The sequence below is a fragment of the Plecotus auritus genome (genome assembly GCF_963455305.1).
Source record: "Plecotus auritus genome assembly, chromosome: 4".
In the NCBI taxonomy this organism is placed as follows: Eukaryota; Metazoa; Chordata; class Mammalia; order Chiroptera; family Vespertilionidae; genus Plecotus; species Plecotus auritus.
In genome coordinates this window covers 165,170,517-165,242,605 of record NC_137775.1, presented here as the reverse complement: position 1 = coordinate 165,242,605, position 72,089 = coordinate 165,170,517, and the positions used below count along the sequence as shown (strand labels likewise).

At 38.2% G+C, this 72,089-nt stretch overlaps 2 protein-coding genes across 3 annotated transcripts in view; one reads left to right on the top strand and one right to left on the bottom strand.

The window, feature by feature from the left end:
- Positions 1–14,869, top strand: part of SGCE (sarcoglycan epsilon) — a 205,178-nt gene extending 190,309 nt beyond the window's left edge. Inside the window, exon 14 of the mRNA XM_080666761.1 lies at positions 14,769–14,869. The gene's annotated coding sequence lies outside the window, so the exon portion shown is untranslated. The remainder of the gene's footprint in view (positions 1–14,768) is intronic.
- A 6,273-nt stretch (positions 14,870–21,142) lies between these two features.
- COL1A2 (collagen type I alpha 2 chain) lies at positions 21,143–56,694 on the bottom strand. Of its 2 annotated transcripts, none has more exons than XM_080663814.1 (50): positions 56,405–56,694; positions 52,631–52,702; positions 51,389–51,481; positions 50,068–50,121; positions 47,131–47,175; positions 46,963–47,016; positions 46,817–46,870; positions 46,447–46,500; positions 45,982–46,035; positions 45,435–45,488; positions 43,845–43,889; positions 43,499–43,552; positions 43,352–43,396; positions 42,957–43,010; positions 42,381–42,479; positions 42,210–42,254; positions 41,964–42,062; positions 41,506–41,559; positions 41,234–41,341; positions 40,801–40,854; positions 40,603–40,701; positions 39,628–39,681; positions 39,103–39,201; positions 38,660–38,713; positions 38,148–38,201; positions 37,942–37,995; positions 37,620–37,673; positions 36,612–36,656; positions 35,080–35,178; positions 33,794–33,901; positions 33,081–33,134; positions 32,173–32,226; positions 31,401–31,454; positions 31,253–31,306; positions 31,047–31,154; positions 30,624–30,677; positions 29,836–29,889; positions 28,713–28,874; positions 27,882–27,989; positions 27,115–27,222; positions 26,673–26,726; positions 26,482–26,589; positions 26,287–26,340; positions 25,798–25,905; positions 25,273–25,326; positions 25,050–25,157; positions 24,489–24,747; positions 24,168–24,352; positions 23,201–23,443; positions 21,143–22,110 (listed from the first exon to the last, which is right to left on the bottom strand). In XM_080663814.1, exons 4-50 carry the CDS (start codon positions 50,068–50,070, stop codon positions 21,964–21,966), a joined length of 3,825 nt encoding a protein of 1,274 aa, XP_080519940.1. In that variant the 5' UTR covers positions 50,071–50,121; positions 51,389–51,481; positions 52,631–52,702; positions 56,405–56,694; the 3' UTR covers positions 21,143–21,963. The 2 variants fall into 2 exon arrangements, with proteins under 2 accessions (XP_080519940.1, XP_080519941.1); XM_080663815.1 differs by having other exon boundaries at positions 52,631–52,666; positions 56,388–56,590.
- Between the last annotated feature and the right edge of the window lie 15,395 nt (positions 56,695–72,089).

Here is a 72,089-nt window from a genome sequence, read left to right as displayed (position 1 = left end):
GCCAGCTGGTTCCCTTTGAGGCAGAATTTGGCTCCTTAAATATAATACTTGTTTAGAAAAATGTTTAAGTTGTTTCACAAAGGACATAAAATTACTTTATTTTGGTGTTTCCCCCCCCCCCCCCCCGCTTTTCATTAGTCTAATAGGGATTATTCATTTGTTTGTTGGCATTTTTGTTGTTGTTTTGCTGCCTCCCCAGGAACCATATGAAAAGACCAAGTATTGTATTACTGTAGAAGGAATTCTTTCTACCTTGTCATTATTCATAGCACTGTTTTCTTGAGGCTTGATATGATCACAATAGATCTTGGTTTTTGATTAATATTAATAGTCTCAACTAATTTTCTGGAGAGGCTTTATTCTTTCGGTGTATCTCCTTTTGGTATTATGTAGTGCTTTCCATACTCACTATAACTTTATGTGCTTAGAATGAAAAACTCAAGTTACAATGAAAAATCGTAAGACACATATCTAAAGATCCATTAACACTCCCCAAGCCCTGCAGTGAATACCAATAGTATGTATTGCAGTACCTTGCACACAATATGTATTGTCTTGCTTGTTATTTGAGTGAATAAGATGTAAATAGTTTTGAATCTGTGCTGCTGTCCTCCGAATCTAAAATGTCAGCTCTTTCCCTACATCTTCTATTATGGGTTATTTTGATGTTTATGCTGCTCATTTTTACGGAGCCCTAACCTGCCAATGTGGGCTGGATCCCTATGAATGCAGCGGACTCAGATGTGACAAAGCTTCAGACCGTTTCATTATGGCCACTTTGCCTGGTTTCACATAAAAAGGAGAGCCCAGAAGTGTCAGTACCTGAAGATTAGAAAGCAGCCACTATGAACTAAGCTAAATGAGACACCTCTGATTTTTCGGGCATGACTGAGAAACTGATGGTGCCACAGCTGTGTAGGGAGAATGCATAGCGGAATGGAGTCAGGCTGTCTAGGTTCAAAACCAGAGCTTCCCAATTACTAACTTCTGAGAAGTTATTTAGTATCTCTAAGCCTCAGTTTCCTTGCTTGTAAAAGGGAGATAAGAATAGTATCTAACTCACAGGGTTGATGTGAGGATTAAATGAGATCATGCTACTAAGGGAACATGGGACAGAGCCTGGCACCAAATAAACACAGTGAGTGTAAGCTGTTAAGTCCTGTCTGCCACAACTTCTCCTTGACTCTGAACTATTAAAGCCCTTGGAATCTGCAGTGCTCGTATTGGCACTCATTCCTGCATTAATTCACCCAGTGCCATCTACTGAGGTGGTTTTAATCCTCCTCAGATGGCTGAATATGGCTCACATAGTAGTTAAGACAGCAGATTGCTTATTTTAGTGCTGTTCACATGAAACTGACCTCCGATAAATATTTACTCAAAGCTCCAGTTCAATACTAAAAAAAGCTAAAGGACTGCCGTGTTCTATTAATGGAGAAAAAGTGTCTAGCTTAGAGAAGCAGTTTTATTTCTCATGGCTAGAATATTGGGCTTAATTATGCGCATCTACACCCTGAGAATGACACTGATAAGAAGCAAGTGGAGGAGGTTTCCAGAAACCTCACGCTATCTGAGAAATGGTTCAGAGGTCTGGGTGGTGCCGTGGATGCGAAGGTCTCTTCCTTTGGTGCTAGTGCTGTTGGAGAAGTTTGCAGTTTTTAGGTTTCTATTTACAGTCAAGCTCTACTAGTAATAGCAGTCCTTAAGGCTGAACCTGGGATACTCACCATCAAGAGTCATCACAATTTGGAAGCCCTTACTCTTGCAGCTACTATGGCTTTGTTTCTAAGTAAGCTTTCTTGTCCTTGACATTTCTCTTTCCTTCCTTCCTTCCTTCTTTCTTTCTTTCTTTCTTTCTTTCTTTCTTTCTTTCTTTCTTTCTTTCTTTCTTTCTTTCTTTCTTTCTTTCTTTCTTTCTTCCTTTCCTTCCTTCCTTCCTTCCTTCCTTCCTTCCTTCCTTCCTTCCTTCCTTCCTTCCTTCCTTCCTTCCTCTCTCTCTCTCTCTCTCTCTCTCTCTCTCTCTCTCTCTCTCTCTCTCTCTCTCTCTCTCTCTTTCTCTTCTTTTACCCAAATAGCTCTCCCTATAGCCTCCTCAATCTTTATGAGTTTCTTGAGGGAGTGCCTACCAGTTTCCAAGAAGCTCTCAGCATTGTTGAATCCTGAATCAAACTCTCATTATGCCCTGATCCCGCTGGCTCAGTAGGTTCTCCACCAGTGGAATAGGAATAGGTCGGAAATTGGAACTAACCAACTGTAGATAGGCAAAGGCCCAGGGTTCATGGTCAGTAAGCGAGAACTGGGTTGGACAGAGTGGATTCATAGCTCTCTGTCTCAGAGCATGCACTTGGTTTGAAGAAATTCCACAACTTTGCTTCTATAAACCAATGCCCCCCACTCCCCCCTCAATTTTAGACTGTGCAATACTTAGAGGTTTTGTTCTCTCTCTCTCAAGGGATTTTGCTATTTAGTTTCTTTAAAATTCCCAGTGCAAAAAGGCGTATGGTTTTTCTACAAAATAAAAAGAATTGCCACACATACAGTATTTTTGGTTGGAAGATACTATATAAATGTGTAGACCAAAACTATCCATGAAGCTCCCAGAACTGTCTTTCATGATCTGATGTTTGGGATTATTGAAAATTGCACTACCTTGGCTGGTGTGGCTCAGTGGTTGAGCCTTGAACTATGAACCAGCAAGTTATGGTTTGATTCCCTGTCAGGGCACATGCCTGGGTTGCGGGCTTGATCCACAGAGGGGTGTGCAGGAGGCAACTGATCAATGATTCTCTCCATCATCGATGCTTCTATCTCGCTCTCCCTTTCCCTTCCTCTCTGAAATCAATTAAAAATATATATATATGAAAATTTGCACTTAAAAGCTGTTCATTTTTGTTTCTAAAATTGGAAATTGGAGCTAAGTGCAATTGCAGACTGTTATTTGCAAGTGGATTCTCCATGTGGATTCTTCTGCCCTTGCAAGCCTTCTGCTATCCTGACTGCCTTTCACTGTCATGGTGGCTCAGCTGTGTGTTCTGGATGTCTTGCTAACAGTTCAAACTTACCATTTTCCCATCACAATTATATTCTCCCTCACTTTTTTGTTCAATGTTTTGTTTAAATAAGTGTATGTCATGTAACTGTAGGACATTGGTTTGAGGTAAACTCAGTCCTATCTGGAAATATTTAAGACACTGTGTTGTTCTCTGGGAGCACATGAGGAATAATATTTTACCACATAGCTTTTCTGTTCACGGAGCTCACATTAAGCCAAGGTAATTTTGTTCCATGTCGTGAAATATTCTCACTTGCAATTATTCACGCAGGCTTCCTGTTTTCTTCTTACCTTCCTTCCTTTCTTTCTTTTAAATCATAGCAACCAAAGGGCAACAAACAGCTGCTGAGTTACGGTTGTCAGACATTTTAGGTCGTTTTCCTCTTTGTATGAACCGGGTCTGTTGAAAATACCAGGCTGTGTATATGTTGAGGTTGCCACCCGCTGGTAAGATAGAGAATTTCCATGTTAATTAGTCCTTAAAGAAAACATGCTTGTTTTCTGTTTGAATTTATATGTTTGAGTATGAATTTATATGTTTAGTTTCAAAAATATATATTTCTAACTTCCTTAGAAGAATAAAGAATTCCATTATTATGAAATAGTAAAAGCTACACTGAAAAAAATTGTAAATCATTATTATGAAACCCTTGAAAAACCTTTACTTATATCTCTTGCTGCTTCTATGAAGGGGAGAAGTGATTAAAAAAAAAATCTTGGAATTAAATATGCCAAAGTGTTATCAGTGGTTGCTGTTGAGCACTAAAAGTTAAGAGGGATTAAAATGATTTTTGTTGCTTCTTTATATTTTCTATTTAGTTACATTTTTTTCTATGGAAAGCTTGTATTGCTTTAAAAGAAAACATAAGTCTGAAGAGGAACAATAACTAGATGTGTGTATATAAATTGAAATGTAAGTCTTCAATAACAGCATTTTATGGAGTGCTAAAAAAAAGCACCATCCCAAATCAATGCCATATTTAACTAAACAGACACAAAAGGAACAAAAGCCCGGAGATTGAACTGCAGCTTTCATCACTCCACTTGCACAAATTTTAAATTCAAATGCATACATAAGAATTTATTATGTAATAAAGATGCCATTTCAAATTCACGTGCAAGGATGCTTGGTTACCTCACATCATTTACCAAATAAACTCCAGATGTGAAAAATTAAAAATACAAAATGAAATGAATTAAAAATATATATGTGGATATTTAGGCTAAGCAAAAATGCTAAAGAAAAAGTATATTGAAAACTTCTGTGTATGAATATCACCAAATAGCAAATGATAAGCTGGGAAAAATACTGATAGCACACAAAACTGACAAAATAAATAAAACACTTTTTAAAGAAGCCTATAAGCATTTGAGAAACTAGAAAGGTTTAACCTATTACTAACCAAAGGATTATGCATTAAAAAAAAACAACGAAAAATTCAGCTATAAAGTTAGCCAAGATTCATAAAATTTTATTATACTCAATGTCAAAAGTACTCCATATTATAGAACTATTCTGTTATTTGAAATTATTCCTTTAGAAGAACATGGAAAATGCTCGTATCAAAGTTAGATTACAAATAGGATTTAAGTAACAATATATTTTTGTCTATATTTGTCACTCCAGAAGGATATTCTTCTAAAGTGTTAATAGTGATTATCTGTGTAACTAGAATTATGGGTGATAAATTTCCCTCTGCATTCACTTCTGTATTTTTTAACTTTTGGAAAGCAGAAACTTACAAAAATATAAAATACTCCTTAAAATATTTTAAAATGAGGGTATATAATAATACAAATAGTTTGATTATTATTTTACTATACTGTAAATAAAAGCATATGTGTATATACTTATCTACATTTATAATTCATATATGTAGATTAAAATTATTTTAGAATTTTAATAGTGGTTTTGTATGGTTATTTCTATGGTTATAGGTATTTTCTTCCACATTCATTTTAAAATAATTTTACTAATGATAAGCAAGAATTTACATGATGTATATTAAAATTATCTTTAGAAAGATAATGCTGTGGAAAATTATTTATGAAAACTAATTAAAATAGGGAAAATATGTGCAGTGCTATGCAATTTGTTCACAATTTGATCAGAGTGAATGCATATATCTATTTTATTCATACATGATTTTAAAAATTTGGAAGGGCATGCTCAAAAGTTTTCATTGTGATTACCTGTAGTACTATGGATACAGCTGATATTTTTCTTCTTTATTCATTTTGAAGTTTTTAACTAGAAAAAGTGAAGTCCATATCCTATATAATAAAGAGGTTATATGCAAATTAACCCCCACGCCCTCACAAGATGGCTGCCTACAACCAGGCCGGCAGGGGGGTTAGTGAGGGACAATCAAATGACTGAACAAACAGGCTGCATGGGGTCACCAGGCTGGCAGGGGGGGCAGTTAGGGGACGACCAGGCAGGGAGGCAGGTAGCAATTAGGAGCCAGCAGTCCAGGACTGTGAGAGGGATGTCTGACACAAGGGGTCCTGGATTGGAGAGGGTGCAGGCTGGGCTGAGGGACATCCACCCTGCCCCATGCACGAATTTCGTGAACCAGGCCTCTAGTATATATATCAAATATACACATCAAGTATGCTTTAAATACAAGCAGCTTATTTTGTGTTGATTATTTTGTCAATAAAGCTGTTAAAATATATAGTATAAAAGTGTGCTATCAAATAGACAAACAAAAACAAATCTCATCTTCGCTTCCTAAAAGGAAAAAAAAAATTTAAACTTGCAGTATGGCACTGGCTGGTGTGGCTCGGTTGGTTGGGGCATTTTCCTATGCACCAAAATGTGGCAGGTTTGAGCCTGGTCAGGACACATACCCAGGTTGCAGGTTCGGTCCCTGGTTGGGGTGGGTGCAGGAGACAACCAATCAATGTTTTTCTCTCTCCCTTTCTCCCTTCCTCTCTCTAAAAATCAATTAAAAATGCAGTCTGAATTTTTTACTACCTCAATGTTATTTTATTCCATTTGTAGATATGTAGGAAACCCAAGACATTTAAAAATATTTCTTCACTGGCATTTGTCACAGTAATGAATCAGCACTTTAAACCAATTTATGAGCTTGGAGTAGGAAGGTGGAAGGAGTGGTGTAGAATATTTCTACTTAGGAAGATATGTTAGTTCCTAAAAGGAAATGATCATCATGTACAATGAACCTACTACTTTGTGAAAACATTCAGTTATTTTTTCATTAAAAAAAAAGACGATTTCTTACGATAAAAAATATAAACAAACAAGCCAACACAATCCAACTTTTCAGAAGGAAACCACTTACTCGGATAGTAGAGTCTCTCATTAACGCATCCTTGGCTTCAGCAGTAATTTTATTGATATGTGAACTGTTAAATAGTACATCTGCAATGCAAATGTAACTTTAAAATGAAAAAACATGACATCAATTTATTTTCCTCAAGCAACTTTAGAGCTAAATCAAATAAAGCCCCTGATTTGAGGCAGGCAGCCTTTTCTGATAAAGCTTTTAAATACCCAGTATGTTAAAAGTATGTTGCTGGCTATGTGAATGATGGTAGCAGACAAAGGATGACACTGTCTTAATCATTTTTAATAAAGAGAAATATATTGCTCTCCGGTGTAGCTTCACACTGCCTGACTGGCAGGCAATGCTAATATGTATCCAGAGATACGATGATGTATCTGTTAGTCTTGCTGAGCTGAGCTGGATGTGTCGAGACCTTTTGTGCAAATGCTCCTGTGTGACAGCTGGCTGTGTAGTCTGTTCTGCCTTATTCTCACGAGTGGCACTCTAAAACCCAAGCAGCTAATTTAAAAATAGTAATGCATGGCACAGGCGTAAAGAATGAGTGAATATGCTCATCCCTGAGGCATGTCTTGAGTTGGTTATAATAAAATTTGCTTAATTATTTATTAATAGTTGCTTTATAAATTACTCTGGTTTTGCTGAAGGACATAAACTGTGAGATGGGAGAGAAGAGCTAAAGAGGTGAAATTGTCAGGGGACATTGTGGTTAAGGGTTTCATATACTACACAGATGCCATTCGACTGTATCCCGCTGTGGAAACAGAGATCTTGTAACAGGAGATTGAAAGGCCAGATTTGTATTTTCTCTGTGTGATGGAAGATGGGTTTGAGGGGAATGGGAAAAGAGGCAGATAGTAGTGAAGGTGAAAGACGGTGAAAGCCCGAAGTGAAAAGTTGCAGTACAAGTGAAAAAGGGGGGAGGAAGCACAAAAGTATTTAAAAGGTAAAACATATGTCCCTTTTATTCCCCCATTGACCTATTCTAGCCCCACCCCCCCTTCCAGGCCTTCACCACCCTATTGTCTGTGTCCATGGGTTATGCATAGATGCATACAAGTTCTTTGGTTGATCTCTTCCCATCCACCCACCCTCCCCTGCTTCCTTGTAGGGGAGGGAGGGAAGGGACATATGTAATACTTTCAACTATAAAGATTAACAAAATATATATTTTAAAATTCAAAAAATAAAATAAAAGGTAAAACATGTAGGAAAAACATCTAGAAGGATTTGATAGTTGAGTGAATTATGGGTGCCAGAGGGAAGAATTGACTTCTCTTCGTTATACAGCTGGGTAGGTAGTAGCACCCTAAACTGATATTGAAGTCACAGGTGCTGATGGCCATTGGAAGGGGATACATAAGAGGCTGGTTGACCTACTTTCCTAATGGAGACATGCAGTCACTCAGAATTTTAAAAAATTTTTATTGAATTTATTGGGATGATATTATTAATAGAATTATATAAGTTTCTATAATACATCATCTACATATTGTATAGTATGTTCACCATCCCAAGTCATTTTCCTCCCCTTTATCCTTTTCTACCTCCCCCCAGCCCCTTTCCCTCTGGTAATTACTATACTGTTGTCTGTGGCTATGAGTTTTGTTTTGTTTTATTTTATTTATTTATTTTTCTTAATTTCTTCACCTTTTCCACCCAGTCCCCCAACCCACCCACCCCCAACCCCTCTGACAGCTGTCAGTCTGTTCTCTGTATTTACGAGTCTGTTTCTATTTTGTCATTCAGAAATTTTACAAGAGCAAATTATATGGGCTGACATACAACAAACAATGACAAGAAAATTACAGACAAAGCCCTCCAACTAAATCACAAAAGGCCAGAAAACCCAAGAACCTTTTTAGGAAGATGGAACCATTAGATTGCATTAATTGTATTTGTTATGTTGCAATGGGAATGATTTTACTTGCCAAAATAATAAGCTCTGTTAATAATGGGCATTCACCTTGTATCTTACCTATTCATTCATTAGAATGAGGGTCTTTTTTTCCTTTTACAAAGTAACTACACAATAAGATCAAATAAATTTTTGATGATTGCCAACAGATGGTGAGGGGCTCAACCTCAGACCATCTGATCTTGTGCTTTTCAGTTCTTTCCGGCTGTTCTTTCTACTTAATTACCTTCCCCTCACTTCCTAATCCCTTCCATGTAATTCTACCCAAGATTGGGTCTAGCATTTTTTATTAATTTTCCACAGCCTACGCTTCTTTCTGATAAGATAGTCTTCCTTTGTAGCTGTGTTGCTAATGGATCTAAATACTCTGGTTTTAGCAGAACCTTTCAATCCTACTTGAACCATGTCTTTGCTCAATTTATTAATTCAGTTTAATGCTGAGAATTTAAAAGTTATTCTGACAGTTTTTTATCTCATTTCACATCTGACACAATCGCTCAACCAACAGTAATTTTTTTTACATAATCAAAGAACTATTTTAACTGACCTGTCTTTTAAATCATTCTCATATGAGACATTTCTTTTTTTTTCAATCACTAAAACAGACTTACTAGAGTGATATATGTGTTTCAGTACGAAATTAACTTTATTGCATGAATATGTCTATGCATCTTTTATGAATGAAATGGAGAAGTACTGCCATAATAGGTGTTTTAATGATATTTTAGGGAAGTGCATACAGTGTAGGAATTCATGGAAGCTCAGAAGGCACCTTCTAAGGTAATTTACTATAGACTTTGCATGTATGTATAATACACATCTAGATAGAACCTTATTTTTTTCTTTTGACAAGTACTTTTTAATGTTCAGTTTCAGTAGAATGAGGCTGTTTCCATGTCCAACAGTCCCTAATAGCACTGCTTTAGCAAAGCAGAGTAATGGATTTCTATAATGCAGGAAGTTGTTTGAAACTTCCTGAATTATAGCTATGTTCTCATGTTTCTGTCTTGTTTACCAGTAGTTTAACCAAATGCTTATTTTTTAATACAGAAATTGCATACCAAAACTATACATTGTAAGGCATTTGTCATCAAATAAGGCTTCATTTTAAAGATATCTTCTATGTATTGTGAATGCCATTTAAAAATAATTGCAATTTTTTCTGATAATTAAAATAAGAAAAGTTCATTTAAAATTTTTGAAAAGTGCAGAAAGATTAAAAACAAAAAACAAAAAACAACACCCATACTCTCATTAGAGATGATGGCTGTGAAAATTTTTGCATACATTCTTTCTGGATTTTTTTTTAATGTGTCTTGCATAAAATGAAAAATTTTAAAGAAAATTGGATTTATATTGTATATATAATGATTTATACAGAAAATCACCACACACATTTAACGTATGTGAATTTATTCTGTGTGTGTGAGAGACAACAATTTAAATAGATTTTTTAAATTTCCCCTTCAATGTGTTCATGAGGATATACCCTGTAATAAGCATGAAATGGGGGAGTGGAATTTGCTGTTTCTTCAATCAGTCTCAGTTTTGCTAATCTCTTACAGTATATACATCTTGTTGCAGGGACTATGATTCTAATGGTAAAAGTACATACTTTTCTTACAACATGATCAAAACTCAAGCCAATAGCTTTCCTGCTCAACCACACAAACAGTTGTATATTCTAACACTGAAAAGAAAAACTGTGTTGAAGTCAATGGTATTTGGTATCCAACTTGGAGATTATCAAGGGTAATGTTAACTATCTGAGATTTTTCTCAACGTATGCTGATTTTAAAACCTATGTCCTGCATGAGATGTAACTTCACTGAATTCTACCTGTTTTAGTGTATAGTTTTTAATTTTTCCTATATCAAGTGTTCTTTGTTTTGCTATAAATAAGGCGATGGACAACTGTTGTGCCTGTATTATGATGCAATGGTCAACCATTTTTCTTGAGCATCTACTTACTGCTGTTGTAGTGTCTTTCCTTCAGGTGCTTTTTTTTTTTTCCTTTACCACTTTCAAGCTGATAAGATATAGGAGGGAGGAGAATTGGTCTGCCAATAACCAGTTGAGGGCTGTCTTCAAAGAAAGAGGAGGCAATAAAACATCCATCCTGAATACAACCTTATGGTGTTTTGTGGAGACTTCTTGCCATGAACCTCCTGTTCAGAGGATTGGATTGACATTTATTCATGTGAACCAGTTCAAAGAATGTATTTGCTGTGGCTTTTTGGGAAGTGCACTGTTCTGGTTCTTTCTGTTGGCTTCATGCTGCAAGCTGGCATGGCATTTCTCAAAGTTAGAAGACTTCTATAATTCCTGTACATGTCCTTCAGACTAACATATACTATTCCTCCAAGCTTAGGTTGCTCTGGACAGCTGCACAGGGGGATAGCTATGTGGGATTCTGACTTGGGCAGTGGAAAGAAAACCAGGGCTTCACAGCTTTATGAGAAACTCTTTATAAAGACTCACCCTGTTCAAAAGTCTTTAGAAAAATCAAGGATTAATTCCCTAGGATACCATGCTAGGTATGGAATAATAAGCGGTCAACATTATAGACATTTTTAAGGCTTTTGATACATACTGATCAATTATTCTCCAGAAATTTTATACCAACATATACTCATGCCAACTGTATATGAGACTGATCTTTTGGCAAACCACTATTGTTTTTAACAGAAGCATAGCCATGGACCGGGTGAGGTTTTACTTTGTATTTCTTTAATTATCAGAGAAATCAAACATTGTTTGCATGTTTAATGACCTTTTGTCTTTTATGTTTTTATTCATGTTCTTCATCCTCACCTCCCACAATTTTTGTGTGTAAGCATTTTTGTTTTAATTTATGTCTGAGAACTCTTTGTATTTTGTGTTCTTATCTAAAGACAAAATACTCAAACCATGTGTAATAAGATGCACGTTTTTCAAGAGCAAGTAGGAATAGGTAGAGTGTGAGAAGGATAGATAGGCAGCAGACATTCAGGTAAAGATGTTATTCATGGCCTTTCCCACCTTTTCCCCTTTCAAAATTGCCCTACCCATAGTTTGTGGTGCCTAGGTGGCCACATGTTATACCACGTGACTTTAATGATCATAGTTGATGGGATATCTAGTCAAAGGTTAGCAGTTAATAGGCTGCCAAGGGATTGATGGACTGCACCGGAATCTCTCCCTGAGGAATTAGAATAGTAAGTAGAAGAAAAAAAAAAGATTGCCAATTAATATCAGATCTGAAAGGACAAACATGCAAATATGAATGAATCAGATTTGTGGTGGAACTATAGAGTAAAAAGCATCCCAAATTCCTGCTCCTGAGAACTCTAAGACCACCTTCAATAGAGAGCCACATTCCAGCTCCATTTCAGCAAGGCTGTTTACCTTTCCCACTCTTCTTCCTCTATGTATATCCCTGTTTCTTGAGCTCCCTTGAGTGTATCTCTGTTATTCACATTTAAGAAGAATGATCCTGAGGAAAAGTACCTATGATTCATATTTCAAACTATCTGAGTTATCAGGACTCTATACATTTCCCAACAGTCATATTTATAGTTAATTCTTTCTTTTAGCAATTTCTTCAACATAAAATCATTGAGCGTACAGTCTATATTAGGAATTGGGCTAGGCGGTAAAGGAAATCGGTGATGAATCAGACAATCTCTGTCATCTAGACGCGTATAGTTCAAACGCACTTTTCTACATAGCATGGTCTTTCATTACTGCAGATTGTCAGATCAATGGTGACCAACCAGTTGCTAGGCAACTTGAAAGACAAGAATACAGAATGGATGCAGCTTCATTCTGATATGAATTCTTTGAAATGTTTGTCAAGGACTGTGAAGGGTCTGAAATTTTCTCTACTTTAAAGCTGTTAGCCTGTCAAAATTTAATAGATGCTGGCAGAAGACATGTGACTTCTGAGTCAGAGACAAAGGATGTTATTACTCACAACAAGGCAAGCAACGTAAGTTTTATGTTTGCTTCTGGTACCCTTGCCCATGGTGGCAACGCAGAGCATCCCAGGTGGATATGTCACAACAAAGGAACACCAAGCAAAGGGAGTCCAGGTCTTTTACAATGGTCTTCAGGAAAACCTGTCTGACATTTGCCCTGTCAGGAAACTATCTTTATTATACTGGGCAGTAACCTGCCCTCCACTCGGCAGGGACACATACACATACTCTCTCTCCCAAGGATTCTCTTCACTATCACTATGAACATCCTCAAAAAGGCAGTCCAAAACAAAGGTCTTCAGTGCCTTTGTTTGCAGGACATTTTGCAGAAAGCCAAAGACCCATGGAGAATTGTGTCCCAACAATATTCTTTCTCTGGATACTTTTTGTTGAACCATTTAAACTTTTGGTTCTTATTTCTACCAGCCCTAAGTATCTACTTACTCTAAGATGTACCCATATTCCTTTATTTTTGCCCTATCCTGTTTATAGATGTATAGTTAAAACCTTTTTTGTTTTGTTTTGTGTAACAGAAACCAACTTTCTCTAACTTAAGCAAAAAAGAAAGTTAATGGAAGAATATTGGATTATTACGTAATTCAAAGAACAACCAAAAACATAGTACTCTTCTGGGATCTTATCAGAAATTGAGAGTGGTTTCAAGAGTGTCATTGCAACTTCAGTGGCTCCTAGTCTCTGTCATTCGCCACTCCAACTTTTTTTAAAAATATATTTTATTGATTTTTTTATAGAGAGGAAGGGAGAGGGATAGAGAGCGAGAAACATCGATGAGAGAGAAACATCGATCATCTGCCTCCTGCACACCTCCCACTGGGGATGTGCCTGCAACCAAGGTACATGCCCTTGACCGGAATCGAACCTGGGACTTTTCAGTCCGCAGGCCAACGCTCTATCCACTGAGCAAAACCGGTTAGGGCCCCACTCCAACTTTTAAATTCTCAGAAGAGAGGAGTTGAATGGCACAGCCTGGCTAAGGCTCTGCCTCTAGTTTTTCATGATGCCCAACAGGGAAGGATCATGAATGCACAGACCTCATAAATCTTGGCTGTTCCCAAATTAGGAGAGATTCTTAGGAGCTTTGGAAACCTTAATTGTTTTCTACTATATCTGGATTTGTTTGATAGGTAGTCCACTGCTCATAAAAGTAATACAGTTATTGTTTTCAGCATTATTCCATGTCTTTTAAAAAAATCAATTAAATATAGTTTTGCTTTGTGTGTCATTTCTTTGGCCATCTTCTGACATTTCTCAAAAATTTTTTTGGAGTCATTTTGTGAACTGATCTAAGCCAATTTAGTTAGTCAAGAGTTTTAGGTCAATACAGCTAGCCTCTGGTGATTGAAAATAGATTGGACTATATGTTTCTTATAGTCAATTTTACTATTAAGTGGTACCTACAAAGTAGAGTAAGGTTTAGCCTAAATTTTGTTAATATCAAATATTTATTGGCTAGTCATATATCTTCAAGACCATAATTTCAACAATAAAATTTTATTTTTAACATCTTTGATGCTAATTAACATATCTTCTCCTGTAGATTTCAACAATGCTATTTAAAATACCAGAGTAGATACCTTTAAGGCATATTTCCAGGATTACTTAATCAGCCCTCAAGTGTGGACTAATGTTATCTTATTACCCACATACACGCATATACATGAGACTTCCCATGGAAGTATTTTAAAAGTAAATTACCAGAAAGATAATATAATAGGTTAGAATTTAGGCATTTAGTCATGCACTCATGCTAATTTTCATATTCCTTTGTAATTAACATTCCTCCTGACTGGATTAATTAGGTTTGCAATAAGTAATCACATTTATAATACTGCAACTGTTCCCAAATTAATTGCTTACGTGTTCAATGAGCCATTACATGTTTTCATTTAAGCAGCTTAGAGAACCCAGGATTTTAGAGCTGTAGTCCTAAACATTTTGGGGAGAAGAGCACAGAATTATCCAAGAATATGCCAATAAGATGATCACAGCAGTAAATGAGCAGTTCCGCAACTTTGGGAGTACATAAGAATCACCTCCGAGTATTCTTCACCCCCAGCAATTCCAGTTAGGTAGATATTGTGTAGGGTCTTGGAAACTTGGAGAAGTATTGCACACTGTCTGCCTAGAAAAAGCACCTATACACATACTTCCAGCTTTAAGGGAGGGTTTCATAAACCTGTGGCTTTAGCCTAGTACAATTTTATTCAAGACTGACTGCATATTACAATCACAATGGAGTTTTGAAACAATATTTCAGACCAATTAAACCATAATATGAGTGGTAGAGGGTCACTAATCTGTCTGGGTGTTATTTTCCCCAACCCAGAATGGAGACTAGAGATTTTTCCTATTTTACTGAATTAGACTCACTTGGTAGAAACCTAGCAAAAGTGATAATAAAAAAGAAGTCCAGTTACCCTGTAACTCCTTTAAAATACACAGTTTAATTATGTATTGGTGAGAAGGCACATCATTTTTGGCATTGATTTGTCTTTCTCTATTCAAAGGTTCAAAGGATTTCATGGACTTTATACTCTGCTTGCTAGATAGCTCTCCCAAGCTTGAGAGAAGAAAAGCAACATTCTCTTTATAATTTATGGTGGCAAGGTGAGTGTTTATTATGACATTTTAGTTGAAGAAAATCTAAGAAAACCTGTGGAGCTTCAAATTGACCATAAGTTCCCTGTATTTTAGTAGCATGCTCAACAATAACTAAAAGTAAATATTCATTATGGATAACTCAGAGAAATGGTTACCTGGGCAATTTTATAGATGTTATCTAAGGAGGTTTTTTTAAAAAAATTCTTTTGATTAGGAACATATATATCCTTATGTGCAAAATAGAACATGGGAACTTAACGTTACATTATTTTAGACTTCTGTATTAGAGGGAGAAGGAAACTGATAATCAGTAACAGAAAAACTATGTTGGAAATAACTATAATCAAACCTTCTTCCACATCTCTTTGAAGTGGATTCATTTATAATATTATTCATATAGACATTCAAAGCACTACCAATAATAGGTGATTTAATGATATTTAAAACCCTGAGTAAATATAATAGGCTGAGACATTTCCCCGAGGACATGAATTTAATAATTATGATCATTTCTTGTGCTGATAACTCTTGGGTGAGGATTTCCACTACCAGAGACAAAGTTTTAGAAAATCAAATTGTGAACATTAAGTGTCAGAAGTTTGGCTAATTTAATATGTATGAGTTACGGTCTATTTGTGTAGAACTGGCTTCCAAATAAGCAAAAGGACCGTTTCTAAGCTCAGAAAGCTTTCTCTCCAAAATTGGATGCACCTCATGGCACAGGGCAGAAACCAGTTGAATGTAAATTTGTTCTTTTTGGTCAGAAGCTTTCCTTTTTTTTTTTTTTTTAACTGTTAAAGTGGAATTGTTGGATATTATTTTTGTAAAAAAAAAAATGAAAAGGTTTTCAAACTTTTAATAAAAGCTCAGAGCCTTTTTATTGGATTATGGAAGACTCACCAAAATGTGGACCTTTGCTGGATCCTATTTGTTGTAGGATAAATTGAAGTATAATGGAATCAAAATGAAATGAAATGGAATGGTAGGCCACTGCTGTCAGAGAATAAAGTTCTCGTGGAAAGGTGAATGCTTTCCTTAGCTATGGAGTTAATGGCTGTCAGAGGCCATCTAGCCTTGTGGGGATAATTATAGCGATGGTGCTGGGTACCTACTCTCCACCAAATTCTGATCCTGACAATCCTGTGGGTCTTGGCACCATCATCCCCATTTTTATAGATGAGGAAACGGTGGAGGCAGGATTCAAATCCAAATAGCTCTGCTCCCTAAGCCTCTGTTCTTTCTGTCACCATCTGTTGTCTCTGTTTCGTATAATCCCTAAAACCCCTTTCTTAAATCCTGAAGGGTAACTCTCAGCATTTTGGGGCAACATTTATAGCATTGGACAGCTTTACTCACCCTAAAGTCCATTCTCCCTTTGGATTTATGTTTGCCTCCTTGTGACTTCTACTAACTAGAAAGATATCAAGGTTAGATTAGAGAGGACAAGAACAACAGGGAGCATTGGCGACATGAAGGTAGGCCACCATGGAAGCTGAAGAGAAGGCTGCGTGTCTGGGGCAGACAGGCAATAAGCATAGGAAGCTGTCGTTCTATTTTCTCCTCCTAACATTGAACTTCCATTCTCTGACGGGGTGCATGTGGTACTTTTGAAGGACTGGGGTGTTCTATTATCCAGTCAGCAGGGGGAGCAGTGAACTTGAAGCGACATCCCATAAGGAGAGAAAGGCCATCCACTCAGCACAGTGATTTATGAGTGGGGTGTTCTTATCCTGCCTGGCATTAATAGATTCCATTAAAAAATATTTCTCTTTTTTCATGCTGTTTATGGTTAATTAAGACATTGAACACCAAGAGCAATGCTGCACTCGGGAAAATTATTCACTTTAGTGGTAAAATGCATTCTGTGTTTATGAATTTATTTAAATATGTAGTGAATTGCAGTTTTAAGGATATCTTTCTAGAATCCATTAGGATGGTTAATTCTGGCCAAAATTACTCTTATACCTTGGGCTCTGCTTAGGGGCAGTTAGATGAGGAGGAAACATTTGGTTCTATGGGGTAGTTTGAGGGTCCCTGAAAAACATGTTCCATGTTTGTCCTTAGAGCCTTTTATGGTGCCAGGAATTGTAATCCTTTTAGGTTAGGGCTTCTTAAAGACAAAACAAAACAAAACAAAAAAACCACAAGTAAAATATGCATATTTTACCTTAAAGGACCAACTCATTAATTGATCTTCATGATTGTTTTTTCTTATTTGGAAAGGGTCAATGAACAGGTACATTTTGATTTTGCAAAGTACAAGGCTGGTTTATAAAGCATCTGCCAAACCTTGTTAAAGGTTGGGACAGAGGACCCACAGCAGGGATGTGAAAGAATGAAAGACAAACCTCTATTTTAATTTGAGCCAGTGCTGGCTTGTTCTCTCAGGTATTAGAGCAGGAGAAACAGCGTGTTCAGATGAGATATGAAAGTCAATAGTTCTGAAAGGTCCAGAGTTTAATGAAGTGAGTGATATACTTCTTTAGGTTATCAGTTCATAACATATTTTAAGAAAAATGCACATAAACAAGAACTTAGCACTCTATTTCAAGACGCCCTGCGCAGAAGTCCCTCAGGAATCCTTGTTTAAAGCATTAATCTCTAAAATGTGGGGTGGGGAGGTGTATGCACCCCAGGGTGGGTGCAAAATGATCCAATGGAGTATGGAATTTTCTCTTTTTATTTACTTTCTGCCTTGTGAAGTTTTTATTCCACGTAGGTTTTATATTGCACATAGTATATTAGTACCATAGTACACCTATAACATTTGTATGTAAATAGTTCAACAAAACTAGTTGTAAGAGCTCACATTATTACTGATTGGGCAGCATGACTTAAAATTGATAGACTACCAATTTAGAGAGTGATGCTAATTAAATTTAAATTATAGTCTCTTCTCTTCCTAAATTGGTGGGCCAAGGATAGGAGAGTTAATTAAGAGATGACTCCCGTTGACAGAGTTTTTGACCTAATGATGACAGGTAATATTCAGCCACACCTCACGAGGTACTTTAACACCTGCCCCATTTGATCCTCCCCCTGTGAAATACGTGGAGTAGGTGTGCTCATGGCAATAGTATGTTAACCAAATTCTCAGATAACCTAAGACACTTTCCCAAGGGTCTTTGGCTAGCCAGGGGTGGAGCTGGTGCTCATAACCTTGGCTGCTGACCACAAATTATGTGCTCGTTCCACTGAACCACAGGGAGAAGTCAATCATTATGGGCTGTCTATGGCCCCTTTGCTGCAGTTACTGGTGCTCCCTGAAGACACCGAGTTATTGAATCCCTGGCTGATCTAGGCACAAGGATAGAACACATATTTTCACTACTTGAGCAGAGGGCCAGGAAGCTGAGCTAACAATTCAGCGTTTACTCCCTGCTGTTGGTACTGTAATACCAAACATATTTCAAAACAGATAGAAAGGTCTGGAAGGGTTTAGATACATCTGTGTACAGAAAAGATTTATAATGGGTTATTAAATGGGAGTTTTGAGGCTGACTTCACGGGAAGTGCCAACCTCTACTTTCTCCCAAATTTCCCCTGGTGCCACTGTCAAAGGCTCAGTACTCATCCAGATGGATTGTTGTGCTGACCCAAAACGACATTTCCAACTTTTCTTATATATAATCCAATTTCTGAACTTCCTTTTCAGTGATATTAAGTGGAGTAGCATAAAAAAAGGCTTTTGGCATTAAAGATAATAAATGTGTTCAGCATTGCTCAGGTGTCTTTGCTCTTTGCCAGTGCATTAGCTATATTGATTTTAGAATTTTAAGTGACCCTTTTACAAGACTTGATTAATATATCCTCTTTTCATCTTGGCTACCTTGCTCCTTCCCTCTCTCACGTGTGATGTTCTTCCACTTCACACAGGCACACGCTAGAGACAGCTGACCTTCACATGACCAAAGGTCAGGAAGATGTGAGGAGGGTCTCTCAGGTTTGGTGATTAGCCTCTAAAGAGGCTATGCAAGGGTCAAGCCTTCAGTACCTGGCCCAGGCCCTGAGAATACTTACAGTGGACATCCTGGTTTGGTAAGCACCAGACTTTTACTATATGGCTTCCAGAGGAAAAGCGTTTAGACAGACAGAGGGCTTGAAAGGGAAATGAGATATCTGGCAAGAACTGGCCAGCTCAATCCAAATATCACTGTTACTGCATGATGCTCAGGTTAATTTCTTGAGATTCCCTCTCATTAATTAACAGTGTCCACTGCTATCCTCAGAGGACACTTGGTTTAAAATTGTGTTCACACATTATTTTATACTTCCTCTGCAACTGAACTGCGAGATCCCTGAGGATGCTGCTGCCCCTGAGGAGGTATGGCCTTGGGCCCCCTCCCCAGGGTCCCCAGAGTGGCTGGGACATGGTAAATGATGACTCTTAAGCTAGGGTTTTCATTCTCTTTTAGAAAATAGGTGGGTGGGAGGGTGATGAGCCATTACCTGGAGCTGCCACTCCCCAACCAGGATTTTTTTCACTTGTTGACTGCTTATTTCTTTTCATAACATTTTAAGAGTAAGTTTGTTGTAAATGATTAAAATAATTGTATTATAGCATCTTTGGAAAATTTAGAGATAAAAATTATTCTTATCATTACTAGTTGAATGCACATACTCTTCGGCATTTTATATGTATTTTAATATATTTCTGAAAGTGTACTTGAATATTATATTTTAAAGATGGTAACATTCCATTATAAACGTTTTTCTTTTGCTTAATCATCCTCATAAATGTTATTGAGATACCAAAATGTATTTCACTATTTTCCTGTTATCTATTAGATATATCATTATTTATTCATAATTGGTATACTTATCAGATATACCATCACTTGTTTCCTCTTTGTTATCTATCAGAAATACCATTGTTTATTTAACTATTTTCTTATAGTCTAAACCAGTGATTAAATAATTATTAGGTGACTGTTGACTTAAGAAATCTACCTATTGGGATTCAGTTCAACAAATAGCATTATTCTTATCATTTAGCATAGTATTTGGCTCATAGTTGGTACTCAATATAAGTTGGCTTTCTTCCTTCTTATCTTTCTCCACTCTTTATACTATCCTTATGGTTGTATCTTGTATTGTAAGCCTGGGGGCATAGCATATGTTTAACCAGAGACTTCTAACTGGTTATCATGCAAGTTTGCCTTGACTATTTGCAATTACTAATTTGTGGGGAGTTACTTGTATTGTGACCCCAGAGGTTTAGCTTTCTTTATATTGTCTGGCCAGGTATATTGATTCATTCTGCTAGACATAAAATATTATAGCTATAAAGGATTTTGGAAATCACCTTAACCAAAGGTTTCCCAATTAGTGCACATCAGAATTTTGCAAGGTGCTTTCAGAATACTGATTCTTTATGAATCTTCATTTGGTGGATGAGGACTGAGAACCTGCTTTTTACTATACATTCCAATATTTGATTCAGGTAGCAGAAGGACCATAGTTTGAAGTTACAATTTGGTTAGTAGACTTTGCTAAGTTTTTAGAGTTAATGTTAGATTTCCATCATGTTCAGTTGCTTTAAAAACTAATTGAATCTTGAGATGACTTATAACAGGAGGCAAATATTATAATCACAATTATGTTCTGCAACAGGAAATAAGCTCTAAATGAATTTTAACATTTTACTTGACACATTCCTATGTTTAAGTGTATTTAAGATGTCATTGAAAGGTGCAGGGAAGGAAAATGAATTTGATTTGGCAGGTAGGTGTTCATGGTACTGTTATCCACAATTGTCTATGCTGATTGACAGCACACACATTGCCTCTTAACAGGCATTGTATTCAGTTGCATCAGATTTAAGTGTATGGCATTTTTTATGAATATGTGAAACTGTTTTAGTTGATAGTATTAATTGTGCATAGACCAACTTTCAGCCACTGTTTCAAAATGCTTAATGGATAATAACCCAAAAGGTTCTGTGGTCCTCTGCTTAGAATAAACTTAGGTCAACAATGCCATGGTATTATGTATTTTGAGTAGGACAAATGTATAATAGTTCAGAGAAGGAATCTTCCCCATATTATAGGTATAGAAACTGAAACTCAAAAAGGTGAAGTGCTCAAGGTCAATCAGCCAGAACTGGGGCTCAGATCTCCTGGGCCCTTGTTCTCTGCTCTTTCTACCAAACCAAACTGCCCTTCTGCATAGTTTCTATCCAATAAGAAACACTAGGTCTAATGGCAGGTAGAGATGTCAGAATCACTACTTATATTGCAAAGAGCATTGAAGCAAGGAATTTTACTCAATATTTTCTTTTGGAAAACCAAACATGCTTTATTTCATTTTTTTCACAATTTATTTAAACATCTCACATATACAAAATAGGTACAATTTAATTTTTCTGCTTGTCTGAGAAACAAGGCTTCTTCTGAACCATGGGAGAGGATGAAAATGAGACTGGCAAAGAACAAATGCTGAATTTAAAGAAGAGGACAATGTTGGGCAAATGATATGCATACTTTTATTCAGGGATAAAAATAACTGATGCAAAATCAAATGGAAAAAACACAATACAACTCAATACAGAGGAGTATCTTCTGAAATTCTTCTAGCACCATCAACATTTTTCAAGTATCTGAAATACTATGAATTAGCACCTTTGTATTTTGAACAAAACAAAACAAGTACCTCAGCTCATCTCTGTCTGGGCCAGCTCCTAATGGTATGGATCACACTCACAGGAAAGTGTTTTGAGGTAGTTTAAACCATTGGAAGTTTGGGTTTTAAACTTCCCTCTGTGGAAGATACTCAAAAGCCACAAGTGGTGCACATGTTCATGGTTTTTATTTTTCAATTTTTATTTTGGTTTTCTTACAAAGGTTGACATTGTCCACAACAGGTGTAAGAGTGTTGAAAAAAAATCCAAATCTTTTGGGGAGGGGGGAGGGAGAGGGAATTAATGAAATCGTATTGCACAATGCTCTGATCAATCCTCCTTTTCTTTTGCCCGCAATTTAAGCAAGTAGATGTGCAGAGGAAATGGAAGGATTCAGCTTTTAGTCAAAAAAGAAGAAAAAGAAATGGCAAAGAGAGAAAGTTGTCTTAGATTTCCTTTCTTTTAATTTAGGTTGAGTTCAACTATTTGAAACAGACTGGGCCAATGTCCAAACTGATTTCTTGGTCAGCACCACCGATGTCCAAAATTGCAATATCAAGGAAAGGCAGGCGAGATGGCTTATTTGTTTTGTATTCAATGATTGTCTTTCCCCATTCATTTGTCTTTTTCTGTTAAAAAAAAAAAAGAGAGAGAGAAGAAAAAATATACATAAAGCAGCAATATTTTGGAATCTAGTATCATCTGAATCTTAGATAAAAGAACTGCATTTTCACTTGTGTCATTCTGAAGACATGTGTGCCAGATCAACACATTCATCTTTGAAACAGAAGCATCAGGAGGGTGTCTTAAGGGGGAGAGACTTCCTACCAGTCTAATTAAAACAACAACAACATTGTAATACATATTCCAAGTGATTTATGTCTACATCATAATTTTCAGGATGTGTGTGTGTCTGCGGGAGAGAGGGGGAGTTGGGGAGTATTGCTATCAGTATATTTAAATTTTTCTTCTATTTATAGTATACTAGAGGCCCAGTGCACAAAACTCATGCACTGTGGGGGGGTGGTTCCTCAGCCCGGCCTGCGCACTCTCACAGTCCGGGAGCCCTTGGGGGATGTCCAACTGACTAAGCCAGCAGTTGGACATCTTTAGCGCTGCCACAGAGGCAAGAGAGGCTCCCAGCACCCCTGCTGCACTTGCCACAGCTTCTGGCTGAGCAGTGTTCCCCCTGTGGGAGCACATTGACCACCAGGGGGGAGCTCCTGTATGGAGCGTCTGCCCCTGGTGGTCAGTGTACGTCATAGCAACTGGTCATTCTGCTGTTAGGTTGATTTGCATAGTAGACTTTTATGATATAGGAATGTAGAGAAAGCATGAAAAAATTTAAATGTAGGCCATGCTAGCAAGTAAAATAACATAAATGTAACTATAAATTATAGCTTGGGTCCTTTAAACCTCAAGTAATTTTAAGTTATGGACATAAATTATCATTTAAGGAAAGAGAAGAAACTAATATAAAAGAAAAACATCTAATATATGGACATAGTATATATTTCAGTATTTCAGAAGGCAAGAAAGATCTGATAAGAATACTCTGGATTTAACATCTGAATTTAAATAAATAAATTCATGTAAAATGATTAAATAAGTCAGGCCACTCATTTATCTGTTCATTTTGTGCATGTTTCTAAACTAGAACTCCCCCCCAGCCCCTCAGGTAAGTGCTATTCACTATTCCCATATTTCACTTTTACTTACAGAGCAGCCGTCTACAAGAACAGTGTAAGTGAACCTGCTGTTGCCCTCAGAAACAAGTTCAACATCATTGGAGCCTTGCAGAATGACAGACTTCTTCAGGTTGCCAGTCTCATCATCCATGTATGCAATGCTGTTCTTGCAGTGGTAGGTGATGTTTTGAGAGGCATGGTTGGCCAGCAGGCGCATGAAGGCAAGTTGGGTAGCCATTTCCTTGGTAGTCACTCCTTCAACATTGTATTCAAACTACAGAGAATAAGATGGAAATTCCAATTAAGTGGAGATGGACTCAGATACTAAGAGTCAATTTGGAAAAAAAAAATAGTCTTGTATAGGGAAAAACAAGGAAGTCAGATTTGAACCTTAAGAATAAGGAAATTCTACTTTATCATTTAAAAATTATTTATCGTTGAAAGCATTACATATATCTCCTCTTTTCTCCCACTGGCCATTAAAGGAAACAGAATCCACTTGTCTTTGAAGTATTAGTTACCTAAAAGGGCCTTGGGAACAACCAGGCTGAGGCTAGATCATCTCAGAAAGGTACCTCTTTCAGACAAGCCTTTTTGTGTATGTTTCTTATTTAGAATAAAAGAGCAGAGATCGAAATTTGGACCTCTTTCTTTTTCTGTGATTCCCACCAGTAGGCATTCAATAAAATCAGTGAAAAGGTTAATTAAAAATTTAGATAAGCACATATGCTGAAAATACATATGCATGGTCAGTACACCTTCATATTAAATGACATTAGTTTCTCCAGTGATTATCAATTAAGTCAAATTTGAATAATAACTTTGAATTGTATGGATATGTTCAATCAATATGTCTTTAATGTGTAACTCAAGATAGAACTGGAATCCCCAGAAGAGCAGGTTCTTTTAGTAAGTCCATTCCAGTAAAGAATTAAAAAGCAAACCATCATAACAAAATATTGTTTAGCAAGGGAAGCAATGTTTGTGGGATTCCTCACCTGGGTTCCACCGTTGATAGTTTCTCCTAACCAGACGTGCTTCTTGGCCTTGGAACTTCTGTACCCGTTCTTGACTGGGATGTTCTCAGGTTGAGCCCGGATGCAGGTTTCACCAGTAGAGAAATCGCAGTATACTTTGATAGCATCCATAGTACATCCTTGGTTTGGGTCAATCCAGTAGTAACCTTGAAGAAAGAAACAAGACCCAGACCATGAAACCTCTCACTGAGGTTTTACTTTTCATTCTAAGTATCAGTGGGAACTGATTTTGAAAAGCCCAACTGTGAGAAGGGTCATTCTGGCTTGGGCATCTTGACCTACCACTGCTCCACTCTGGGTGGCTGAGTCTCAAGTCACGGCATGTGCGTGCTGGGTTCTTCCTAGAGCCTTCGGGAGTAAGAAGGGTTTCAATCTGGTTGTTGAGAGATTTCAGAGTGGCATCAACTTCATAATCCTTGGGTCTGAGAGAAGGTGGTGAACGAGGCTGGTCAGCCCTGTAGAAGTCTCCATCAAAACCAAAGTCATAACCACCACCACTTATGCCAGGAGGCCCGGGAGGGCCAGGGGGACCAGGAGGACCCTGCAAAGGTGAAAGTGAGAAAGAGGAGGCTTTGTATTTGGTTACACTGAGAGACATCAATGATGGCAGGTTTTCAGATGGGCATCACACAAAAGCACGTTTTAATAAGTAAAAAAATAATGAAGTTTATGTAAATGAACAACTTGCTCCCAGGCATACATGCAGGGATGGACTTAAGCAACTCATTATGTACAGACCACTTTCAGATATTTTAGAAAACATGGAACATGTGTTGACATGATTATTTTGGTTTAGTCTTTAGGCCAGTGATGCTCTTTATTCTTTCCCCAAATAATACTTACAGCAGGACCTTGGCTACCCTGAGTGCCACGAATGCCAGCAGGTCCGACCACACCAGGATGTCCATTGCGACCATCTTTGCCAGGAGGGCCAGAAGGACCAGCAGGGCCCTAGGGAAGAAGGACTTTGTGAGCCAGTGAAAACCCCCTAAGAGAGCAAAGGCCTGGGGCTCACTACCTTCCGTAGGCTCTATTTCAGAGATAGAGGTCTCTTAGAGTGACCTACCCTAGGGCCAGCAGGACCCACAGTGCCAGGAGCACCTTGATCACCATGATGACCCTTTAAAGAGAGAACAGGAAAATCACATTTTCAGAACACATGTCAATAAATAGATTTTTAAAAACTGAATGGAAAACTTTAGTTTAAATGAACTCTGGATTGAGAAAATTGAAAATGTAAAATGGGGCTCTTTTCTCCCATTATGTCTATTATATTCAATTTTTTTTCCCTGCAAGCTATTTCAGCAGTGCAATATTAGTCATTCCTCTAATTACATTTACTTTAAGTGAGGTTGAAGGACATTGTTGCCAGGAGATTTTAATATATGTGTATTTTTATCTCCCTTAACCCTCACCTTTTCATGGTGGGATGAAACAGTATTATCTCCGAGAGATGAAGTTAGCCAGAGAATGGTAAATGAATATGAGGTAGGACATTTTAAAATAATACCAGTGAAAATCTAAGGAAGATCATTTTGGGTTGAAGGCCTTTAAAATCTGCATATATGCTGGATGTCCTCATTTTACTTACAGCAAGACCAGGAAGACCTTGCAATCCATTGTGTCCCTTTAAGCCAGGAAGACCTCTGGGCCCCTTCTCACCAGGCTCTCCCTTATCACCTCGAATACCTTGTGCGCCCTGCAGAGAAAGAGTAGGGCATAGAGGACATTTACCTTTTTAGAAAAATGACACTCACTTCTCAACAATTATTGTTGAATTTCTTTACAAAGGCAACTCAAGACATGCAAAGGTCTAAAAGCCATGTGTATGCTACTCCCATCTCAAACTGCTTTAGTTGAGCTGTCTCTAATGTTGGCTAGATCTTCGTGATTATTTAATACCAACAAGCAGAAGAGATTTGAAATTGTGATTGAAAAGCTATTTGTAACAATTCTCAACAGGGACTAAATTTAAAAAACAACAACAAAGTCTAGCCTATATATTATTTATCTTTCTTAATGGACAGTCTAGATTTCTCCTAAATGTTCATTTGTAAAGAAATCTTCACCATGTACATACACTAGGACCTCTTGGACCAGCGGCACCGGTGGGACCAACAGCACCAGCAGGACCCTGTGAATGGGAAAAGAAAGACACAAGTTATCCGCATGCTCAAGATTGTCCTCCCAGGCCCTCACAGGTTCCAAGTGTGGGACAGTCAGAAGTAAAGCCTATGAGGATGACAGCATTAAGAAACTGGTATTTACAACTTACAGGTTCACCACGGTTTCCATGTTTTCCAGTGGGACCCACAGGGCCATGAGGACCAGGTGCACCCACAGTGCCAACAGGACCAGCGTTGCCAGGGTAACCACGATCTCCCTACCAAAGGCAAAATGAAGCTTAGCATCTTGCCTGTAGTTTAGTCACTTTTAAATTAGAGGAAGATGAACAGGTATACCAACCTTGTGTCCAGGTTGACCATCACGGCCTGGGGGACCATCACTCCCAGGGTTGCCCTGTGAAGATACCACACCAACAAAGGCACTTAATGAGCTCTGTAGCCCACCAGCCCTTTTAGTTCAGCTGTTTTGCCTTCATCACTTGCAGAACTCAATAGTGAAACCCCCTTCAGACTGTTAAAAATAGGAACAACACCTTGCCAACCTAATTTTTTTTAGAGGTGTTTCTTAATATTCTGGCCAGCTTTGAAGTATACTCTTTAAAGACCTACCCTGCATCCCAAGTAATTTTTCTTATTTTCAATACTAGGAGTGGTCAGTATATGTAGGTATTACTGACACCATGTTTAGAAACTTGGAACAAGTGTACCTCAGTGCAGGATATAAAGCTGCACACAATGAAATATTGCCAGGTTTTATTTTACAAGCCAAGTGTTGGACTCACATCACGGCCGGCTTCACCAGGAGCACCATTAACTCCAGGATTACCCACAGCACCAGGGGGACCACGGGCCCCAGGTGGACCGGCAATGCCGAGAGGACCAGGTTCACCCTAAAAAGGCAGAGAAAACAAAACAGAATTTCTCTCATTGAACAGAGTGCCAATCTCACCTTCCCAAAACGACCCTAGCCAGGAGTTTTCAGCTTGAAGAAAGAATGAAAATGAATAGGCTACAAAATGCAGAACTGTCACCCTCACCCTTCTCCTACACACTTAAGATGCTCTGCTTTATGTAGTTTTGGAATGTCCACTGTATTCGGTGAGCCTAGTTTCATATGCTAGCCCAAATGAAATGAATTCATAAAGTTGAGAGAGTTTATGGAGATGAGATGGTTCCTAGTTGCTGTCAACGTCTAACGTTTAATGGGATGATTCAGAACTTTCAGAGTTTCATTCTTCCCACAGGATAAATGATGCTAGCATTTCATATTGCAGGGGAGTAAATGCAATTAGAGCTTATGTCATTCTTAAGCATGTAAAAAGAACAAAAATCATTCTGCATAATGTTAAGCTGTGTCTTTATTGCATGTGTCTAAGTAAGGTGGTATTAAAGCTTCTTGGAGAAGTGACATGTGATCTGAATAAAGGAAATGCCATGAATAAAATATCTTAAGTGGAGTTATTCAGTGATCAATCTGTCACATTTGAAGTGGCAGCTTTTAAAATCTTTTATTATGTTAATGAGAATAAGAATGGTGTCAAACACTCACCACAGATCCGGAAACACCTGGGAGACCACGTTCACCTCTAGAGCCTGGGAGACCCAGAATACCAGGAGCACCCAGAAGACCCTGAGGACCTGGGGTGCCAGGAGGTCCCTGAACAAGATGAAGAAGACTGCGTGTTACTGTAAAGACCATAGCTGATAACAGGTTGGCTTGAGGGTTATGAGAATGAACTATCCTCAGTTTAGAAACAGTGCAGTTAGCAGGACATATCCTTGGATGTCTTTTCTTTAGTGATGACAATGAGTTTCCATCTTGGCATGTATATTTTTCTACCTGGTCCCTTCTTGAAACCAGTGGAACAACATTAAAAATATGTGATTGAAATTAATGAATTTAGCCATCTGGGTTATGGAGTAGAGTTTTTATAGAATCTATGCCAGCAAGCTAATTTTGACCTTGGCCTCTTACTGAACCAGGTCTAACAAAAGCACATTTCAGAGTAGGAATAATATTGGACAATGCACGTTTAAGGAATTGGTAACTTACTGAGATCAACTAATAAACGGTAGGATGACCACTGCACTGGGATTTTGTTCTAATCCCAGTATAAGTAAGGTGCCCTCAAGAACTTAAAGGGCTGTTTTGGTAAAACAGTGAGTTTTCTCATTTATCGTTATTCCCATCTAGTGCCTTCTGAGCATCCGCTGAAATGATGACCCTCAATATCTGTTAGACAGATTTCCTGGCTTAACTGAGCTCTACTCAAGAGCCTGCAATGCTCATCAACAAATATACACCATTTGAAGATTTGTGTAAGGGTTTGATTTTGATTCCACACAAGGTATTAGGAAAGAGGAGTTTAAAATCACTTACAGCAGTACCAGGCTCTCCAGAAGGACCCTTTTCACCAACAAAGCCAGGAGGCCCACTTGCGCCTGTTTCTCCAGTTCGGCCAACTGGACCTTGGTCACCACGAGGCCCACGGATTCCTTCTTTACCAGAAGCACCAGGGGGACCAGGAGGGCCAGTGATACCCTGTGGGCAAATGTACAAGGTCATTTACTTTCTGTTAATCATCATGGACCTGGAAGAGAGCAACTGAGATTTTTGATATTAAGGTGCAGGGGAAATGATAAAATAGTACCATGGCCATTTGGGAGAAATGTTTAGATTTTTAAACATTCTTTCTTATAGAAAGAAGCAACTCTCATCTTCCTTCTCTAGAGGCTGTAATAAAGTGAACGAAGGTAGAAGCTACGGCAAATATCTGTGAGGGGAAGCAACGGTGTAGTACTAGTAACCTGGCATATTGGAACTAAGCAAAGTTATAAAGTTGGTTATAAATGAGTGGGTTTTGGAGAACTCTAGTCATTTATTTTTTGAAGAAAGCCAATACTGGCATTTTTTTTTCATAAATGAGGAATCACATATGCTCTCAACTAGCTTTAATTAAATGCCTACAGGGAATGAAGATTTTTCTGTTATGAACCTGTAAAAGGATTCCAAGAAATCAACATCTTTGCTATTTTTCCCCCCTGAAACCTTAACCAGAAGACTTAATCCTTGGTAATTAATTAAATTCTCTTGAGTCCTGACAGAAGAGTCTGAATCAGAATTAAATTAGAGGCCAAACTACCTTTAAATTCAGGAACAATTATACCTTAACAACGGGACAGAATGTTGGGTATAAAGGGTAATTAGATATAGAAATATCTGATATGTGACTAAAACTGTTCTGTTTTTTATTTTGAACAAAAAGACTATGCCCCTAAAAGGGAACTTGTGTTCACATGAATAAAATCCTCTTAAATTGATATTATAAGATATAATTGGGGATGAATTTGCCTTAATGGTTCAGAAAAACTGATTTCAGACTAGGAAAGTAATAGCTAAATATTAGTAGCATATTTTTACAGAGTTTCTTAACAGTTTCCCACCAGAGGCCAGGTCTTTCGGCTAGAGTGTATGAAGACATATTTTGTAGTGATTTACTTACACTGGGTCCAGGAGGACCAGTACGTCCAGCAGCACCAGGGAAACCAGTCATGCCCTAGAACCAAGCACATTTAAATTCCACATTAAAATTCTACAATCAGCACCAACTTCAAAGATTCAGGTAAAATGGAAAATTCTGACAAATCCTCAATACAATGTGACAAAGGGATGGACCAAGGCGTAGGTAGTGGCAGCCTCATATAGAGTATTATGAAATCAGGACCCCAAGACCCTCCATCTCTACCATCTTCCTCACCAGCATTCCTCCACTTATAACACCCATATTTTGCATTAAAGCTCTGATGGTCCTTTTCAAAATGTTAACATATTACTGGAGGTTGTAAAAGCAAGAAGATAAGACACTATGCCATTATTACACCTTGTGTATACCTTAATAACTATCTTAACCACCTCTACCCTGCACCTGCCACCACCCTCCACATCTACCACACTATTGTCTGTGTCCATGGATTATGCATATAAGTTCTTTGGTTCCTCTTTTCCCCTTCCCTCTAAGATTCATCATGTTCCATGCTTCCATGTCTCTGGATCTCTTTTGTTCATCAGTTTATTTTGTTCATTAGATTTTACATATAAGGGAGATCATGTGATACTTGTCTTTCTCTGACTGGCTTATTTCACTTAGCATAATACTCTCCAGGTCCCTTCATGCATTCTCAAAGTGGAAGAGGTCCTTCTTTTTTGCAGCTGCATAGTATTCTATTGTGTAAATATGTCCCTCTTAGATTTTAAAGAAAGAAAAGTTATGAGTCCATTTTAAATACTCACAGGGGGACCACCATCACCACGAGTTCCAGCAGGACCTGGGGGGCCATTGGGACCCTAAATGGAAACAAAAGAAGATGGGGTCAAATCACAAAACAATTCTTGCAATTGTTATTCTTTTATTCAAAGGAATCATTCTCATCTCTCATAGAAGCAAATATAGAAATTAAAAATAATTATCTGTGTCATACAAAATAAAATAAATGTTCTTACTTCAATATTACCACCCTATGGATTATTGAAAAAGTAAGGTAATATAAATAAGACTTTTACAAATCATAAAGCAGGATGCAAATATTGATTCTTATTTTAAAAAGAATCTTCTATCTGGCATATTCTCTGCTGTGTATAGTAGGAATTTAATTGATGTATGTGCAATTCTAAGATTTCATAGGTAGCTGTTGAGCACCAGTGAATTCAACTTACAGATGGTCCAGCAGCTCCTACAGGGCCTGTGGGACCAACAATACCATTTTCACCCTTGGGCCCTTTGGTTCCTCTCTCTCCTTTAGCACCAGGTTGACCAGCGGCACCCTGTTGGAAAGGAACAGTTTTATGGTTCAGGTAGTCCAAACTCACTCACTTACCAACTTGGGATGTTTTCAGATTAACCTTCATTACATGATACTCACGGCAGGACCAGCAAATCCATTGGGACCAGCGGGACCAACTTCACCACGTTCACCCTAGGTGAGAGAAGGGATTTTTATGTCTTAGCATCTTAGGTTCATCAATGTCTAAAAGTTATGAGTGTCCACAATGACCCAGGTTTCTACTTACAGGGCTACCACGAGGACCAGCGGGACCAGCAGTACCAGCAGCACCAGCTTCACCCTATGATGGGGCCAAAGATGAGCTTGTTAATGTGCCGTACACAAATGCTCACAGAGTTGGAAGGAGAGGTAACAGTGCTAGACAGTAGTCCCCTGTCAGAGTTTGCAGATGCATTGGGAGAGAGAACTAATGCACATCTACAGAGTAAAATGAAGTGGTTCTGACTCTGCTTAATGTTTGTATTCAATTTGGGGGCTGAAGTGGTATTGGTCATATACTTGCAAAAACTCTATAAATCAGTGCCTACAATACCAGGAAGAGGACATTCTAATTTTTAGATGAACACAGGGCTGATCTATTTGCTGCAATCTGTGCAGTACAATAAATGAGGCCTATTTTAAGTGTTTAATGTGAAATGAGCATACTATGTATTTTATTGATTTCTTTCTTTTTTCTTTTTCTACAATTGCAGGCTTTAAGAAAGCTCAGTGCATTAGGATATTTTTAATGAGCAACAGAGTAAGACTTTAAAACAAATGACAAGGATTAAAGTGTAGATCACATAGCTGGCATATATGTAGAAGGGGGAAGAGAACTTTAAACACACAGTGTTTGTTTTCTGCTGCCCCATCACAAAACACAGGTTTTTAAATAAGTGGGTTTAAAACCAACCCATAAAAATGAGTTACTGTGGCTTCTGGGAGCTAAGGCAGGCAGGAAATTTTAGCTACTGCTACTGGCACGGAAGAGTTGTAACTCGGAGAAAATGCATGCTTACCCGGTCACCAGAGGCTCCAGAAGGACCAGGGGCACCCATGGCACCAGGAGCGCCCTAGTACCAAAAAGGAAACAGGTCTTATAATAACCTCCCATACCATCAACAGTGACCCCTGCTATCCCCCTGCTGTGCTGATCCAGGGACAGACCACTTTCACTGCACACTCTAGGTGGACATCAAGAAAGCCTTTGATGAATTTTAGTTCTAATTATCAATACTATTAGAAGCCACTTTCAGAAGGAGAGTGCTCCAGTGGTAAAGATTATGGAACTGTGTAAGGCAAGGGCAGGTTAGGAATTGGGGAGATCTGAACTCTCTGCTCTTATCAAATTCCCTAGAGAGCAGCAAATGTGTGGCCTTGTTTGGAACTGTTAGGACTTTGTGATTCAGAGAAAGGACTACTATGAATGTGCCATAGTGAGATATCAGCTCCACGAGAGAGATGAGAAGAAGAAACCAAGGTAGTTTGTGGCTTTTAAGAGCTGTGGTATGGCAATTATGAGATTATCTTTGGCATCTCCATGGCATTAACAGGATCTGGTTAGGAGGTTCTGGCTTCTTAAAATGTAGGAGTTAGTGTTTTTTTCTAAAGCCCTCTAATGGCTTCAGCAATCCTCTAAAGTTCCAGTAACCCCAGAGCTTTTGGTTTGTAGTTTTCACTTTTGTTCAGTTAACAATGAGGAAGGTAGACAATTCAGGCTGTGATTTTCAAAGTGGTAAGTCCTCTTGACTTTTGCTTTTGGAACATGTAAAATGGTATCATTAGTCGTAGACCCAGGAAGGGATAGGAGACTCCTTGACTAAACTCAAATCTTTAATGGTCAGTTCTATTTTGGAAACCTTCTCAACTCAAATTGAGTGAGGTACAAAAACATAATCTAAGCACAAACAAACAAAATTTTACTCACCCGAGCACCATCTCTGCCTGTGCTACCCATTTCACCTCTGAGGCCAGGTTCACCCTGAAATATAAAGCAGGAGCCATGTTTTGTTTTCCAACCAAAGTTTTTAATCAAAATAACGCTGAAGTGTTTTCACAGAACAAACTATAATATCTCATTGAAAATCTTAGTAATGCCTTGATTCCCTACCATTCTATATGTATGAAAGGAGGAATTTTTTTAAAAAAAAATAAGAAAATAATCAAAGACCTTTCCAGATGATTGTTAAATATTCTTTTCTAATTTCCATGACCCTCCTGAAGCATAATCAAGCATAATTCACGTGGACAGAATTATAAGGTAACGTCACAGCGGGCTTCAGTGCCCGATCCCTCCTATGGCATAACTAATGCAGCAGCACGGTTGACAGCTGTTCAATATAGCTTTTTGCCATTAATTAGGGCAGGATGAGGCATTATTGTTAGTGGCATTAAAATGAGCCTCATGTATTACTCAACACCATCTGTTTGTGTGAAATTCCATGGTAGCAAGGAATTTTGCCAGATTAGTGAGTTTAGAAATGCGTAGGTGCTAGGTGGCAGGGGGAAACATACACGCGTAGATATCAAAATGCTACTAGACCACCTGCCAAGAATTGTAAAAAAAATGGGCAACCTCGTGCAGCCTTCTCGCTAGAGTTCATCAACAATATGTATTCAAGTCCAACACTAAAAGGATACCTTGTCTCCCTTGCCTCCAGGGATGCCAGCAGCACCCCTCTCTCCAGGGAGTCCACCAGGACCATTAGCACCAGCACTGCCAGGAGCACCAACGGATCCAGGTTCACCCTTGAATCAAACATACGTGAAATCAATTATTTCAGTGGCAAAAAAGAAAAAAAAAAAAGAAAATTCAAACTCTTGAAGGATTCCAATTGGAACATTTAATAGATAGCATCATTGCCTACCTAGAGACACAAAGGAGGGCTATGAAAGGAGGGAGAATGTAATGGAGGAAGATGCTATTATGACAGTGACTGAAGAGAAGAGGGGAGTGGGAATTGGTGCTGTGATTTTTCTATAACCTGCTCCCAATCCTCCTAAGGGAGGCAGGCAGGGGAAGAAAAGGCTAGGATTGGACAATAGGAGGCAGAGAGTGAAAAATACTTGCCAACCAACATTTCTCAAGAATAAGACTCTTAGCTCAGACAGGAACAGAAAGAGACCTTACTGATTGAGGAGATGTTTACATTTTAATCTCCTTAAGAGCGGGGATTATAGCTTCCATTTCTATATCAAGCTCTACAGTTCCACATACTTAACACCTGTCTACTAGCTTCTGAGAAGAGCCTTATTTACTTTCTGATTTCCACTCCCCCCAATATTCTTCCACATACTAGTACTAGAATAGCTTTCTGCAGCTAATCTTTACATTTTTTCCCTTAAAGATAAGAATCAAAAGTATTATCAGGTGTCTTCTCTTTATTCTGATTAAAGTTTTTCAGAAATGTATAATTTCACTTACTTTAAAATCGAAGCCCTAGATTCCATTTTGAAATAAAATTTTCAGGCTTATGTTTTTGGGGTGAAGGTACTGTCCAGTTAATTTTTTTATCATTAAAAAGTCTCTTATTAAAATTTAGACTACTTTATGAAATTTTACTCTATGAAGGAGGATATTGAGAAGGTAAAAGTTTGTTCTCTAAATATAGTATCTAAATGTATCTGGAGATTAAAATAGACTCTTATGCCAGACAGGAACAGAAAGAAACCTTAAAAAACAGTATGATGAGAAAACAGTGAAAACCCATACTAATTTTTTTTTATCTGTGTAGAAGACTGGGATTCCCCCTTTTTGGAAATAATTCAGGTTCACTGGAATTGGATTATTATTTACTGAGATGGCCACCATCATAGAACCAGAAATAAATACATAATCTGAAAAACAATGAATTCACTATTGTAAAGGATCTACGTATTCTAGAGGATAATGGGCCAAACCAGCAATATATAACATGAAATTTTACCTTGTTTCCATCAGGCCCTGGGGGTCCAGAAGGACCTCGGCTTCCAATAGGACCAGAAGGACCAACAGCACCACTTTCACCTGGGGGACCACGCTCCCCCTGTAATAAAGGGATTGGCAGAAGTGTTACAGTGTTCATGATTTTCAGAGATACTGTTTTACACATCAGAGTTCATATTTGTTAAGCTTTTGAATCCTGGTTCTGCTACTGATTAGCAAATTATAATTATTGCTTCTTAATTCTCTACCAGTAAGATGAAGGGGTGGGATGAGATGATCTCTAAAATCTAATTCAGCTCTAATATCCTATGGCTACAACTCCAAAATTTGTTGCTCCTAGAGTATAATATTCAGCCTTTGGAATTAATTTCCTTTTTCTGTTTATTTCCTTTCTTTTCTTTTTTTTGATGATAGATCCATAGGTAAAAAGAGGTTCCAGTTATGTATAATATTGAAAGGGAAATATTGTGTCATTTTAGGTGGATAGCAATGCCAGGTGATAATAAGATTAGATATTATCATATCTGTTTCCATTTCATAATTGCATGCAATAATTATGCAACAGTGACAATATTTACCAGAGGAGACATAGCTATATGTCTGTTATATGTATTTTTGTATCTATCTATTAAAATACCTCCCAATTTGCATGTAAATATCATTCTGCCATAACATTCTATGGCCCAGAATATTTAAAAAATAAGTTCACATTGCTACTGTTTCAAAGTCCCTTGTTCTAACTTGGTCCTATGGTACTGCAGTTCGGTGATACTAAATTTGCTTGGGCATCCTAGAAATATAATAACTAGCCACAGAATAGGACACTTTAGGGGTAAGCTAATCACCCCAGCTATTCTAATGACTACAGACAAACTAAATATATATATTCATTTATTTTTTCTAAGAATAGACTCACGATTTTGGCTTTAGACTTTAAAAATTCATCAGCATGCATTGCAAAAATTAACTTTAAAACTTAGTAAGATAATAATTTTTCTTGACTAAGATTGAGCCACTGTCATAAATATATCATGCTTGTCTATATAAATCACGAATATAATAAAAATATTAGTCATTTATGTTTCTTATAACCATATGGTTTTTGAATAAGAAATATGAGCAAATAAATAAAAAAGTCTACTATCAATTAAAAATTCAAATGCTCTCTACAGATGATGTTTGACTACAGAAGAATGTCAGGAACTTGTCGCAAAGTCATCAAGAGTTTTTAGGAGAACCAGCCAGCATTGCTCAGGGGTTGAGGGTTGACCTATGAACCAGAAGGTCATGGTTCAATTCCCAATCAGGGCACATGCCTGGGTTGCAGGCTCGATCCCCTGTAGGGGACATGCCGGAGGCAAGCAATCAATGATTCTCTCTCATCATTGATGTTTCTATCTCTTTCTCCATCTCCCTTCCTCTCTGAAATCAATAAAAATCTATTTAAAAAACGAAGAGTTTTTAGGAGAAAACAGTCCTTGTTTTAAAAACACATGCACAGAAGTTTATGAAAGTTAGTTAAGTAACACTTACTCTTGGACCAGCAGGACCAGGGAGACCAAATTCACCAGGGAGACCCTAGGCAAAACATGAAATAAATGAAGCATGAAATTTATGTATGTTCTTTAAATCTACTTACAAACTGATGTTTAGAAAAGTTTTAAAAAGTTAAATAAAGTCAGATAGGCCCTCATTACATGGGATATTAGGAACAAGAGAACTTTTAATGGTGTATGGAAAGATACAAAAAGTGAGAATCCTTTTGAACCAAGCTTTATCTATCCTAGAACCTGGTATCAGGAAATTTAAGTTTCCTATTATTTAGTGTATTATTTTTTGAAAAGTGATCAAAAGGACTATCTCCTTTGATAATATGATAAAAAATGATGAACACTATTGGACATTACTTATTTTTAGTTACATTAACAGACTGCCTTTTTTAAAAATAGAAATGATCATATTATGCACATTACCTAGTTAAAATGTATACCCAAGTATATCTCCTTTATTACTGACCAGCTGTCTCCTCAATATGTCTGACTGTTGACAGAGGAGACCAGGCCACATAATGTAACTGAATTGAGAAACATTCATCACAATTACAGAGAAAATGACTCAGAACTCATGCTCTGATTGTAGACCACAGTATCATGTATGAATGCCAAGAAAAACATTAAAACCAATTTTTCATGGTCTAGTTTGATGAAAAATCAGTGCATTTACTTTTTTCACTACGAAGAAGGACATGATTTATGTTTTAACATTACCAAGAGCAATACAAAAAATAAGGCTAAGTGGAATGCTCATTGATTTATTTTACTTCCATGGTGTGATGTTTCATTCAACCCTCAAAACGAAGTAATTTAAACAAAATTGGGTAACTTGGCTCATTCTCTCCATCAGTACCAACATATATAGAACACTATCATTAACATATTAAATATGAAGTTTCCTTTAGCATGTTGTAATTACACTGCAGTAGAGTATTAAACAGGGAAAGTCCCAAGTGTAGGTGAATTTACTATAACTTGTTTTACTCACCCTTTCTCCTGGTTTGCCAGCTTCACCAGCTGTACCTGCAGGGCCTGGCAGTCCCTAGATGAAAGAAACACCAATCTCAATCTTATGGCTATACTCAGGCAGTTTGATAATAATTGGGTTTTGGGGGGAATTCTCTAATATCAACGTGATCACTACCTATTGTGTGTTAGTGAAACATTACACAAAAGTTTGCCTTGAAAAAATGCACCTTCTTTGCTTCAGTTCTGAAAGTCTGTTCTCTATGGTGGTGATGAGTGGTATGGTGATTTGCAGATGGATAGTCTGACCAGAGGCACTATTCTGTATGTTTTACATGACTTACCTGGAAGCCTGGAGGACCAGCGGGACCCTGTTCACCTTTTCCACCTTGGACACCCTGAAAGTGATAGGAAAGACAGCATAAATAATGGTAGATGGCACCATTACTATCTAGAGACATCACTTTTGGACTGAAAAAAAGGAGATGATCATTTTGCAGGACTATGTTTATTTTAAGCAGAAAAGAACACGAGTGGGAGAAATACTCACCTGTGGTCCAGGAGGCCCCTGAGCACCATTGTTTCCATCAGGACCTGGGGCACCCTAAAATGTTTAACAGAAAAACTCAGGGTCACCGAGAGTCAGGCAGTTTAAGATGCCTCAAAGCCTCAGGCATTACTTGCTCAAAACAAAGCTTGTCATTTTAGCATGAATTAAACGCATTCTGGGTTTCCTGCTAAGGTCCAAATACCATCTACCAACTTTTGATATGGTTCACTGGAAGTCCATCGATAGAGGGCAATTAATGAAGGTCAGAGAATTAATTAAATAAAATCCGAATGCATCCATAAATAATTCTGACTTGACATATATTCTGTTTTGTTGCAGCTCACTTCCTTATAAGTGTGGTTTAAAAAAAACCACCACATTTTTAATAGTAAAAGAACCCCAGGGGATGTCATCTTGGAAAGAACGTGATGGAATGATGTCAAGTGGCCTCACAGGAAGTGTGTCCTAGATGAATACCACGTGGATAGATCTGCACAGAAATTAGCACCTACCCGGGCACCAGCAAGACCAGCATGACCTTTTTCTCCAGGTTTGCCAGCATCACCCTATAATAAACATTAAAAAATGTTACACATTAAATGGTAAATTAGCCATAACAATTTTGAAATGTTCATTTCTTGCTTTTGTTTTTTAGATTCCTAGTCCTTGAATTCTGTTGTCTAAGGTATGATCCATTGCCCTGCAGCTCCATATACAACAAGGTACACCTGTGTCTGCAGAAGCATGACTCAGGAGGTGGATTTTCAGCAGGTGTACAGTGAGTGATACACTGGACTCCAACTTTTAATATAGTAAGTGGCTTGCAATTTTCCCATGTTGGGCGGAACCCCTTTGAAATAGAGTAAACTGAGGCAAGAGAGAAATACCAGAGTTTTGGTGAAATGTGGCCAAAAAATAAAAGTGCCAAGCGAGAGGAGGTTGTGGTGATTCTTACAGTGGGGCCTTTGGGCCCAGGGAATCCGATGTTGCCAGGCTCTCCTCTTGCTCCAGCTGGGCCAATGGGTCCGGGCCTGCCGTCAATCCCAGGGAGACCCTGAAACCAGAGTTGATTGAAACTTTACTCAGCATCAACAGGGTCTCACGACCTCAGGCTTGTGATCCAGCATCTCCATTATGAATTATGAATTATGAATCCATTTTCCTTTTCTAAGTAGGATGTCGTTACACACACAGCCAGTCAATTTCATAGGTACACAGTTCCCTCTTTCCCTCTCTTTTCATACCCTTGTCACCCTCTCCAATGTTCCCTGTCATGTTTTTTTTTCTTTTTCCTTCTCTCCTTTCAGTCCTGTATTCGTTTAGACTCCGTAATTGCAACCCCATTATTTTGCGTTCCCAGATGATGTACATGGCTGATATTTATTTCCAACGTGTTCATGTATAAATAAGCCACAAAATAGACTTGATAAGGGTGCAATAAGTGTCCTTGAAAATATAATGGAAAAGGAACAATACTTACCACGGGACCTTCTTTACCAGCTGGGCCAACATTTCCAGGGGAACCGGGAAAACCCTATAAAGCAAATGAAGATGCTTTCATATTGGCACTTTCATGCACATACTACAATTAGTATGTTCATGAAGCACCAATTAATTGATATCTCACAAAAGCACTTTCCCCTACTTTTTTTGTTCATTGCCTGGGGTAAATCATTAGGAGTATTAGCCACTAGCTGGGACATATGAAAAGAACCCTGAAATCTTTTATTTTCTATTTGTTTTGTGCCTTTTACAGCTGATCTGTTTATAGTTATCTCAAAAAACTGTTGAGCAACATACTATATGGGCAAAATATATCATGTTATTTACTCATCATAGGAAAACAAATACTTTTAGCAAGCAATTTTCCAAAGTGGATTTTTTTATTGCTATGTGTGATGTCCTTATCAGTTGTTTATGGTACAGTTACAGTTGATATCCATCCATAAGAGATAACAGAGGCAAAAAAATTACTCTATTGCTGTGGAATAGGGTGTCTGTGGGTCTCAAGGTCGTTTCTCCATAGCAAGTGTGATGCTGAATACATTACAGCACTTTGTGATTGCTGGAAAAATGATTTCGCTATGAATCTAATAAACTGATAATGTATAGCCCTAATACGTTTCACGAATACCTTATATAAAACTCACCAATTGAGATAAAGGATTCATGCTGATAGAACTAACCTAATTTGGATATATGAAAATAAATCCATTCTTCCCCAAACCTCATAGCCAATGTATCAAGTAATAAATAGGAAATTTATGAACTAACCAAATGTGTAAAAAATCTCTACTAGGCTTTGATGAAGCTAAATTTAAAAAGGCAACCATCATCAAGCCTGCTAACATGTTTACTTTTCATTTATTTTATTGTCGCCTTCAAATAATATTCATCTTTTTGAAAAAGGAAGCAGTGACATGTGTTACTTGCTCAGAATCAATCGGAAACTTACTCGGGGTCCCATGAGACCAGGTTCTCCAGGGCGACCAGCATCTCCATGAGGACCTCGAGCACCAGCAGGACCAGTTGCACCACGTGGACCAGCAGGGCCCTGTTAAAGAGAAGGGGAGGGGTAGGGCTGAAGTGAATGACACAGCAACCACCAGAAGCCTCAAGCTCCTTCCCAGGAAATGAGTAATAGACAACCTACCATGACACCAGCTCTGCCATCAGCTCCAGGAAGACCACGAGAGCCAGGATTTCCCTGTAAGAAAGTACATGAAACAGAAGAGCATTGGAGACGGTCCTTGAACCAGGTGGGGCAGAGTTTATTGAAACACGGCATGATGCAAGCAATCTTGATTCCCTTAAGGGGGAGATACGAACACAAACCAAGTTGCAAACTTTTGCCCGGACACCAAAGGAATGTCTGGAGGAAGCATTTTGCAAAAGTGGGTCATCATTGTTTCCAGATCTATTTTATAACATGCCGAAACGCGAGTCACTGATTTAATAAAGCAGATGGAAAGCAGATGCTTCCTCCGTCTAGAAAATGCACTCAATAATTCTGACCAATTAACACCCAGGGAAAGGGTGTTATCATCTGTCTCTGGTGTGTCTGGTCAAGAGCATTTGGAACCTACTCTCAGCCCAGCAGGTCCTGGGGCGCCAGCGGGGCCAGCTTCACCAGCGGTGCCTCTCTTTCCTTCTTCCCCACTGGGACCAGGAGGACCTTGAGCTCCAGCAGAACCCTGTTTAATTAAAAAAAAAAAAAAAAGAGGAGGGAATAGGAAAAATCATTTTGATATCATATCCGGGTGGAGAAAAAGTGATAATTTTTTTAAAAAGTTAAAGCATTACTTTTTGGATTAAAAAAGTAATAACTTCATAAAATTATGATAATAGAACTACTTACGGGCTCACCCTTGTTACCAGTCTCTCCTTTGGAACCAGCTGGACCAGGCTCACCCTAGGGTTGAACACAAAACAGTGCTCAAATGACAGACATTTGTCACAACTTTCTTGCAGACGAACACCTTGGAATTTTTATAGATCAAGGTAAAGAGAAACTCAAGTTCTCTAAGAAATGTGCCCAGTTCACATTGAAATGTCTCACAGGGGAATAGTGTTGGTGGAAAGGACAAGACTGAGAGTGTTGAAATGTGCCTCACTGACCTCTGGGTGATAGTCTAGGATAGCAGGAGGGAGAGACTGTACATACATGCACAAGCACTTATAGAAGAAACACCAGTCAAAAATGCTAAGGAAGGAAAAAGTGATAATCGTGAAACTACCAGAGGAAGTCTAGATGGTAATGAAAGGGTGGCAGAGGTGGGGTTTCGGGATGATGAAAGCTACAGCCCTGACACTCACAACGAGTCCTCTGGGACCAGCGGCACCAGCAGCACCAGGAGGGCCAGGGATACCTCGGGGTCCAGGGAGGCCAGGGGCCCCAGCAACGCCAGGCAGGCCCTGTGAAGGAAAACGCAGCGTGGTCAATCCTGAAGCCACGGACAGGAGAGGCAGCACTCATTTAGTGCCATTAAAACCACAGCATCAAATCTGAGCTATTGCCCCCTTCTGACAGCTTCCTTGCTTCCATCCCCACCATATACTCACAGCAGCACCCTTAGCACCAGCCAGGCCATTGGCTCCAGGGTTTCCCTACAGAAAAAAAAAGGAAGGGAGAAAGATATCAGGTAATAGAAATATTTGTCTTCTTCCTTGACCCCAGCTTCACTCTTTCTTTCCCCCTTCCACAAAGTGAGGTTAATGACAGTGGCTACTTACAGGAGGTCCAACAGGGCCAGAGAGACCTGGAAGACCCACTTCACCACGGGGACCGGCAGGACCAGAAGGACCAGGGTTACCAACAGGTCCAATTTCACCCTAAAAGAGGGAATGACACTGGGGCATTAGCCAGCAAGTAATGAAATAGCATAGCTCCATTTTTAGGACACTGATTTTATGAAATTTCTTCAGAATTGCAGTCATTTCTCTTATCTAGTCTGGTACCACAAGATTTGGGTTGGGGATCTTATTTTCCTGGCTACCATCCTGATTCTACTATCCTGGCTACCACTGCTAGCTTCATCTCTCTGTGTCCCTATGGTAGAGACTCTGGTTCTCAGCTAGTCAATCCCCACTAGTTTGGGAGTATATCCCAGAGGATACCTATAGGGTCATTTCTATGTTGCCATCTCTATCTATACTCATAGAGCTCGAGTATTTCAAAGTTGGAGAGAGAAAACTGGACATTCTGTATCCACGAAGGTACCTGTTCTGAAATTATCTATCTGCAAACACAGGCTCTATCTTTCTCACCCCTATAAAAGTTTATCAATGTAATTGTCACCGTGGTTTTACCTTGGGGCCAGGGGCACCTGGGAAGCCTGGAGGGCCAGCAGACCCAAGGGGACCCTGAAATCAAAGCAGAACGTGGTAAGAAATTTCCTCCCAGTAAATTAGCAACACAACAACAACAGAATATTGCAAGGCTTAGAGGGGCTTGATCTTATTTAATATTGGCAGAGAAGAAACTGACAGCTGGTCTGTTGCCATTAGTGTCTTAGCAAAGGGAAGACATTCAAGGTATCCAAGATAGAGTAGATTTTACTTAATATATCATTCAAAAGCCCCAGGGATAGCATGTATAATTAGAACCTTCAAAAGACCCCACTGATATCTAAAATGGGGTTATTTCATAGGCAATTAATAAAGGAGATCGCTCCCACCACACACTCTTCAGTGTCAAAACTTACAGCAGGACCCACAGGACCCACACTGCCATCACTTCCACGGGCACCCTATGGAGAATATAAAGAGGAAAAGTCAAGTGGGAAGTTAAATAGCAGTTATTAGAAAATCTTCAAAAGAATGAATAAATGAATAAAAACAGAAGCACTCACAGCTGGGCCAGGGGCACCAACTCGTCCTCGCTCACCAGGCAACCCACGGGCTCCCTAAAAGCAGAAATATTTTCAGTGAAATCCAGAATGCCAACTTTAAAAAAGTCACAGGCATCATTTACTTTGTCCATTTTCTAACATGCACAAGAATCCACTAGAAGTAAATAGGTCTTATTCGAATTCCAACTAAAAGGTAATAGATTTCAATGAAGTTTGCAAAAGGCTATTAGAAAAATATCAAAGAATACAATGCTGAGGGAAATATTAATTAGCAAAAACATTAAACAAATTCCAGCTTGCAAGGAATGTACACATGTAGGTTTACAATAAAGTAATTATTACTTACTGCTTGACCAGGAGTTCCATTTTCACCAGGGGCACCAGGTTCACCCTACATGGGAAACAATTGAGGTTTTGTTATTCACACACACACACACACACACACACACACACACACACACTTTTTTCTGATTGGGTAATTTTTGCCCTATTATTTCCATTTGAACAATTCATATATTTTGTAACATTTCTTACACATATAGACTATTAATTATAACAAACACCTACATTTTAAAATGTTCTAAAATATGGGTTTTATTTGGATAATACCAACTATCACAGCACTAGGGAGATGTGGTTGAGTGTTACTCCCACTCCAATTTCCCCCTTTTATTTTGGCTATCATTCAGATTAGGCTTATATATTAGAAAAGATCACAGAAAAAGAAAGAACAGAAGATAAATTTGCTTTTAATATTACCATATTTTACCTTCTTTATTTTAACACTCATTATTTTTATTTTTGTAAAATATACATGAAAATTTGAACTTCGTAATAATTTTTGGATCTGTCTTTTATTTCCAATCTATATGCTTGAGTAAAAAACATGCTGGTGAGGGTAGTGGTGGTTTAATTTGATGCCATGGCACAGGTAAAAAGAACTTTCCTTCAAGATAATCTGACTTAGACATAGAAGAAACAGGATTTGAGAGATCAGTTAAGGAGCCTTCATTTGTAGGATTCTATATGATGTGTATTCTTTGAGAACAGGCACTAGAATGGGAGTCAGGAATTCTAGCCTGTGTACTTCTAACCACTAAATGTGACTTTGGACAAGTCACTCATTCTCTTTAAGCCTCAGTTTCCCTCAGATGCAAGAAGAGGAAGTCCCCAGAGCTTCTTGCAAGCTTTACCATTTCATGACGCTTTGATTAGTAGTCTGAGCTATTATATTAGGCTCTAGAGAGAACGCGTTTGACCTTATCCATTTGTGTGGCAGCTGGAAAGTTAGGACAGATTCTCCATATTCATGTTCATTTCTGGTCCCGCTAGTATTCGTTACTCATTAATTTGTAATTACGTTGGTATTCACTTTAATATCACATTATCTCCTTAATAGAAGAGAGAACATTTTAGAGTTGAAAACGCTGTCAGAGAAGAGCCTAGCCAAGAGATAACACACTTCTGAGACTTTAATTACCTAATTAAAATTTTTTTGAGTGTGAATAGATAAATCACAGCAAAGAGGCTGAAAAGTGTATTGTGACATGAATGTATCTATCTAATTAGTGCAAAGCAAAGAAGAATTTACAGTTTAAAATAACATATAGTGGCCTAATATGTGACTCTATGTCTGTTTACTTTTATTTTGGCTGCAGAGATCAACTGAAATTATAGGAAGAAAGGAGATGAAGGAAAAATTATTGACATTGAATCTCAACTGTATAACAGTTATTGAATTAAATAAATATTATTAAGAATTGGCCTTTTGTCACCGAATCCCATGGTTCCCACCATTGAGGGATTTGAAGTATGGAAGAGAGAATAAGATACTCTTTAGACTATGTGTAGCTTTTGGTCAAAATACACTTTCTGGTGGCGATGGGAAATTACAAGCAATTGTTTTAAAAAGAACGTTTCTGATTTAGTATTTTACCTTAATACCTGGAGCACCGGGTTGTCCCTTCAATCCATCCAGACCATTGTGTCCCTGAAAGGCAAATCCTTATTATTAAAATGTTGTTCCATCACAGCGCTCGGTCAAATCAAACATCTATCTCTGCCCTCACTCTCTCCTGGCTAACTCCTGTGACGGCTTCGGGAGAATGCAGTCCCAGGGCTCCAGCACCTGGCAAACGTCCCCCTTTGCCCTAGGAAAGCTCCCTGCATGGGAAATGGGAAGATATAGACGAGCTGCTCTCTTTAGTCCTCTCCATCATTAATCATCTTCCTATCTTTAGATGCTGTAAATACCTCTTAAGCCATTTTATACAATTTTCTCTGTAGAGATCCCTGCTCCTTGGCAACTATGAACAGATGGAAAGAAGCTACTTCCCAGCGATCCTTCACTCTTTGACTCTCTTCACTCTGGCAAACTCCAGGACTTTGGATGCAAATATGTGTCACCCAGAATTTTAAATATAGTTGAGATTTTTCCTAAAAATAATCAACATTTTCTCTCACGGGGAAAATAATGTGCTCACCCTAATGCCCTTGAAGCCAGGAAGTCCAGGAGTCCCAGGGAAACCACGAGCACCCTTAAAACACACACACACAAGAAGACACATGAAGTTTTTGTTCCAAATAAAAAGACAATTATTTATTCTCTCCAAAAGATTTCTTCTTATCAAAATTCGAGCTTGGAATCAAAGACTAATAGATTTTAAGCACAGAATAGTAAATTAACTTGCTCTATTTGAGTAACGATTACTGTGGTGTTTGTAGAAAATACTGTGTTTATTGTTCATAGTATGTTTGCTGTAATCGATATTACATTATTTGCATTAATAAAAACTGTGTCCACATTCTTATTTGTCAGATGCCTTCAATAAGTGTTATAAGTATGCAGACCTCTAGGTTGTCATTTAGACTGATTTTAGTTTTAGCAACTATCTTATATGTGAGATGCTTCTGATGTTTGGACTACATACTGCTGTAAAAAGTCTTACCTGTGGCCCAACAACTCCTCTCTCGCCAGGTCGGCCGGGTTTTCCAGGGTGACCCTGAAACACAAAAGCATTATAGGGTTAACCTTTCCTTGACAAACTCTCAGATGAAAGTGGGGGATCTTGGTTTTCACAATAGGGAAAAATGGCATCACATAAAAATGTGGATCCAAACATATACTTAATTAACAATTATATTTTCCTAAATCCAACCCAATTAATTAATATTTCATTAACATACTATTTTCCATATGGGGACAGTTATATCGGCCATATTTGGCTCTTGGCAAAATACTTCATTTGAAGCTAGGAACTCTCGTTGAGGCAGGAGGATTTAAATGGCACTTGGAAATGCTTAAGAGTAAATACTTACGTCCTCACCAGCCTTGCCAGGAGGGCCAGCTGGACCACGAGAACCTGCAGGACCCTAGAGAATGGGAGACCCATCATTGTGTTAGGATATATTAATACATTTCTAAAAAAAAAAGTATTTATCACAAAGGAGATGAATGTACTTACAGTTTGACCAGGTTCACCAGGCTCACCAGCAGGTCCTTGGAAACCTTGAGGGCCCTAAGAGAAAACAATACGCCATACTTCAAGCCTTTATTTAATTCTATCGTTTTACGTAAGAGCTTTTTACATAAAGCCTTTTTATTTCTTTTTCCACAGGCTTTTTGTACTTACAGGGGCTCCAGCTGCTCCAGGAGGGCCTCTGGGTCCCATCAGACCCTGGAAACAGAACAGACAGAGTTAGCACTGACAGTGGTCATGGCCTTGGTTAGGGTTAGAGCCATCACCATAGACGTTTTGTAATGGACAGCTGAACAGAATGGCCATGGTTTTATTTCATAGTTTTTCCCCTTCTCCAAGGAAGCATTTAAGGACCCAAGTTTCCTCCACTATTACTCTGCCTTTGCCTTTCCTTCTTTACTAACCCAAATCAGTAGAACTCAATGCAAATTAGATTGGAACGCCACAGGGCCCTTAAAATTGTGCACAGTGGACATACTGAGATTGTTCAAATGCAGTGAAGTGAATCAGTCTTGCATAGTTCAGAATATGTGACTGCCTTCTATGCAGCTGATGAAGCATTTCCATTTGGATTCCCTTGATCATACGTCATCTCCCATGTCATCCTTTGCTAAGAAATGGATATTTTTATTGCCCCAGGGGCATAAATTGAAAAGGATAAAAGAATCCTTCTTAATGACTAGAGGGAGGTTTGTTATAACCTAATAGCTCCTTTAAGGGCTGTCGGTGACTGATGAAAATGTCAAACAAAATTGGATGTAATGAGGGGTAAAGGAAAAGTAAAATATTATTGAAACACCGGACTGGTCGAGTCTATTGTATAATATTATTATTGAAAAATGGCCTGAATGGAAACCGATGGCTCTCCCCTTTGTTCTTTATTCTGTAGCACATAAGTAGAGTAAAACAGTGTTACTAGTTTGCAAGGTAAATATCCATTCTTGATTCCCCTTTGCAGTAATCAATGCCCATGCAAGCTCTTCTGTAGGGGCATTCCTCTATTGCTGAAAATATCACACAGACAAGTCTCCAGTAATTTGTTCATGACACATAGGGACTCTGCTGTCAAGCCTGCCCCACTGTGTTAATGCCAAGAGTGAAATAATATGAATTTTATGAAAAGGCACATCATCTTAATTATAAGAATTATTTATTTGGTCATGGAAATAGCCTCGACATTCAAAGAAACTGTCACTTTTCAATCCAAATATCTTTTTAGGTATACATTAAAAAATAATTTCCTTTGACAGCATGAATTTTTAATTATATTTATTCATTTTTCCATGTATTTGCCACAAGTTCATTTACATAAAAAGGAGTTTATTTTGTGGAGGCTGTGAGACAGACAATGATTATTCATTAATTCAGGAAAGAACCCTCTAGGGTTTTATAGTTATTGATTTTCAAACATGGAAAATTATTTTAATGCTTTATTGCTGCCTATATTTCCTATTTGTGAAACACATATCTGCTGATTACATATGTCTGTGAATGTGTGTGGATGTGCAAGCTTAAATAATATTTTATTGATATTTAAAAGTAAAACACTCTGTCTATGCCCCACAGAGAGATGTTCCAAAGTCAGGGGAATCTGAAATCCATATTAATTTTCTGGGCTTAGGTAGTCTTTTATTTTATTTTTTTAGTGATTTGTTTTTTCCCCTTTAACTTCTTGAAATATAGGTACTGCTTAGTTGAAATTAGCCACTTCAACTAATGTCCAGTATTAGTTGAAATGGCTAACTTCAAATATCCAATGTAAACAAAGCCAAAAGGAAATCTCTAATTCTTAATTTCCTACATGAAGGTTTTAAATTACCAGGAAAAGTCAGGAAATTGCAAATCATCAATTAAAGGCACATAACTTTCAAGTGAGAGTTTTAATTTACAGGAAATATTATCTTGCCCTTATAGTGTATTAGTTTATTGTGGACCATTAACTCCAGCCAAACATCTTCTTTTGAAGACAGAGTACTGAATACATTATCCAGGTGAAATTTATTTTTCAAGGACCTTGTTAGCTTTGGGCAGATAAATACCTTCGTTTGGAAACAATTAATTAAAATCCCTAAATTTTATGTGTGCATTAAACTGTAGGGGTTAATCAACTTAATGTTTTAACTTCAACATATTTTCCCTCTATTTTATGCATAATATATACTATTGCATGCTCATATCAGTTTTTTTTCCTTAACAGCTCTCACTAATGCTTGTAAAAAAGGTTCACTTATTAAAGATAGATCATCATTATCATAATCATATAGGAAACTTTTCTAAATGTCACTCAAATAATAGCATATATTGATGAATATTTGTGCTGAGTGATATAAGTGCTAAATTTTACTCACATTCTCTCCTATTAATTTGTAGTTAATAGACTAAAAATAATTTTAATCAAAATGAATAAAAAGAAACATTTTCTACATTTCCAACTCCTTGAGGGAGAGTGAGAATCTATCATATTTACTATTATATCCCCAATGTATATTACAATTTGGGGTTCATTGAAGGCCTGAGAAATACTTGTTGAATAAATTAGTATTTTATTCAAGCACTAGATGCACGATGCCATCCAATATCAGACATCTTGTCTGGTGGTTAGTCCTAGTCTTTCATTAGCCACCTGCATGACCTTGGGAAAGGGCTTAAGCTCTCTAGTTATAAAATGAATGGTCTGGACTAGAACTTGCTGATCCTTTCCAAAAAGTTTATAAAATGTAATACTTCTGTGTCTCTAACAATGCTTAAAATTTGAAACAATATCAAAGGGTGTAAAAAATTTAATCAGAGTAGTCACTATTTTGAATTAAATTGATTTATCTAAGTTATGATTACTGTGTCCAGAGATTATTTCTTTGATATAAATATCTGATTTATTCTAAGTAGGCATGTTTGTAAAGAAAATTGAACTCCCTTAAACTAGGCTTAGATTTTTTTATATATTTGAATATCAAAAAAAGTTGCTGCTTTTATCTGATCTAAGTATTGAATGCTATCTAGGTAGCTAAATAAATGGCAATGTGAAATTTAACATAAAAGAAATTCTCTATTCAGTAATTTTTTGGCTAAGGTAAAAAGAGATAAGCATACCATTGGTCCAGGGCCAAGTCCAACTCCTTTTCCATCGTACTGGGCAGCAAAGTTCTAGAGGAGGATAAAATAAACAAACATGTGTATCTATTCAACTTAAGCATAATAATTACCAGCCATGTAGTTCATTTTCTTACTCTACTTGTAAAGATATTTCTGTTGTTCTTTAAAAGGGAGCGATGCTTTTGATATAATTATTACTTTAGAATTCCATATCAAGCTAAATTCCTAAAAAGTCAGGGAAATACACACATTTTAAATTTAATCCATACCTAGTTTGAAGTGGGGAGCTTCCCTGCCTTATTTTTCAAGCCCTTTCATGCTATGTTCATCCTCTCTCTCCACTCCCATCTCCAATCCCTCCACTGAGGAAGGGGAGTTTTCTAAACTTTAAAAGTCACTGAAGGCCTCTGATAATTAAGCTGAGACCAACTCTGCATGTCCACCTGTTGCCTCACTCCTCAGAACTATACAAAATGACTAAGAGACCTTTTTCTTGCTGGAGTTTCAAAAAAGATATAAGGAGTTTTCAAGTTTAGAGGGAAATTAAATTAAAATGCCCCTTAGATGATTAAACTTTTTAAAAATAGTTCACAGTAATAACTTTACTGTTAAAGATCTCTCTTATAGTGGTAGATCTATTAAAGAAGGTGCCTTTTAATGCAACCAGTAGATAAGCAATCATAATAAGATCTTTGGGGGAGAAAGGTCTTATTTTACTGGCATACAGTTGAGTATTGGAAGCAGACTTCTGATTCATAGTGCTAACCAATTAAACAAATATGTTTTCCTTCCTGCAGTGAGGCCATTTGGCACTCATGCCATTGTTAAAGACATAAAGCTAAAAGAAGATATTAATGAAAAAGGGAAATGTACTTTTCTCAAATTAGTTTCAAGCAAATTAAAACTAAACTGCTTGAATGTTGGTTCAGCAGACTTCAAGCCAATGAGAACAAAAAGAGTAGAATGTTTGCGAAATTGCTTAAGAGCAAGGATTTCAGTTATAATTCAACCTAATCAAACTCTTTAATAATGCAACACCTCTTATTTGTGCCCTACTGATGAAAGATATTAAATTCTCAAATTAAATAATGGTCGTGAGGGCTGCAGCCACAAAGACCAGTCCTGTCATTGGCAAGAGCTCATAAAGAGACGGGCAAAGCAGAACCTTGAATGAAGAAGCCAAAGAAATGAAATAAAATATACTAATATTCACATAGCAAACTTAACTGCTAAAAATAAATTGTACAATGAGTCTTCTTCCAATAGAGGTATAAGAAACTGAAATTAGATAAATGTTAAAAACACAGAAGACACTTACCCCGCCAAGACCAGGGGGGCCAGGAGGACCAGGTGGGCCAGCAGGGCCTGGGATACCATCATCACCATCTCTGCCTGGTGGGCCTGGTGGACCCTGTTATGTAAAAAGCAAATTAGGTCAGTATTAGACAGATCCCATAGGAATTTATACATGAAAAGGATACCTAAGAATACATGTGGTAAAATTAGTTGTTCAGACCTGTCAATATGCAAGTGGTGTGGAAATTTAATATGCCATATTTGTCTCTGATTAAAACTGACTTATGACAAGATTTTATTTTAGAAGGAGGTTTAGTAACTGATATATGAAGAAGACACAAGGCAAGGTAGTTTCTCCATGAGCAGGACTATTTCAGCCATTGGATATTAATTCATAATGGAGCTCCAGCATTCAAATAAAGGTAGAAATTATAGCTAAAATGTATGATTCCATAAACTTTATGTGGGTAACTGTGCAAAGTGATGAGCTATGCATATTGATTGTCAGTTTCTGACTGTGATGAACTTATTCCATTGTTTTGGTATGTTATGTATGAATAACAGATTAATTAATGTGATAATTAATAAAGCAGTTTTATCACAGGGTAGAAAATCCTGCAGATTTCCTACCATTAACACTACTTATGTCGTTAAAGTAATTTACCGACATAATGCCACTTCTAATGATTCATTTGAGCAGAATACGTTTAAGTCTGCACTTTCCAAAAGATATAAGATACAGGTATTTATGTATTGGCAAAAGCATCATATAATGCAAAACCATATATGCCAAATAAACATAGCAGGGATCTAAGCATATTATGAATAAAATGTAAGCCTAATTTGCACATTTATGACAGGTTGACTGATATTTCACTATTATTTCCAGCTACATAAGACATCTCAATTGAAAAGCAAACAAATGTATTAAAAAGAAAAGGACTATGTGGTGGTAGGTAGATACATTTCCATTATGTATGTGTTGGACAGGTCATCCAAAAACAAAGAAAGAAAGACCATGCAAAGAATATGGCTCTCTGTAATAGTTTTGCTTTTTTTGAAGGATAATCTTAACTTGAAAAGAATATTGATTATATATAATAATGCTCATTTGCTTCTTCTGTAGTAGAGCATTATCTGCTTAAAAGGTGGTACAATTACCTGGATATATAATATTCCTATAAATTGTCAGTCTTCGGTAGTTTCTAGTGTGTAATTATTCAATTATGGGCCAAAGCCCTTTAATAGTTCAAAAATTACATACCCTTTCTCCACGTGGTCCTCTATCTCCATTTGGGCCCTATGAGGAAGATACAAATAGCACAATTCTAAATGTCTAAGCAATTTCCAGTGAACAAGCAAAGCATTCTTAATAGAAATTAGTCAGTGAGACTGATCTAACTACAATGTTATTAGATAATAGCTATAAAAAATAGCAGAGTACAAGAGTATATTGTTTTTATTATAATTACATGTAATATTTTTAAACTGGGAGATTGGAGACTCTAGTCCCCAGTCATTAGGCCAATATTATAACTACTATTTTTAGAAAGATGGTGTCTGTGGGTAAAATTACCATTTTGTTACATTGTTAACATCATATTTATATAGTCAAAGCCCTTTAAAATAAACTTTCATCTATTACCTATAATTAACATAATAGTCATTTCATCTTCAGAATAAAAACGAGTCTTCCTTTTTGTCTTTACTAGGTAGATCGCCACTTTTTATAAGTATAATTAGAGATGATTCTGGAAGGTAAAACTTTATCTTAAACATCAAAGCTACTTTATCTTATGGTGTAGCTAATGCATAGTTATGTGGGCAAGTCTTGGCAAAGTCTTTTTCTTCTATAGTCTACTATAAAATTAGTAGAATTAAAAGTTATTGCTGATCATTTCAGATACTATGGAGAAGTATTAGACTCTTACCTTTCTTGCAGTTTCCTAGAAAAGAATAAGTGAAAGATTATTATGAGGAAAATTGTATACATGTATTTTTAAATGAATCTCATTTTCATGTAGTATACAAATATAGTTATAAAGTATATATACTGTACATTAATATTACCTTTAAATTTCAAAGTACACGTTTAAATTACATAAATAAAAAAAATAAAATATGTATAGAACCAAAATATATACTTATCTGTAATTATGCCTCAAATTCAATTCATGAACTAAGTATTTGTTCATAATACTTGCAAATAATTCCAGGGGAAGGACAAGATTCTCTAGCTGTGAGGTCTTCTGCTCTATGGTAGCTGATGCTAAAACCCAAACTTCCACTGGATTATTTACTCTCTATTTATTATGGGTGTTCTTATGAGATTGGTCTTATTCAGTAGCCCCGCCCATTTTAGAAATGGGGGTGGGTACTTTCTAAGGCAGCCAGAAAGGTTTGACGACATAACTCTTGATTTTCTTGGGAATCCAGTTTGGTCAAAACCAAGGTAGCCTTCCCCAAAGAGGACATTACTGTGGCCAAGGCAATCAAAGTATATTTAAAAAATTGTCAAAATAATTTTACTTACCGCTTTTAAAGCTGTAGAAGAAATGGGAAAATAGGAAATAGTTATTAGTATTATTTCATTGACCAATATCAGTGATCATCAAATAGATATATTAGTTTATAAATTAACTTACTTAATTAAAGAACCAATTGCTTTTTTTAATTAAGGATATTCTAATGACTTGGAAATTATGAAGGTCAAAAGTATGGCAGGGATCAGCAAGGTGATTTGCATGAAATATTAACATGGAACTATTTTGATTTGAATAGTTAATTATTTACTATTTTATAAATCTGTGAAATATTATTATGTCTGAAGGATATTTCGAATGCTTAGAAATTAAGCTGGTAAAGTACACAGGTATCAAGTAGGTTGATGAAGAAATAACTTATGGTTTAGATAATTTTTAATATAAATATGAAAAAGGGAAAATTTATGAAAGTATGTTACCTAAAGTAGACTTTGGTTTTTATAAAACCTTAAAGTTACTTAGTACTTCACTGAGTTTGTACCAATCTTAATGTTATTTTTTTCAAAAAAGTCTAACTGGCAAATTAATCACCATGAACATGGATTCATTTAGACATCTGAAATTTTGCTTTAAATTGGTTCACTTAAATAGGTAAGTTCATTTTACCAGTATGCATTACTTTTTCCCCTTAGAAGGAATTGCTCTGTATAAATGGAAAAACTGGATTAAAAACCTTGAAAAATAATGGGGAAAATACACTAAAGTAATATCCCCTCCTTTGTCATAATTGCTTTAAGTCCTTAAGACTGAATTCCTCTCCTATGGTCTAAAAATTATAGGTTAACACAGGATATAAGTGTGGCCAAGCTGGCAATAAGATGAATCTCCCTCCAAAATTGCTTTAATTAGGTGGCCAAGAAGTGTGTCATTTGGAGTGAGAACATCTGTTGCAATAGTCACAATTCAGGAGGGTGGACCACATCCAGCACTGACATTTAAGGGCAATTTATGAAAATTACTTTTAAATTAAGAAAATGATATGTTTACTTCATTTTGTCCATCAGCAGGAAGAATAATTATGCATGGACTTGATTAACGGAAGTCCTTATGATTTTGGATATTTGACTTTTAGTTACTCAGACTGAGCCATTTTAAAGAATGTGTATTTGGTAATATTCATTCCAGACCGTAACTGGCTGTGGATCAGAAGGTGAGTTAGTTGCCTTCAAACTTCCCTAGGTCTGTTTCATCTTTTCTCTAGGAGCCAGCTCTTTCCTCCCACCCTCTGATCTCATAAAGAAAGAACTTGGTAATGTGAATTTGTTCGATGCTGTTACTCCTTAGTATCCACAGTATGTATACTAAAGTGGATGAAGGAAGAAAACACACAAAAAACTGCAATGGTAATGATGCAATTGTAGACACTGCGGCATGTGGGTGGAGCAAACTTTTTGGAGTGTTGGGTGTGGCCAGACAGCGCTCAAACTCCATCAAGTCACTATCTTTGTCTGGTAATTAGGCAGCCATTTTCAACACAAAAATGGACTGATTTTCTTCACACTATCTTGATGTGGCAGTCTGCTCATAAAACCTACAGCTGGGAAGTGGCCTTGGGGTCCATCTAATCTCTATCCTGCATTTTAGGAAAGGCTATTTGATTTGGCCAAGGTCACATGGTAAATTAGTGGCAAAGTCATGAGAGAAAAAAAACAAAAACAATCTCTTGGGCCTCAGATCAGTGTTGATATTTCCTAACTTGTTGTGTTCAAAATATCTGCTGTCGTTGGAAACATGTTGAACTCTCAGGCTCAACAAAAGACAGGGAAGATTTTGGTTAAATAATGTTACCATTACCATGACCAGGTAATGAATTGAGAAGCTAATATTAGTTTTCATAATGTGTCCATTCCAAGTAGCATCCACTTTCCTCCCCAGAATACACTGACTAGCTACTGGGAATGGCTTTAATCAGACAGGCAGACAACCTCTCTGTGTAAACCTGAGAGTCTTCCATTAGCTTAAGGCCTGGTCCCCTGCACTTTCATGGTCCTTCCTGCAGAGGGCGCACCATCATCATCATCATCATCATCATCATCATCATCATCATCATCATCATCATCCAGACAAGTCTTAAGTCACCCAGAAGAGAAAAGACCTTAGGGGGTTAGTTTTATATTATAGAACAGAGGGGTTTCCAAAGCAGGTCTCAAGTTCTACACGGTGGGCATCAGTGCAGTTATGGGGCCTGTTAGGGCCTTCATCACATCAGTGGTTGGACCATCATAGGGGAAAGACCTGTTCCCTTTGAGCTTCACTAACCTGAACAGATCAAGTTAACAGTCTCACTCCGAGTTCAGAGAAAAGTTCCCTAACGTTTGGCGAGTCAGGGCTTTTATGGTTTCATTTCTCAGACAAGTTACATGTTTCTTATTTACATGCCAGAGAGCCTTCCCTCCAAACTGCACCGCGAACTTAGTTTAGACTTTCCTTTTCCTTTTTGCCCAACCGTCTACACTCTCTCTCCCCGCTGCCCCAAACAAGCTGAAGGCACTTACATTGGCATGTTGCTAGGCACGAAGTTACTGCAAGCAGCAACAAAGTCCGCGTATCCACAAAGCTGAGCATGTCTACCACTTAGACATGCAGACTCCTTGTGTCGCAGAGCCCTGGGTCACCGGCGGAGGTATCACCTGGCGGGCGCAGGCATGCAGTCGTGGCCTGTACCTCCAACTGAGCCGAAACCTCCTGCCGCCTTGGTGCTAAAATAATAAAGCCCGGATCTGCCCTATTTATACGGCCCAAGTTTCCCTGGCCCGAGGGTGCCTCCAAACGCGCTTCCACCAATGGGAAGGCTGGGGCTGGGGGCCCGGGCAGCCACAGCTGGGAGGAGACTGCGGGGGCGCAGAGGAGGGAGCGAAGGGGGGAGGGACGTGGCCAAGGGGCTGGCTTCTTAAATTGGTTCCATTCTTTTTGAGGACGTGGACACTTTTGAGGCTTTCAAGGGGAAACTCTGACTCGCTGTCTGCATACCTCCGCCCTCCCCTTCCCCCCGCCTTCCCCCGCCCTTTCCAAGTTTGGAAACACTTGTGGACACGTCGGAGCGCTCAGCAGACACCGACGTGGGCAGTGTGTGCAGATCTCCGGGCAGCGGGGTAGCTGTAGAGGGGACGGGAGCCGGCAGATCAAAGCAGGAGCTGTCCAGCCTGGCCTCACCTTGTGCCCTGCGGGCCATCGGCAGAGTGGAGAGGGCCCCGCGGGCGCGTTGGGGGCAGGGGAGGGGGGAGTCAGGACCCGACGACGTGGCGCAGCCCTGGCCACCCTCCCCCGCCACCTCCAGCCCGCCCCCCCGCCCCTCCCCAGCCCCCCCGCGCCCCGCCTAGCTTTTCTCCCGCTTTGGAGAGTGTGTGCGCCCACTTTTCCAGTAGTCGCTCTCTCTCTCTCTCTCTCTCTCTCTCTCTCTCTCTCTCTCTCTCTCTCTCTCTCTCTCTCTCTCTCTCTCTCTCTCTCTCCTGGCTCCGGAGAGGAAGAGAGGGTGGTGATAGGGGGGTTCTGTCTCTGGAGGGTTAGGCAGGAGTCCCAGGACCTCCACTGTTGGGGGGTGGGGGGGGCAGGTTAGGGCGGCCTGGCACCCAGCACCCGGGAGGATTTGCTTTGTGCACATGCTTTGCACACACCGGACTAGACCAAGTCTTTGGGGAGTCCTTCCCCCTCGCTTCCCCCTGCTGAGGCTAATTTTAAACGGACTTTAGAGAGTCTGGCCTGCACATGACTACCACAGATGGGCCTGGACACCTCTTTTAAGTAGAACCCCCACCTCCTCTTCTTCACAGACTCCTTGTCTGCATTTACTAGCCTCATCCTGAGGCTGGACTCAGATAACCCTCTAGTGAGCCCCCCAATCCCTCTTGACCCCAAGCATCTTCCTGCCTTCTTCCCAGCTCCTTCCACAGATGGGGAAACCGCCTGGCGCCCGTCTTGAGGGGCTTCTAATTCCGTTTGGGATATGGGCAGTCTTCTCTGATAACACCCTAAGCAGCGTCCCATCAACATGGATGTTAACTCTCCTCCCTTCCCACTCTATGTTCTCCACCAGGGAGAGGAGGAGCTGGGCCTTGACCTTGAGACACCCGGGGGTGGGAGGCCGGAGCTCCTGAGAAATGTGAAATGCTGAGTGCAGCCAACTTCAGTGGCTGTCCCCTTTCCCTGCCCTCTTGACGTGTCATTTCAAGCCCAGAGGACAGGCCATAGGTCTGGGGCTGTGCCTCTGCCGGCCCAGCACCCCTATGAGGCAGCCCTGGATTAAAGTGCCGTTTTCCCCCAGGAGTCAATGCTAAAGGGGCATCTTTAGGTCAATTCCTTCTCTATCAAAGAGAAATTATAGTTCTTTATTAATCTTTTTTCCTTTCTTTCCCTCCCCATCTCTTCCCTCTCCCCACAATTTTTTTTTTGGGGGGGGGAGGGACTGTACTTTAAGGAAGAATTTCTGTCTAACTCATCAGCAGCTACTATAAAACAAGAGACTGAATATTCGTAAACTGTTTGCGTCCTCTAAACTCAAAAACTAACAAACAAAAAGAGAATAACCAAATAAAAGAGAACAACCAAAAACTATAATACATTCTTCTTTTATTCTAAGCAAGGGCAGTGACTTGGGAGACAACTGTGGAAGACTTTTTGAAATAACTTGGAGTAAAGGAATTTGCAAGGGTGTCAGGTCCGTTCTAGGAAGGTGATTACAAAGTAGAATGAATCCACACTCAATCGGAACATTTAAATTTTAGAACAGTTTTGGTAAGTGGAATTGTGATTTCCCATGTAGCATAAAAATGCTCAGTTTTTGAGAATTGGAGAACTATGAATTCAAGCACACAGTTATAAACTTAAAGGAAAAACGTCTCTGCACAGTAAACTGAGAACTTGAAAAGCATTCTTGGAAACTGATGCAAACACCAAATGCTTCCAGGCTCCCTCCCTGCTGATGTGGCAGGGTTTGAAGCAGGCAGTCCTCAGTGATTGGTGGGAGGTGCTTGCTCTAAACGGAACAATGAAAATGGAGAAAACTGAAGGGGAATTTTTCTTTTTAAAGTGGGAGACAGATTCCAGTTCCAGCAGTTTTTACACATTATTTTGACCCGTTCTTTCTTTTCCTCATCAATCAATGGAAAAGATAGTTAATCAAGTGTTTGTGCTATAAGAAGAATTCTTTAATGCTTAATTTCAGATCCCTTTAATATTTCGTGTCTCCAAACAGCCAGTGGCTTTTGGGTGGCTAGGGGTGGGTCTGGGAAGAGAGCTGACCCAATGTCTAAAGTGAGTGTCCCTGGGGATGGCTGTAATGGTGTGTGTGAGTGTAGGGGAAGCTTGGTGACTGGGGGCAGGGGTGAGAGTGTTGGGGCGTGGGGTGGTTGGAGACTGAGTAGGAGGAGCAAGCAGTAAGGAAAGTGGATAGAGGAGGGTAGAGATTGAGAGTGGGGGATGGAAGAAGGGAAGTAGAGATCAAAGGCTTCTACATTTTGCTGCTAGACAGTTAACACCTGGCTTCCTATTGCTAGATCATTCTCTGTTGCAGAAAAGATGACCTCTTCAGCTCTCTATGACCTAAGATGACAAACTGGGGTACACTTTAAAGTATGACAAGAGAATGGCTAGGAACTTGACTGCTAAAGGAATGCAGAACAGCCTGCAAAAGCCATATTGTTTTATACTTCTATTCCTTTCTTTGATCAAAGTACGCATCTGACTGACGTCTCCTTTCAAACACTTATTAAGGATCCACTCTGTGGAAAGCATTAATACCACACTATCTCATTCTAGTTCTAGCTCTTAGCTAATTTGGTTGTCAAACAATTGCTGAGTAGATATTAGCAATTAAGATGGTATCTGAAAAGTTTTGAGGGCTGTGTGATATTTCTTCGAAAAACATGGAAATTCCTACATCATATCAGTTGGGTTATTCAGTTCTTGCTAATTATTTAAATGAGACCATATTACATATACATGTATATTACATATACATATGTAATATGGTCTCATTTAAATAATATTTAGTGTGCCAATTACTGTATTAATTGGTGGTGTATGACTGTGAAACAGAAAGATGTGGTCATTGCCCTCAAGGGGCTTATAGTGTGGAGGATAGAGAAAAGTGTGGGGAGTACTGTGATGGGGAGTACAGGGAGCTTTTGTGTTTATGGGAGGATTTAAGATGAACAACTAATCTAGATTTAGGTGGCTGGAATCAAGGAGGGCTTCCTGGAGGGTGCAACAAGCTCAAGCCTTACATTTGAATAGGATTTAGAAGAGATGGGGACAAATCCAGGAACAGAGGCATGAAAATATTTGGCAGGTCTGAGGAATGAAAGTCTCAGCATGTGAAATTGTGGAGGGAAGGGGGAGAACAGAGGAAGGAACTAGAAATGAGCTTGGTGGATTTAGCAGGGATCAAATCAAACAGCATCTTTTAAACTATATTCTGAGGCTTGTGTTTTCTTAACTATGTTATGGGGAGTGTTTGCATGATTTTAAGCACAGAGATTATGTAATGAGAGAGTGCTTTTAAAAAGATGACTGTGGCTTCAGTGTAGAGAAATAATTAGAAGGGGAACACAGCAGAGACAGAAACCAGTTAGGAGCAGTAATTCTGAAGGAAAACAATGATGGCATGGTGGTTGGAACTAGGGTAGTGTTGGTGGAGTTGGAGAGAAGTTGGTGGGCTTTAGAAATGTTTCAGTAGTAGAAGAAAAAGGCTCTGAAGTTTGTTTGTGGAGACTGAGGGAGAAAGAAGACTAGAGGAGCATCACCAGGTTTCTGGCCATAGCAACTGACTGCCTGCAGGTATTACTGTCCATCCAGTTGGGAAACATTTAAGGAGGATAAGATTTGGGGTAAAGAAGAGGAGGAAAATGAAGTCAAATCTGGGTATGTTGAGTTTGGGGTGTCTGTAGACCATTAAATGCACAGGTCTTGCAGATAATTAGATATTTAAGCTTGAAGCCCAAAACATATACTTGGCCTAGATTTATGGATAAGAAGTCATCAGATAACCGAAGTCATTGGAGTGGAGGAAATATTTCAGGTTGTATGTGTGTATGGAAATGGACAATACTGAAACCCAGGATAAAACCCTGAAATGCTCCATCAAGTCATCAATGAACAGAAGAAGAAAATATAAAGGTGCCTAAGAAGCAGCAGTGACATGAGGATGGAAGAAAACCAGTGTCTCCATTACTGAGGGCAAGATAAAGGTTGTCTGGGGGAGGAGAGCATAGTTTTTTGGGTGCTGAAAAGTTTGCGTTTCTGAGAAGGCTAAAAAGGTTACATAAATTAGGACCGTGGAGGTCACTGGTGACCCTAATGAGGATGGTTTCAATGGAATGGAATTCAGCTGAGAGAAAGTGGAAAAGTGAGGTAATAAACACATCTGAGAAATGCGTTAGGTGATTTCATGGTTGTGTGAACATCATAGAGTGCGCTTATGCAAATCTACTAGTAGATGGTACAGCCCACTACTGTAATTGCATGTGCTATACTTTTATACAACTGGCAGCACAATCGGTTTGTTTACACATGCATCACCACAAACTCGCTAAGTAATGCATTGCACTACAGTGTTGCGACAGCTACATCACAAGGTGATAGGAATTTTTAGCTCCATTATAATCTTTTTATAAAAAAAATAAAACTTATTCAGGTAACATTGGTTAATGATATATAAATTTCAAGTGTTTACCAATATAATTCGATATCAATATACTCCATTGTGTGTTTACCACCCCAAATCTAGTTTTCGTTGTAATCTTATGGGACCACCATTGTGCATACCATCAGTGGTGGGCCAACACATTGGTTTCTGGCGCACGACTGCATAACAGAAGTCAAGAAAAAGCTGGGGTATAGTGTAAGGATGATGCTGAGATTAATAAGGAAGAGAATTTTGCATGTCAGAATGAGATCATTAAAAGCAGATGTTTAATCTTACCCCATTTTAAAGACTTCCATTGAAATGTTCACCTTGAGGTTTCCTTCAATATTCTCCTCCTCATTTGCTTTTAAGTATTGAAACAAGGAAGACTTAAGTGCTCACAACTTTTTTTTTTTTTAACTTGGTAGTGAATGATCAATTTTTTTGGAGGTCCTTTAAAATATGTAGACAGAATCTATTTATCTAATAGCTTATGAATCCCAGTTGAGTCTGGGAGAATTAATTTGGGATTTAGTGCCCCATTTTTCAAGTTTAGAAATATGAAATAACCACTTGAGTATTCTTGTACTCATACTGAATATATGGATATAATTGTTTTGTGGTATCTTGTTATTGACTATTCCATAGTCAATGGTCCATATTTCAGAGGGAATCTATTAGGGTACACAAATTTCAGCTTTAAATTAAGTGCACCTTTTTATTTGAGAAGATGCTGATTACATTTCTTCAGCTTGTTCCAAATCCATCCTTAAATTTTAGAGCACCGGAATGCTGATGCATTCCAAAGTTCACTCTGACTTATTAGAAGGTTGGTTGGCTTGGTTTCCAGGCTCATATTTTTTCAATTGTTTTCAAGTGACTTGAAGACATAAAGAGACTTTACCTCAGTTGCAAAAAAGGTTCTGGGTGTTGGTTATTGATTGACTCACCCATTAAATTGAATCAAGATATATTCTCTTTGGTTCCTACATTAATTACTATAGAAGAAGAATTATAAAGATCTAATTGTATGTGATACCATATTTAGAATTATATAATTTATATTTCATCTTTTAAAAAACCTAGAAAATTAAGTTAATGGTATTACTGATGAATTCTTTAGGATTTAAAATTTGATTTTGACCTTTGGCATTCTCTACTTGCATGAACAATCCTTTAGTTAGTTAATGTGACATCATAACTACCTATTATATAGTGTACTGAGCACTGTCCCAGGAATTTTTCATAAATTACCTCAAACCTCCAACAATTATCTAGACTTTAGTGGGGTGTATTTTATTATTCCCAATTTTACAAGCAAAAACCTGAGACTTTGAGAGATGAAGTGATTTATCTGAGGCTTCCTAGGTTTCCTAGAATGGGACAAGTTCACCTATTGTACATTTTCAAAATGCCTTGTACTCCTAATATCTAGTATCTATCACAATGATAATTGATGAATTAATTAAAGGAGTTAATTGCTCATTGACTGACTTCAACTGAATGTGAGGTCTTTAATAGCAGAGACGATGCCTATGTTATTCACACTTCCTACCCTAGATCTGGGCATAGTGCCTGCTGAATAATAGATATTTAACAAGTATTTACTCAATAAATGAATACTGATTTGTCATGACATAACTGGAGACTATAGAACTTAACTATAAATTCTGGTTATTTTTTTCATTGATGGTTTACCATTTAACCCACAGACTTAGAATTTTCTTTTGACTGATAGGTAAGAGTGGCAATTAACAAATGAAGTTTACTTGAATAATATGTGAACATATTTTAGCCAACTCACCCAATATAGCATAATTATTCTTTGATATCTCATAAATATTTTATTTGAGTCAGAGTTATGAAGAACAAAGTGATGGAAGAATAAGAAAATGCTAATTTTATTAATTTTAAAGTCACAAAATTTTAGAGTTAGAAGACCATTTAGGTGTCATCCAAATCATAATTATAAATGTGTGGAATCAGAGCTTGTTTTCCTATCGTATTTCTGAATTCTGGCCAGTGTCAGGTACATAGCAGGTATTCAGTAAGTTTTAGTTGCATGAAGTAATACATTTCATAAATGAGTAAACATGCCTAGAAAGGTATGTAATAAAGTAGCTTATGGTAGCCCTGGCATCTCCTGATTCCCAGTCTCTTGCTCTTTTCTTTCAATTAAAATAGCATCAGGCATTTGTCTGGAATATTTTGCAATATTTAACCTTTATAAGAGCCTGAATATTAGTTAATATTTTACAGAGGAGAAAATTGTGGCTCAGAAAAGTTAAAGGTTTCCTCTAGGTGAGTGGTTCTCAATGTGTGGTCCCTGGACCAGTCATACTAGCATCACCTTTGAACCTGTTAAAAATACAAATCACATGCCCCATCTCAGATCTACTAAATCAGAAACTCTGTGGGTTAGTAGCAATCTGTGTTTTAACAGTCTTCCTGGTGATTTAGTACTGGGAAACAGTTAAACTTGAGATCTATCTAAATTTAACATCATGGAGAAGAAATGTGAGCAGGACAAGATGAAAAAGTGGGAGAGGCCAGTTAAGAAAATATTAACTCCTTTTTTTTATTCTTCTTTACTCCAAAAAAGCCCCCTTCAAACCCATTTTTGCTCTCTCTCTAATATGTATGTTAACTTACATATAACTTGCTTCTTTTCTTGATTCTCCTTGGTTCAAGTGGATAGGTAGCTGAACAATCTGAAAGACTTTATTAATTGTTCTTTATTTACAGTATTTGTAACAGCAAAGAAAGACAGTTTTAATTCCTTTTTGTTGATTCAAACTCTATTTAAGCTTACAGTGGAAAATGTGTTATGAAGGATATACATGAACTCTTCGAGAAAGCTAAGTGTTATTGGCCCAATGGTTACAACTCAGGGCTGATGAAGTCTGGATTATAGCCTTGGCTGCTCTATGGACCAATTAACCTCTCCCTGTTACAGTGCTTTGGAATTCACCACTCTGCAGACCTGGTGTGGAACTCCCTAGGAAATTAAATAATTCAGGTGAGACAGGAAAGAGTCAGGGTTAACTGCAAATCCATTCATTACTCATTCTAGAAAATGCCCCTCTACCCTCAACCCTCAGAGGATGTTTTCAAACTTTTTATTTATATATTGACATCACAGATATATGCTTCTATTCCCTGTGGTTCCCATGTCATGTTTGGATACTGGAATAAAAATGGCACGCTGGAGCCTTAAAAAATGGACTTTCCTTCTGAAGCACCCAAGAGGCTTAGTAAGAAAATAGATTTTCCCATTTCAGGATGTGCAAGATGCTGGACTACAACTTCAAAGAAGTCATTGTTTCTGCCTGTGAGTCTCTGCTGGGCTTTCTAGCAGAGTCCTGGTTTTACAACTGTGGCCCCTTAGGCACACCTGCAGATCCAGTCCTGCACAGACTGGAAACGGGTCCTGTCCCTGTGTACAATGAATTTAAGAAGCTCCAATTGTAGGATTTTCTAACTGCCACTCATTGGATTTCACTCTGTGGCCCTGTTCTTTTTCTGGGCTTCATCTATTTGAAACCCAATCTAAATTGTATGCCCATTCTTAGAGTATTTCTTCCATCTTCTTGCACCTGAATTCCTCTTTTGATAATGGGCCTGTTTCCTCTATGATTGGCTTTCTTCATTTTATTCACTTATTCATTCACTCAACAAACCTGTCTATGCAAGATACGATATAGAAAACTAGGCCTGAAACATAATCTTGGCAACCTTCCCTTTATCGCCCTTTCCTGACACCATGGAGACCAGAGTCTTGCCCCTACACTTCAGCACCCTGTCTCGATGTGCATGTCTGTTAGTGTTGTTTGGGTCTGCAATAGTGTTTCCCTGGGGCTGTATATCCCAGCACCTGATGCAACACCTGCATTCCTTCTTGCACTAACTGACTGATGGCCATGCATGCTCCATGTACGATGATGGTGTTCCAATGATGTCCCAGGTGCAAATGCAGAGACAGATACAGGGATAAGATATTGATTCCAAGCTCAGAAAATGTCACAAATATAGTAGCTCCTTACCAATTGTGGGGATAAGTAGATATTTCAGTTTAAGCTACTTAAAATTTTATGGGGAAAATAAGGTAATAGAGGAATGCAAACCCTTATAAATCTCTGTATAATCTCTAAAGTAGAACCCTCAAGACAGCATGCTAAATAAGGAGAGCATCAGTGATATTTTTCATGTCTTAAATTGCTAATAATGGTTATGGTACAATTGCTTTCCATTTACCTTTTGCTCAATAGAAATTTCTCAGGGTCTCTCTCCCCTGCCATTTCAATGAAACACCCATAAATTTGCTTTGCTTTGCTGAAGGTAATAAACATATGAAAGGATTTTTCCCCTGTAGCTGGTTCTCCATCCAAATTCACAATGCCTTTCTGATTTCACGACTTGGAATTGTTGACTCCTGCATCCTTAGTCTCAGACATAACTCCCCAGAGCACATACCATCAGGCCCCTCGTACACAAATATCACTTCCCTCCTTCCTAGCAGCTGCGCGAGTGCCATTCTAAGGTCCTGGTTTATGTCTCCTCAAATTCCCTTATTTCCTAAAGCCTCAGGGCAAACTCGGTTACTGCCACGCCATCTGCTTTGCTTTACTTTTATTCCTAACACCCATTCTTTTTCCTAATTATTCCCAATAGGAGTGACTCATAATTCTTATATATTGAAATTAAGATTCTTGTGTTTGGAAAAAATATACAAAACCAAATCTGTATATACTGGAATCTTTTGCTCACTAACATTTGAAGTAGGGGCAATTCACTAATGGGGAGGAGTTACTTTACCTAACAGGAGAAAACGGTGCATTAGTACATGAAAATAAAGGTATATTGATCTCTGTTTCTAGGAGTCTACTTTTGTTTTGGTTGTTTGTTTTTTAGATTCCACATATAAGTGAAACCCAGAAGGGTGGAGGTAGGGAGACAGGTGAAAATGGAAAGGGGAATATAGTCAAGAATATTGTGGTAAGTTTATACAGTGGCAGATGATTACTAGAATTTGTGAGGTGATCACATTGTACTAGTAAGGTATAAAAATGTCAGATTACTATATTGTATATCTGAAATGAATATAACCAATATAAGATTGTATACTAACTACACTTAAATTAAAAAGGTAATAAATTATTAATATGAAAACATATAATGCTTTTAAGATTATAGAGATAATTCCCCAGGGTCTTTGAGATAAGCATTACAAACAAGCAACAGGTTTCGGGTTGATGGACGAGTAAAGAGACAGAGCAAAGATATTTGATCTCACGATAAAACAAAGAGATTTTGTATTTATTCAGTGAACAATGTCTTAAGAAAGTCTAATAGAATCCACAAGGAGGATCAAAGAGCAAGGGGTAGATTTTTCTTGGAAAGGTTGAGTAGGGGAAGGGACATTGAAACTGAATCTTGGAAGAACTCACCAGCCAGAAAGAAAAGGAAAACCCTTTCTCTGGAGATGGTACAACATGTGAAGAGGCAGGTGACATTTATCATGATTTCTAATTGAAAATAATTTCTGTTATAATTCCCTCTAAAATAGTGGTTCTCAACCCAGAGTGATTTTTGCCCTGAGGAGACATTTGGCAATATCTGGAGAGAGTGTTTTGCTGTCACACAAGTGGGTGAGTGGTGTACTATTGGATAGAGGTTAGGGATGCTGCTAACTATCCTACATACTCAGGACAGATTTTGTAACACATAATTATCCTCCTCAAATGTCAATAGTGTCACTGCTCTCTAAGGTATGTCCCATGAGGGCTGGGACCTCGCCTGTTTTATTCACCTCTGTGTCAATAGCACCTAATGTGGTTGGAGGCAGAGTTGGTACTCATTTAAGATGAAAGAGAAGAAGGAATGTTTGAGGAAGGAAAATACAGCAGGTCCTTGAAGAATGTCTTTTCTTTTGACATCATTGATTCCTGGCCATTACAGCTGTCTGTATGGAGTTCGCTGTTCTCCTCATGTCTATATGGAATTTCTCCATAGATGTGCATGTGAGATGAACAGGTGCGTCTCAATTGTCCCAGTCTGAGTGAGTGTATGTGTGTATGTGTGTGTGCACAAGCGTGTGTGTGTGTGTTTCCATTATTCTTTCCCTCTCCCTTCCTCTCTGAAATCAATAAAAATATATTAAAAAATAATATGGCAAATCAATGTGAGCCATCTATAATTGTCCCAAATAATACAAAATGTTCTTCAAGCTGGATAAAGCCGAGGCAGCTATGAAAGCCCATAGCAGGAGCGGGGAGCAAGAAGGGCCTTAAGAGACCATTTGGTATATTTTTACAGTCTTGATTGCTACACTTCATGTGAGGCCTAATGGAGTCGTTCCAGAGACACAAAGTGCTTCCATCAATGCCTTGTGACCAGTCAATGGCAAAGATCTGAAATAGTACAATTCACTGATTCTGGGAACTTTAATCTTTTCCTTCTATAAACTTTATCTCCAAAATATTTGTACAAAGTACAGTCAGAACATGATACTGGTAGTTCAAAGAAATAAAAATAGAAAAATAATCGTGAAAGAATAGTGGAGCCTTAGGACACAACTTAAAAATTGTATGGTCTGTAATGTTTTAGATGGATTTTCCAAAGAGCATTAAGAAATGTGCACTACCTAAAAATTGTTTTTAAAAATAAAGAGCGGGCTAAAATATGTACTGTAGTGAACATGTTTTAGGAATTGGCAGAATGGTTTCACAATTAACCGAAGGTATTTTCCTAATGTGAAATGTAAAATGAGTATATTTACACCCTTATTTTATATACCTCTTTTTAAAAATGGAATATTGTTTCTTGTCTATTTATAATACCTTTCAAATATGGTAATGAGCATCTGAAATCATTGAACAGTTAGAATGGCTCCATTTCTCAATATTGGAAGAAATATTACTTTAACCTACCTCTTTCTCAAGCGAATCATTTATCCATTTATTCCACAAACACGTATTGAATCATGGGCATTGAGGAGAGAAAAATGCTTAAGATGATAATTGCTTTCAAGTTGCTCATAATTTAGTGGGGATGTGTGAGAAACAATGTGATAAAGGTCTTTCTGTGGGAAAACAGAAAAGAGGTATCTAACTTTGCCTGAGAATATTAAGGTGGGTCCCCAAGAGAAGATGCTGAGTCTTGATGGTTGAGGCTTTTTTAGGTTGTAACTGCAGGAAATACACAAGAATATGCAAAATCATAACAACATGATGGAATAAATTTATTTATTTATTACACATTTATTTTGTGCCCACTATGTCTCAGACACAGTGACAGGCATTGATAATCTAAGGTGAGAGTATCCCTGCTCTCTTGATCTTAAAGTCTAGCAGAAAAGATAGGCATGAAACAAGTCTGTACCATAAACTGTGATGAGTCATTTGACAGCAAATCTGTAGGGTGCTATGGGAGTACATGGCAGGGACTCTAGCCATGGGACACAAGACTGGACTCTGAGGAAATGACAAACTCAGAACTAGAATGATGTCTTAGTCAGTTTGAGCACCAATAACAAACTACCATAGACTGGGTAGCTTAAACAACAGACATTTGATTCTCACAGTTCTGGAGGCCAGGAAGTCTAATATCAAAGGGGCCCACCGATTTGGTTCCTGGTGAGAACACTCTTCCTGGTTTGCAGACTGTTGCCTTCTTGCTGGGAGAGAGAGAGAAAGAGAGAGAGAGAGAGAGAGAGAGAGAGAGAGAGACATTCAGGTGTTTCTTTCTCTTCTTAAAAGGACTTATCTCTTCATGGAGGTCTCACCCTCATGACATCATCTAACCCGAATTATCTCCCCAAACACCACCTCTAAATACATCGCATTTGAATTTTGGGGATGAGGGGGTGGGGACGCAAATCTTCAGTCCATAACAAAGAGGTACCATTTAGCCAAAGGAAGGAGGGTCAGTGAGATGGGGTTGAATCCATGGAGGTATGCTTCAGGTAAGCCAGAGGATAATCAAGGCATATTAAGAAATAAATCCTAGCATCAGTGAGAATCCACCAAACAATATTAAACTCTAACCAAACATTAACCCTAACCCTCTAACTCTAACTCTAATCATGATCAGAGTTTGTTTAGAAAGATACCTCTGTCTGTTAAGAGACTCTTCCAGATGAGAGATGAATGGTAGTGAGACTTGGGGTGATAACTTTGGGGATGAAGAAAATTAGGTACATTTGGGATGTAAGAATCAGGAAGAAGGAGGAGTTAAATATGACTACCAGGGTTTTGCCTTGTTGTGGTAACATTTCTGAGTTAGAAAATCTTGGCTGAAGAGTGTTTTTGAGTTTGAAAAGCAAATGAATTCCTTTTCAGGTATATTGTGCCTGAAATTCTTGTATATAATTTCCCATGGCTGGAACATGGGGGTTGCTTATGGTAAAGAATGTCAAGGAGGACAAAGTTTATCTTGAAGGGATGGAGAATCATTGCGGGATTCTCAGCAGGGCATTTCTGTGCTTTAATTTGTGTTTTAGAACTTTGATTCTTGCAGTGAGAAGGATGGATGGATCATAGGGAGTTGTGAATGGAGGCAGGCAGTTACAAAGCAGTTACATCACATAACATGGTGGTGGTGGGTTGAACAGGAGAGGGAGGAGGAGACTTGTATATTTCAAGGACAGGTTCATAGAATTTGTTGAGAGACTATCAGATAACGGAAAAAAATTGTGAAGATTCCTAAATGTCCTTTGGAACACTGAGTGGATGGTGGTGACATGAACAGAGATGGGGGAAGGACAGGCTTATGAATTTGAATTTAGATTTGCACATTGTATGTTTGAGATGATGCAGGACATCCATCTGTTGCTGACTGGCAGGCAATTGTCCTGGCTTTTATGACATCACCATTGGTAGTCTTATTAATGATGACTATTACAGTTTCCCTCTATAACTCCTTTCTTTCTCTTGGTCCCTATAGATAAGCCTCCTCGTCTCTCTGTACATTTCCTCAGTAAAGACATTTTATCAAAGCGATAACAATATCACTACTGCTAAAGGTTGGTTCTTGTTCTATGAACTCAGTGTTGGCCTTATGCAGACAACTAATTCTGGATATTTCAATTTGGATGTTCTGCCATTTTTTCAATTCAACATATTCATATCTAGGCTGTCCAAAATTCTTCCATTATATCCAGAATCATTATCATTTTTCCCGAGTCTCTTTGTGCAATCAATCATGTTCTACTAGTTGCACACATCTGAAACTTCAGGATCATCAGACTCTCCCATAATCTGCGTTGTCTAAATCCAGTTAATTATAAAGTCCTTCCCACCCCCCCCCCACCTCTAGGATGCCACTTGTTTCAATCCTTCTTATGTCGCTATCCCTAATGTTCTAGTTGATAAAAAGAAAATTAAAAACATTTGTTGAGAACCTACTGTGTGCCGGGTAATCAAAGTCACTCAGAATGTACTACCACTGGAAAGATAAATATGAAAACCAACAAATGCTATTTAATACCATAGATTATTATAGAATAATGAAATAATTATAGAGTACAATATATAGTGGAGGCCCCAATAAACAAGCAGTTAATTCAAATGATGAAAATCAATGAAAGTTTACAAGAGAAGCAAAACCCTAGCTGAATCTTGAAAGATGAATTGGAATGGCATGGTGGATAAGAAGAAAAAGATCTAGAGGTAGGGGACATGGCAAGAACAAGAATGTTGGAGCTTAGAAAAGGTATGGCATATTGCAGCCACCCTCCCCAGTTAGCAGGGCTAGAGCACAAATTGTGTAGCATAATGTGGCTGGAAATAAGGGTAGAGATAGACCAAATCAATTATCCTAAATAAAGAATGTGTCACACTACACCCAGATTACTGTTCCAGCTTTCTAGCTGTTTTTGAAAGTACTATCATATTATGACCCATTTAGTCATCACAACAATCCCTTGAGTTAGTAGCAAGCTCAAGTTAATGACTTTCTCAATATCCACAAAGCCAAGTTTAGACCTGAGATCATCTATATAAAATTGCCCAAAGCTTGGCATTTGTCTATGCATTTTGTGTATATCTTCCAAACTACCTTTCATACAATGCAATGATTATTATTCTACTGTTCAAAAGCTCTCATTAACTCCCTATTATCTTATATCAGCAAGAAGAGCTTCTCTGCTTGACGTTTCCAAGGCTCTCCATAATTTGGAACCGTCATACATATTTAATCTTATTTTCAACTACTCAACAAAATTTGCCTTTGTGCTTTGGTTATCTTTTACTGTCTAACAAACTAGCTCAAAACTTAGTGGCTTAAAACTACAAATTTTTGATTTATGGGTCAGGAATTCAAGTAGGGATTAACTGGGTGATTATCCTGTTCTACTTTGTATGAACTGAGGTCACTCAGGGTTCAGCTGGCAGCTGGTCATGTCCAACTGGTCCAAGAAGGCTTTGTTCGTATATCTGTTGCCTTAGCAGAGATGGGCTCAGCTGTGCCTGTTGACAGAAATGCCTCCATGTGGCATCTCTAGCACAGCAGTCGAATTTCTTATTTGGCTCCTGCAGAGTGTTCTAAGAGACTAAAGCAGA

Excerpts from the sequence above, each read along its gene's own strand:
- COL1A2 (XM_080663815.1), bottom strand. The coding sequence starts at position 56,474 with ATGCTCAGCTTTGTGGATACGCGGACTTTGTTGCTGCTTGCAGTAACT. Across the intron at positions 42,480-42,956 it reads CAGGTGCCCCTGGCCCCAAG|GGTGAAATTGGACCTGTTGG; the intron begins GTAAAACCACGG and ends TCCCTCTTTTAG. Across the intron at positions 36,657-37,619 it reads CTGGCAAACCAGGAGAAAGG|GGTCTCCCTGGTGAATTTGG; the intron begins GTGAGTAAAACA and ends TGTTTTGCCTAG.